Below are 72,089 nucleotides of genomic sequence, written 5' to 3'. Positions count from 1 at the left end.
GCATTCCTATGGGATTCCGCAATGCTGTGCTAATGCTGCGGTTTTTACCGCGGCGGAATCGCTTCGCGGTAAAAACCGCAGCATGCTCATTATTTTGCGGAATCGCGGCGATCCCGCACCCATAGGAATGCATTGTTCCGCTTATTTCCCGCATGTGGCTGTGCACACCATGCGGAAAGTAAGCAGAACAAGTGCGGATGGTACCCACGGTCCGGAGGAGAGGAGACTGTCCTCCGGGCTTTGGGTACCATATCCCTGTAAAAAATAGAATTTAAAATAAAAAATATTGTTATTCTTACCCTCCGACGTCCCGCGCAGCCTTCCCGCCTCTCTCCACGCTCCCGTTCCCAGTAGTCCTTTGCGAAAATGCCCGCGATGGCGTCCAATCTCGCGGGATCGCGAAGTCTCGCGGTAATTCGCGCGACGTCATCGCGAATTACCGCGAGACGTCGCGTTCCCGCGAGAACTGACGTCATCGCGGGCATTTTCGCAAAGGACTACTGGGAACGGATGCGCGGGACGTCGGAGGGTGAGAATAACACTATTTTTTATCTTTTTTTTACATTCTATCTTTTACTACTGATGCCGCATAAGCAGCCTCAGTAGTAAAAAGTTGGTCATACTCGTCAAATACTGTGTTTGACGAGTGTGACCAACCTGTCAATCAGTTCTCCAAGCGATGCTACAGATCGCTTGGAGAACGCTAGCATTTTGCAAGCTAATTACGCTTGCAAAATGCTAGTTTTTCCGCGGGAATTTAAAATGCGATTTTCCCGCGGACTGGAATTCCGGAATTCTCGCGGTAATTTCCGCGAGAGTTCCGGTACGTGTGCACTTAGCCTTATAGTCAATGATAAAGAATTTATCGCAAGCTGGGAAAGTGTCTGCAATGATACGTCTGAAAAATTAATGGAGTTGTTAATTAAATTGAATATCAATTCCCTAATTGAGATTGATAAAGCCCTTGAAGAAGCGTATATAAGCGCCAAAGCTGATTTATCTACGGATCAATTGCAAATGATTAATGTTCAACTTGATAAACATATTGATCAGTGGATCAAGGACATACAAACTAATCAGAGTAACAAATTATCGAGGGATCAAAGAGATTTCAATATGGGTAGAGTATACAGATGGCGCAAGACTACAATTAATGAGAACAATGGCAATTATCAACGTGATCGTACTCCATCTATGTCATCTAATCCATCTGTACATAATGTTTCTGGCGCCTCTACTTCCGCCTCTGTATCAACCTCCATTAACTCTACACCCAAGAGAAAACGAGATGTACGGTATCAACTGATGAAACGAGTAACCAGATATACTCCTGATAATAATCTCAAGGTAATTAATTTGAGCACGCACATTTTTTCATCTGTTGAAATTAAATTGCTCAATAAAGGCCTCATGTTTTGTCCCACACCACTTTTTGATGAGTTTACGGCAATTAAAGATTTAAACCTTTTTGCCAGAAAAATATTGTGTAAGCGACATTTTCATGATGAGACTACCTTTCAATTGTTCCCCACAAAGGCGGAACAAGAGGCGTTAGATATCCTTGATGATTTGGCCAATGAGCATAGCACACCAGAGGAAGGTAAGATTCCCATGTCAATTCGTCCACGCTCTAAAAAATTTCCACCATTATCATCTTGTCCAGTGATCGACGTTTTTGTTAAAACAGTGAGTAAGGATTTTGGTAAAATACCACGCTATCCCAGTAATAATACTTAACTAGGGAAGAAAGGATAGGTCTTAAAAGGTTGCAGGATTTAAAAGATGTGGTTTTTAAACCTGCTGATAAGGGTGGAAATGTGGTGGTTTGGCCAAAGTCATTATATGAAAATGAAGTATTTCGACAACTAAGAAATGCCACATGCTATAAAAGACTGACATTCAATCCCCTGATCAAATACCAATCGGAATTGGTGTCAATTCTCCAAAATTCAAAGGATAACGGCATTATATCTAAGGAACTTTTCTTGGCATTACAAATTGATGAACCATCCATTCCCACCCTGTATCTGCTTCCCAAAATCCATAAAAATCAAAATACACCTCCTGGTAGACCTATAATTTCAGGTTGTGGTAATTTTATGGAGAATGTAAATAAATTTATAGATTCAAAATTAAAACCACTGGTAGAAACACTTCCGTCATTTACTAAAGACACAAATGAGTTCCTCAAAAAAGTTGATGGATTGTATATAGGCGTGGACACATTATTTGTGACTTGTGACGTAGAGTCACTATACACAAATATACCCCACTCTGATGGCATTAATGCAGCTAAATTCTACTTGCAATCCTCAAACATGTCTGCCTCTATGAGTCAGTTTGTGGAGCAACTCCTATCGTTTGCATTGTCTCATAATTTTTTTCTTTTTAAGGGGTCCTTCTACCTGCAGCTCCAGGGTACAGCAATGGGTGCGTCTTATGCACCGGCTTATGCAAATTTATTCCTGGGGCTGTGGGAGAGGGACCTGTTCCTGTCAGATCATCTGTCATCAATGCACCGCGTCCTTTTCTGGACGCGGTACATTGATGACATATTTTTGATCTGGCAGGGACCTGCTGAAACACTTAAAGAATTTATTTTGAATCTAAATGACAATGCTATGAATATACATCTTACATATCAGTCTGATAAGGATATGATTGACTTTTTAGATGTAAAGGGTAAAAGGAATAAGGAGAATTGCATAGAGACTGATTTGTTTCGAAAAAGTACTTCAGTAAACTCGTTTCTACATGCAACTTCAGCGCATCCTCCAGCGTTAGTGAGATCTATTCCCATTGGACAGTTCCTGCGATTACGTAGGATCTGTTCCAAAGAGGAGGATTTCATAAAACAAGCGAATGATCTTAAACTTAGATTTTTTGATCGTGGTTATAGCCATAGATTTGTTAAAAGGGCATTCAATAGAGCAAAGAATATATCACGACATCAGGCATTATATTCTTCAAGATCTTTAACAGCTGATAAGAAAATTAGATATATTACACAATATCATGGCCAGACAAATATGATGCTCAAAATTTTGGAAAAATCCTGGCCTATATTACAGACTGACCCTATTTTATCCCATTACATTGGATCAAAACCTAGTGTAACCTATAGGAGACCAACAAATTTGGGTGACAAATTGGTTCAAAGCCACTATGTTCCAGAACCTATATAATCAATGGTTCTTTCGAATTCTAAACCAGCTTGGGGATGCAAACCCTGTGAAAAATGTGTGGCTTGTCCAAATATTGATCGAGCACAGATATTTTCAAGTTCAGATGGCTCAAATGTATATAAAATCACTCACTCAATAACTTGTACAACCCAAATGGTTGTCTATTATGCCACTTGTCCCTGTTCCTTAATATATGTTGGACTTACAACCCGTCAATTAAAAGTTAGAGTCCGGGAACATGTCTTGGGGATTTTAGTGGCCAAAGATATTGAAGACATTAATACATTGAAAACAATACCAAAACACTTTAAATTGTTTCATGATTGTAACGCTGATGAACTTAGGGTAATTGGTATTGATATGGTAAAACCGAGTAGTAGAGGGGGTAAAACAAGTGCCCCTCTAGCACGCTTAGAAGCCAAATGGATCTGGAGTCTCAAAACGGTCTCACCTTTAGGGCTCAACGAAAACCTCAGCTTTGCCTCCTTTTTGTAATTTATTATTTCCTCTTGTGAACCATTTTTACCCCTCCCCTCCTTTATGTTTTTAATATTTTAATTTTTTATTTTTTTCTTTTATTAAGGAACTCTTCTCTTCCTCTTTTATTGATGTCTCATGTGATGATGGATAAGTCGGAATTTTATGCTACACGAAGAGATACATATTTGCGGTTGTTTTTGATGTCCACTGCAAATCCATGGACGAAGATCTACACATATATATATATATTTATAGATACTCTCTGTATACTTTACACAATCACTTTATTGTACCCTTATATTGCAATCTATTTGTGACATATTTTATATATCCTATATGGTACTTTAACATGCAATACGTCACTTTTTTATATTGTTGTAATTTCACAACTATATGTCTAAATTGCTTGTTGTGGGTCCTTTTTCTCTTTTTTTGATGCTTTTGTATAGAGATGTATATATGTACAATTTTCATTGCCCCCTTTTTTTCTCTAACATTGGTAGCATATATTCTGTTTGACCATCAGATTATATATTCATTTTTCTATTTTTTGTTATTTACAACAATTTCATTGCGCTCTATCTAATATATAATATGTACCCCCTTATGTAGTTATGTGCCTGGGAGCTGGAGGTGCGCGTGCGCGGTGTGTGACTTGGTGTTCTCGATATGTGTGCTGAAATCCCCATTTGGGCCCATTTCGGACATTGTCAGAGACATCCAGTCTTGCTCACTGCGCATGCGCCGTCATATCCAGTCCCCCTTCCACATTTGGAGCAGTGTTTGTATCATGAGTGCGGACGGCCTGTGCGCGTGTGCAGCCGGAGTCTCGGTTCCCCTGCTCCTATGTCCGTGTCTGGTATTCTTGTTGCTAGGTTACTGGTCACGTGACGTGGGGGCGGGTGCTATGTGTGAGACATCATGGCGGCGCGCGCGCCGCAATAGGCTGGATCGTATCTCATGTTTTATTCACAGGAGTATTTAGGGAGACCGGTTATAGCACACACCACCCCTGACGAAGGATTCATTCCGAAACGCGCGTCGGGGCTGTGTTGCTCGCTTACCGGCGGTCCTTAAAGGTATACACCCTCATTTGTCCTTGTGCACTTCCATTCCTAGTTTTTTGCACTCAGCACTTTAATTTGCACCATTTGGATGCACATTTCACTATTGTTGGCTTATATTGCACTTTTGCAGTTTGCTTTGAATATACTGACACTTTGTTTGAGCCTACATAATTGGTTTGGCTCTTTATATATTTTTTGTCACTTTTCCAGTGGACAACTATTTTAAAAGGTGTAATTACATTATCTCACATATGTGGACCGTTGTGTATGTTGTCTATTAAACCTATATAGGTATATATTTTAATCAATTTGAGCACACATTGCTTTTTTATATGTATGTACCACTATTATATAATAAAGGTATTTTAAATATTATTGTTTCAAAAATTTCTATTTTAAAAAAAAAAAAAAAAAAAATTATTTTTAAATATTTGTACTATTGACTATTAAATTCGGGTTTTTTTCTTGTGATTCGGTATGCAGTTTCTCTCGAATGGTCTACCATTCCTCCATGAGCATCCACTTTTAAACGTTGGTATTAGGAACCCTATATGATTTCTGTTATGTAATTCCCTTTAATTTTCTACGTTTCTTTGTGGTATTGCTAATCAGGTCAATTGGTTTCATTGTCTTCAGATGAGTTTGAGGTTAATGCCATTGTGGGACGCAGGATTGTGCATGGCAAAAAATTTTATTTGGTGCACTGGAAGGGTCATGGGCCAGAGGCCCGGACCTGGGAGCCAGTGGAGAACATCCACACTCCGCTCCTGATCGCGGCCTTTGAGCGTAGCGAGGCTCAGAGGGGGGCCCTAGGAGTGGGGGTAATGTTAGGCGTCGGTTCCTGCAGCTGCACAGCAGGAAACCAGAGCCATGCAGCCGGTGATCTCCTATTCCCCTCCGACCTCTCAGGGACTTGCACAGCAATCTCGGCGTCCCGGACGCTTTGCTTAGACCAGCTCTGTAGGACTGGTTGTTGCTGCCACCTCTGGGTCAGCAATAGCAACGCAGGCTGTCCTGCAGCAAGCCACTCCAGAGGCTAAGTCCTCTCATCACGCTACTGGACATGCTCACGAGATAATCTCTCATTGGAGATTGGGAGTCACGTGCTCAGGTCCTTCTCTGGATCTGATTGGTCCATCTCAGAGATCTGGAAGGTCCCGGAAGCGCACGGCTATAAAAGACCTGCATGGCCGCTCGGCCATGCGCTAGTATAGACTCTTATTGCTATCTGTGTGAATGATGATGAATGCATGTGCCTAATTACTCATTAAGATCCCCTCCCTCTGATATTACGTGTGTGGATAGGGACTTAGTCATAGAGTCAGCACCAGTCAGTGGCGCGCTACAGGCCACAGTTCACATCTTACAGCACTAGCGTCCGACAGTGCGCCTACTCTTGGGCATTCTCGTGTGGCGGCTGACTCGGTCGCCGCTCTGCAGTCAGCAGCACTTGTTGGCGTCCCTAACACTCTCTCCCTCATTTATTTGAGGTGCGGACGCCTCGACACATGATAGTGAAGTCATACGCTGGCGACGTGCGCGCTGTTGTCAGCTGCTGGCCTGTGATTGGCTGGAAGCTGGTAACTATTGCTGTGCAGAAAGCCGGTGGCTTTCTGTACCGCAATATATTGCAACTGAATGTGCCTCCTCAGACCAGGAAACCAGATTGCGGCACTGCTTCTTGACGGTTCGGGCAACTGCCTGCTGTTTTTACAAGCAGTGTCGCTGAATTGGTGATAGCCCCCTGAATCCCACCACTGCAGCCAGTGTCTTAGGGTACGTTCCCACGGTCAGTAAACGCTGACTACATCCACAGCATCCAGATGTTACAGCATAGTGAGTGGGATCTGAAGAATTCCCTTATCCACTATGTGTGCACTGGCATCCACGGCTTCCCTGTGAAGATGCACATGCGGCGTGTCTTTCCAGACTGCAGCATTTCTATTTATCTTCCCGCGACGCTCCATCCCCGCAAGATAAATATCACCCATACATTATATTGGACGAGGTGATTCCAGAGTTGCCACTAGGAATTTCTGGTCCCCATACTGGCAAAATTTTCAGGGCCCCCTTGAGACTCCGCCCATGCTCCACCCCAGCCCCGCCTCCACCCCTCAAACTATCCACAGCCCCACCACTCCCTCTTGGAAAAACTCCACTCCTCACCAGTCACACATTAACAGTTCCCATCACCAGATCACACATATAGCCAGCAGCTTTTGTTTTGGCCAAAAGATTTTTTAAGCCTCCACCACAACACGACAGACACTTTTGGCCGAGCTCTACACTACTGTAACCTATTAAATATTTGTTAAAATATGCAATACATTTTAGGTATATTTTTTATTTTTCAATTTTTAAAATGACCAATAATATCACATACAAGGGACAAATACCACCGCACGATGACCAGACACAATATTACCACCACATAGTGACCTTGAATACAACATACAAGAAACAAATACCGCCACACCATGTGCAGACCTCATATTACCACCACAAAGTGACCAAATAATAGCACATACAAGGAACAAATACTGCAAAACCATGTCCAGACTCGTATTACCACCACATAGTGACTGTATACTACTATGCTGAAATCAATACTATCACCATAATTGCCATTATACACAGGAGATCTGTACTTATTATGCAGTGTCTGTGTACAGGTAATACAGTTATCAATGACATTATACACAGGAACTCTGTATATAGTATACAGTGTATAGTGTCAGTGTATAGGTAACACACTGACTCACCAGTGACGTCTCTAGGTGAAGTCCTTCATCTTCGCTTTTCATCTTTCATCCAGCACAGACCGTCATCACTTCTTCCAGCCAGGGCTTGTCTCTGCAGGAAATAACACAGTTATCTAGAGCTCCGCTTGCAGAACACATTACTTATTTTTTTTCCAACTACTACATTACACACATGAAGAAAAAAGGCAACAAAATATCACTCTGCACAGTAACAGGACTGCCCCTCCATTTAAATCAGTATACTCAAAAAATAAAATAAATACATCACTGCAGTAATAATATCCCTTAATTAGCCTCTTTGGTAATAATATCCCCCATCCTGACCCCCATGTGTCTCATTCCTGGCTTCAGCCATATGTTCTCCCATCCTGCCCTCATGAGTATCCATTCTGCCCCTTATGATCTCTCCATCCTGCCCAATCTGTCTCCATCCTGCCCCATGATCCTGCATGATCTGTCTCCAATCCTACCCCATCTGTCTCCATTCTTGCCCCATCTGTCTCCAACTCTGCCCCTGGTGTCTCCAATCCTGCTCCATGATCCTGCACCATCTGTCTCCATCCTGCCCCATCTGTCTCCATCCTGCTCCCATGTCTCCAGTCCTGCACCATGATCCTGCCCCATCTGTCTCCATCCCGCACAATGTCTCCAATCCTGCCCCCGCGTCTTTCATCCTGCCCCCATGTCTTTCATTCTGCACCCGTATCTCCAATCCTGCCTCCGTGTCTTTCATCCTGCCCCCAGTGTCTCCAATCATGCCCCCATGTCTTTCATCCTGCCCCCAGTGTCTCCACTCATGCCCCGATGTGTTTCATCCTGCCCCCCAGTGTCTCCAATCCTGCCCCCGTATCTTTCATCCTGCCCCCATGTCTCCAATCCTGCCCCCATGTCTTTCATCCTGCCCCCCGTGTCTCCAATCATGCCCCCAGTGTCTCCAGTCCTGCCCCCATGTCTTTCATCCTGCCCCTCAGTGTCTCCAATCCTGCCCCCCAGTGTCTCCAATCCTGCCGGCTTGCCACTTTCAATACTAATTAAAAAAACCAAACACCTTCCTCCTTACCTTGCTGCGCTCCAGCGGCAAGCGATATTCACCCCAACCTGAAAGCGCGCTGACGTCAGCTGCCAGCCTCCGATTAGGCACGCAGGCCAATAGAGTAACTGAACCTGCGTCCTGGACGTAGGTTCAGTTACTTGATCGGCAGAATCCTGCCACTGGGGGCGGGGCAGTGGGACCCGATGGGTAGAGGTGACAGGGCCAATGCGGGCCCCTTCTGCTGATCGGGCCCCATACGCCAGTCAGGGCAGTAATGCCCTGATGGCTGCCCTGAATGCACGCAAGACGACCCAGGAATCTCACAGAACTGGAAGAATTTTCCAAGGAAGAATGGATGAAAATCCCTCAAACAAGAACTGAAAGACTCTTGGTTGGCTACAAAAAGTGTTTACAAGCGTTCATACTCTCAAAAGGGGATGCAACTAGGTACTCACCATGTAGGGTGCCCAAAGTTTTGCACCAGCCTATTTTCCTTTTTGTAATTTTTAAAATGTGAAAGATGAAAAAATAATTTTTTTTTTCCTAAAATGCAAAGGAAATGTGTCATCTTTAACTTCAGCCCTTTTAAACGTAATTTCATCTTCAACTTTCTTAACTGTTCACAATAATGAGTAATTTTGACCAGGGGTGCCCAAACTTTTACATACCACTGTACACTAGTTGCGGCCTTCCAACTTAAAATAAGAGCCATAACTGACACCTGTTTTTTCACAGAATGAATAACCTTACTAATGGAACTCCACACTACTATGGATTAGAACACTCAACTTTCATTAATTGAGTCAATTGCATCCAGTTAGCAGCATGGACGTCCTGACTGTTGATTCTGTTTCTGCCAAAATCAGTAGTGAAACACATCAGTGATGTTAGATTACTATTAGATTGCGCACAACTGTACCTATCTACTACTAGAATACAGATGTCTAGAAGTGGTCTTCATTGAAGAATTGTGGCCTAAAACCTATACGTTAGACATGCAAACAAGGCCAAAGTGACTTAACGATGGATGAAAGCATAGGGATTGGTTGCAGAAAAATGGCCGCTGGTGCTCTGGACTGATGATTCAAAATGTGAAATATTTTTCTGTAATAAAATGCAGTTTGCTCGCCAAAGCACTGGAGAGTCGTGCAGTGAAGAGTGTCTGCAGGCAACATTTAAGCATGGCAGAGCTTCCTGGCAAGCTTGGGGATAAATTTCAGCAAATGGAGTTGATGATTTGGTCAGAATTAATGGTATCCTCACTAGTGATGAGCGAGTATACTCGTTGCTTGGGTTTTCCCGAGCATGCTCGGGTGCTCTCCGAGTATTTTGGCGTGCTCGGAGATTTAGTTTTCATTGCCTCAGCTACATAATTTGCGGCTGCTAGACAGCTTGAATACATGTGGGGATTGTCTGTTTGTTAGGGAATTCCCACATGTATTCAGCCTGTCTACAAGTCGCAAATCATGCAGCCGAGACTACGAAAACTACATCTCTGAGCACGCCAAAATACTCTGAGATCTCCCGAGCATGCTCAGGGACATCCGAGCAACAACGCTACTCGCTCATCACTAATCCTTCACCTACAGTATATGTACTAGGCCTAGATAGGATTTTTTCCAAAACACCTACTGTGCCTCAAAAAAAACACTATACCATTACTTAAAGCCTACTCAGTTTTATGCTATGGTCTAAAATATCAAGCATTATTAATCATGTATTAAAATACCAGTAGTGAAAACCAGATGAAGATACACATATTTACATTCGCTAGGTGGTGGCAGACAAATATAATTATGGCTAATGTTAATCCCTTGCATAGCGATGCCCCTTGTAAAGGGATGCTACAGAACTAGAAAACCATGTTTTGCTGTATTGGAAAAGTACTATGATAGTGATAGAGAGCGGACCTTCACCCAAATTCTTCATGTTAAACTGGACTCAGGTTGCAATAGTTGGTGCAGAGCAGAATAAAACAAGTCTTTTTATTTTGCCTCTCCATTGTGGAGGTATTAGCAATCAAAGTATTTGGCCTCTTATTAGTTCATTTTCATTAAGTCCAAATATGTGTTATTAGAGAGTTTTCACTGTGGGGGTGTACCTCTCCCTGTATGATGCTAACCAATCCTAAGCAGTCAGTAACACTCAGGAGAAAGAACGTTGTGGTTTGGCATCATTTTTGGACTACTACAGTGTGAGATACGACATACTGGTCTGATCTCACTGCAGAGTGAGTACAATAGACGGAAGTGGGATACTGACAGTGTCGATAAGAGGAGGGCAGTGTAGCAGAGATGACCATACTATTAAAGGATGAGAGCTGATACAAGGGTTTGTAATATGACACAGCTAGACTCAGCTGCACTGCCCTTCCTCCCACACTGGCTCATCCAGGAGGTTAGACTTGTAGATCAAGGCTGTATCATTTACATCATCCACAGTGAAAAAACTTTGATAGGGACATGTTTCTCCACTGTGTTGCTGCCTAGTGGAAACTATCTGATAACGTCCACTTAGAGTTAACGAAAATTAACTCATTAGGGGCCAACGACTTTGATTTCAAATATCACTGCAACGAAGAGGCAAGAAAAAAAAGCGGAGATTAGACCTACCGGTAATGTTATTTCCAGGAGTCCATCCTGAGCACGATGGGGTTGTCCTTTCATTCTTACAGGGACAGGAAATGCACGAGAGTTTAAAGGTCCCCTCCCAAGCCCACACTCAAGTGATTTTTCCAAGTACCACACCAGTATGGATGCAATTATTATTTATTTACATTTAGTACAAGCATATTACCACAAATACAAATCAACGGGAGGGAACTACCAGTGCTGTCAGGATGGACTCCTGGAAATAACATTACCGGTAGGTCTAATCTCCGTTTTCCAGGGCATCCTATCCTGACAGCACGATGGGGAATACCAAAGTAGGAATTCGTCTAGGGTGGGACTACTGCTTGTAGCACCTTACGACAGTCTGGCTATACGTTAGCATGTCCAATTTATAGTGTCTACAGAAAGTGTTTAGCGTAGACCAGGTGGCGGCCCTGCATATTTGCTCTACTGAGGCTGCCGCCCTCTCTGCCCACGACGTCGCTATTGCCCTGGTGGAATGGGCCCTAAGCCCCTTTGGTATAGGTAATCCCTCGGCCTCGTATGCTGAGGCGATGATTGATGATTGATATTATCCATCTTGCAAGGGTGTGTGTAGATGCACCTCTACCCCTATTTTTACCACCGTACTGGATAAACAGTTTTGTGTCCTGTCGCCACTCTCGCGTGACCTCTAAGTAGCGTGTGACCGCTCGTGAGTGAAAAAGTTTTTCTTTATCGTTTTTCGGGAATGGGCAAAATGAGGGTAGGACTATCTCCTGGTTTAGATTCTGGGGAGACACTACCTTAGGGAGGAATCCTGGGTTTAGTTTTAGTATTATACTATCCTCGAAGATCTGTATGTAGGGGTTCTGGACTGACAGGGCCCGGATCTCGCCTAGCCGCTTGGCTGAGGTGATGGCCACCAAAAAGATGTTTTTTTGTGTAAGCCTTGTGACGTCTATTTCAGATATTGGCTCATAAGAGGGCCTGCATAGAGCGTTAGGTACCAGATTTAGGTCCCACGGGGGGACCTGTTTTCCTTAACGTGGGTCTTAATCTCTGGATGGCCTTTGTGAACCGTCCTATCCATGGATGAGAAGCAAAGGAGAAATCAAAGAAAGTACTTAAAGCTGCTATCTGGACTTTCAATGTGCTTGGGCTTAAACCCTTATTAAATCCTGCCTGCAGGAAGTCAAGAATCTGAGGGATATTTGGGCGAGACTGGTCTATGGGGGTACTACCTGTTAGGGACGGCGGAACGCACCAAATATAAATAATAGGAGGTGCGTTCGCCACTCAGGGTCCACCATGCATCCATCACCATACACACACAGCATAATGTGCTACACTAGCGCATGGCCGAGCCGCCATGCGGACTTTTTATAGCGATGCGCTTCCGGGACCTTCTAGTACCCTGAGAAGGACCAATCAGATCCGACACAGGACCTGAACGTGTGACCCCTGCTCTCCACTGAGAGGTCACCTTGCGGGCATGCCCAGTAGCACGGCATGAGGACTTAGCCTCTGGAGCGGTTCCCTGCAGAGCAGGTTGCGCTACCATTGCTGCACCAGAGGTAGCAGCAACATCCAGGCTGTCAGAGCAAGTCTGAGCAGCACCCGGAGAGGTCGGAGGAGAATGGGAGACCGCTGGATGTCTGGCTCTGGATTCCTGCTGTGCAGTGTCAGGAATCTGATGCCTAACACTACCAGCTTCCGAGCAGAACTTCTTCCAAATTTTACGATATATAGCACTCGTAACTGGCTTACGGCTAGCCTGCAACATGGAGATCACTTGGTTGGAGAGGCCTCTGGATTTTTGGACCTCCCTCTCAGGATCCATGCTGCGAGCTGTAGGTTCTCCGGATTTGGGTGCCGAACTGGGCCCTGAGAAAGCAGATCTGCTTGCGTCGGCAAATGGAGTGGCCCCTCCCGAGCCATCCTGAGGAGGGGAAACCAACTTCGCCTGGGCCAGAAGCGAACGACTAGCATCACCCAGGCTCCTTCTTCTTGGATCTTTCTGAGGACTCTCGGTATTATGGCGATAGGGGGAAACCCGTATAGCAGACCCCCTCCCCAACTCTGGTTCAGGGCGTCGACTCCCTCCGGATGGTCCGCTGGATTGATGGAGTAGAATCTCTTTAGCTTGGTGTTCTTTTTGGTCGCGAAGAGGTCCAGCTGGGGGGTTCCCCACCGATGACACAAGTCTATGAAGATTTCTTCTTTTAGTTCCCACTTGGTGGCTCGGACTTCCTGCCTGCTCAGATAATCGGCTATGTTGTTCCTGGAGCATTCTAGGTGTACCGCTGACAAGGAACGAACGTTGTTCTTTGCCCAAGTGAGGATGCGGGCTTCTAAATCCTGAAGCTTCCCGTGCCTTGGGCCCCCTTGATGGTGTAGAAAGGCTACTGTGGTCACATTGTCTGACATGACCTTTATATGTTGGTCCCGTAGACTCGACCTGCTTCGTTTTAGCGTTTCCCAAACTGCTCGTAGCTCTCAGTAGTTTGAGGACTGTGAGCTGATGTTTCCGGGCCATGTTCCCTGCAGGTACCTTCCTTCCAGATGGGTCCCCCATCCGTCTCTGCTGGCGTCCGTGACGATAGTTACGCATGGTGACAGGATCCAAGGCACCCCCTGGCTGATATTTCGGTGACTGATCCACCATTTTAGAGATGATCTCAAGGCTGGGGACGGACGAATCTCCCTGTCCAGAGAGGATTGCCGTCTGTCCCATTTTGTCAGCATCTCCCTTTGTAGGCTTCTTGTGTGAGCCTGGCTCCACATTACGCAGGGTATGCATGCGGTCAGGGTACCCAGGATCTTCATTGCGGTTCTTATGGATATCCGATCTCGCCCTAGCTGGTGAATTTTGTCCATGATGGGTTTCTTTTTTCCCTCCGGTAAAAATAAGATTCTTCTTTTGGAATCTAACATGACTCCCAGGAATTTGTTCTGGATACCGGACTGTAGGTCTGACTTTTTTTTGTTCAAGATCCAGCCTAGGTTTTCGAGCGTGGCAATTACCGAGACTAGCTGTTCCTTTAACTCCGATGTTGAATGAGATATCACGAGGAAGTCGTCCAAGTATGGGACGATGATTATTCCGTCTTGTCTCAAGTGTGCCACGATCTCGGCGACCAGCTTCGTAAAAACCCGAGGTGCTGAAGCCAAGCCAAAAGGAAGAGCCTGAAACTGAAAGTGGTAGTACCTGCTTCCTTTTTCAGTGCAAAGCATAGGAACTTCTGAGAGTGGGGGTGGATGGGAACGTGATAGCATGCACTTTTTAGATCTATTGTGCACATTGCAGAGTTCCAGTCTATCAACGAGATGGTGGTTTTTAGGGACTCCATTCGGAATATTTTGTACCGGATCCATTGATTTAATGGCTTTAAATTTACAATGGTCTAACTGTCCCCTGATGTTTTTTTTTTTACTGTGAAGAGGGTTGAATAGTGGCCCTGAGCTCTCTCTATTTCTGGAACCAGAACCACTACACCTGACTTTAGCAGGTCTTTTACATCTGCCCAAATAGGATCTATAAGGGTCCTGGATCGAGGACTTGTTACGACGAGCTGTGCTGGGGGTTGTGAATTCGAGGGTATAGCCCTGGGAGACCATATTGAGAATTCACCGGTTTTGGTACATGAGTTCCCATGCCCCCGCAAAGTGTCTGAGGCGACCCCCTACAGGTATGGCGTCATTGTCTCCTGCTTCTGGAACTTTGTCCGGAGCGAGACGGGGGAGCCCTACTTTTTCCCCCCTTCGTGTACTCCCAGAGAGATGATTTCCCCTTCCCTCTATATTCCTGCCTTTGGTAAGGCCTGGACCTTTGAAAGGGAAAATGCCTTTTTGGTTTTTCCTCGGGAAGACTTTTTTTGTCATCCGAGGCATTCTCCAGAATTTTATCTAAGGCTGTCCCAAAAACTTTCCCACCTGAGAAGGGTATGGCACATAATCTATTTTTTGACTGGTAGTCCCCTGACCAGGTCTTCATCCAAATGGCTCGATGAGCCGCGTTGGATAAAGAATTATTCCTGGCCGCAAATCGCACGGATTCAGCTGAAGCGTCCGCCAGGAATCCGGTTGCGATCCTTAACAGGGGAAGGCCTTCTAAGATATCGCCTCTAGGGGTTTTATCCTTTAATTGTTACTCTAAGTGGTCGATCCATAGATGCATGGATCTGGCGACCGATGTGGCGGCTATGTTTGTCTTCATAACTGCCACCGAGGCCTCCCAAGCCCTCTTTAGGAGCACGTGGGCCTTCTTGTCCATGGGTTCCTTGAGACTAGAGGAGTCTTCAAAGGGAATTGAAGTCTTCCTTGACACCCTAGCCACCGGGGTGCCGATCTTAGGAACTTCGTCCCACGTGTTAATGTCCTCCTGGTTAAATGGTAGCCTAAGCTTAAAGTCTCGAGGCACTACCAGTTGTTTCTCGGCGTTCTCCCATTCCTCCAGAATCATTGAACGGATATGGTCGTTAACTGGGAAGACCTGACGGATCCTCGCTCTAAGGCCTCCGAACATCTCGTCCTGGATGGATTGAGTCTTTGGAGCCTCCTCAATCAGCATGGTGCTTCTCATGGCGCCAAGAAGCTCATCCGTGTTTTCAGAGGCGAAGAGGTATCTTTTCCCTATCTCCGGGGGTTCGGAGGTGACCTAGCCCTCCTCCTCTGAGTCCGTATTCGGCTCATCGTCTGATGACTGATCGGACTCCCATCTTGGTCTCTTAGCCTGTGGTTGGCTGGAAGACTGAACTGGCAGTAGTTCGGAGACGGAGGCCTGGACCTCCTCTCTGACCATTGTGCGCATTTCTGCAAGGAAAGAGGCCTGTTCGCCTCTCATAATCTTCAGGGTGCAGTCCTCACATAGGGTTTTTTTCCATGACCCCAGTAATTTGTTGGCACAGATGGGGCATTTGGGTCTTCTGGAGGTCGATGCTGTAGGAGTCGGTGCCGTCTTCTCCTTTAATACAAGGCACAGGAGTTTTTATTAAAGCTCCTGTCTTTTTTGGAATATACAGCCCACCCCACTCTCCAGTGCCCTACTTACGGATTCTGACAGCTCGGGCTGTGCGGTGTTTTCCATGGTGGAGAGTGATTACAGCGCAACTGTATGGTCGCCCCCCTCCCTAGTTTTATCCTACCTCCAGTCATCGGGAGACCTGAGCCGCCTGTCCACCGCGTCCGCCCGCTCTGATGCGCCCATACTGTGGCACCGCTGGAAGTCGTCATCGGGCGCCCAGAAATGACGCGGCCGCCGACGCTCCAGCGTCTCTGGACGATGCGGCGGGAGCCGAGAGCCCCACTGAGGGGAAGCGGCTCCGATTCCCGGAGCAGCGCTCCGTGGGACACCTGGCGGAGAACCCCCCTTAGGGGGGTGCCGCCCCGGACCATCTGACGGGAGGAGTTGACGTTTGGACCCCGATCCCCCTGGCCCTCCAGTAAGCTTCTTCTGATGGATGCCGCGGCTCTCTTCCTCCACGGCGCTCTTGTGCCTGCCCTTACAGGGACAGGAAAAATCACTTGAGTGTGGGCGTGGGAGGGGACCTTTAACCTCTCGTGCATTTCCTGTCCCTGTAAGGATGAAAGGACAACCCCATCGTGCTGTCAGGATAGGATGTCCTGGAAAATATATTTTATTCTGATCTGCATCTACTAATACATTGTGTGTCCAGTTCAACATGAAAAAATTGGTAAGAGGTCCTCTTTAAAGGGGTTGTCTGGTCTTCTGATGAAGGTCTGCAGTCACTCTTTGTGATTACAGACGTCTGATAGCATGCAATATGTCTGCTGTAAATATTCAAGATTCTTCAGTATTGCTGGTGAGAGTCGTCGATATTTATAAATGCCTTAGCCTGTCATGTGGTCATCCAGCCACTTGGTGGCAGTATTTCTGTTACAAACTCAATGTGAATACTTTTCTGCCCAATGATGACAAAAGTATTGGAGTGATACCTTTATTGGATAACGAGAAAACAATATATGTTTTCAAGCTTTCAGAGCACAGGCTCCTTCTTCAAGCAGGATTACAAATAAATCCTCTCACACACAGAACATGCTAAAGTTAAATACATTATAATAGCTAGCAGTTTGCATCATAAATACATAAAAGTAACCACAAGATGGCAATAAAGCCCCAAATGTGCTAAGATAAAGTGACAGTATACACTGGAGTGTCATTCCCAATATACAACCTCAACATCAATGTTACAAAGGAAAAGTTGTGGATAATGGAAATCACAGAATCAATTGATATGTTAACAATATACAAATGATGGAGATGGAAACTGTTAGGCGTCGGATTCCTGCAGCTGCACGACAGGAATCCAGAGCCTCACATGCTGCTCTGCAGCAAGCCATTCCTGAGGCCAAGTCCCTCTGCCGCTCCACTGAGCATGCTCACGAGACGATCTCCCATTGGAGGTCAGGAGTCACGTGCTCAGGTCCTTCTCCAGATCTGATTGGTCCATCTCAGAGATCTGGAAGGTCCCGGCAGCGCACGGCTATAAAAGGCCCGCATGGCCACTCGGCCATGCGCTAGTATAGACTCTTCTTGCTAGATGTGTGAATGATGATGGATGTATGACTCTGGTGACTGACTTTTTAAGATTCCCCTCCCTCTGATATTACGCATGTGGATAGGGAACTAGGGAAAGAGTCAGCGCCAGTCAGTGGCAAGCCATAGGCCACAGTGCACACCGCACCTCTACACTAGCGTCCGATGGTGACACGTCTCACATGGCACTATCGCTTAGTGGCTGTGTCTGCCGCCGCGCTGCATTCAGCAGCACTTACCGGCATCCGCAGTAGCGATGCCGCACGCACGGTAGGTCTAGACGGACACCGTCCCCTGTCTTGGACCCGTGTCCTGTGACCTGATACCGTGCGTGCAATTTCGCTGAGACCTGTGAGTCTAACAGGCTCGGCATTTATGTTTATGTTACAGCGCCTCTGTGAGCTAACAGAGTCCGCTCTGTGCACATCGGGTGATGTTGAACCCGTGAGCGTTATACCTCCATATAGCACGTCTGCCATTAATTAGCAGCAGTGTTTTCACCTTCTGCACGGTGGACCCCGAGCGGCGAACGCACTTTATTTAGTGCGTTCCGCCGTTCCTAACATTATACTAGCGCCAGGGTCTGGCTATTAATGGCGGACCAGCAGCAGCTACAGCGGTACATTCGGCAGCTGGAGAGCAGGTTGGCAGCCCTCGAGAGTTCCACCTCGGCTGCGGATGCTGCTGCAGTCGCTGCCCAGACAATTGCAGAGGCTGTCTCCCGGGCGTCCATGTCCACGTCCATGCAGACAATTTCCCGCCTCCCGTTGCCCGATAAATTTTCTGGTGACAGCGCCACCTGTAGGGGTTTCATGAGCCAGTGCTCTATCCAGCTCGAGTTACTGGCCGCAAGATTCCCTACAGAGGGGGCTAAGGTGGGGTTTATCGTCTCCCTCCTGTCGGGCAGGGCGTTGGAATGGGCTACGCCACTATGGGAGCGTGATGACCCTGTGGTACTGAGCGCTGCTCGGTTTCTAAAAACACTAAAGCAGGTCTTTTTGGGACCCCGGGTCACTCACGACACCTCTCTCCAGTTACTTGCGTTAATGCAGGGACCCCTGTCGGTCAGTCAGTACACCGTCCGTTTCCGGACACTGGCTTCCGAGCTGGAGTGGCCTGATAAAGCACTCATCCCTGTGTTCTGGAGAGGGTTGGCTGAGCATGTCAAAGATGCTTTATCTACCAGAAAGGTATCCATAAGCCTGGAGGAGTTGATTGCAATCTCTACCCGTATTGACCTCCGTTTTACGGAGCACGGGTTGGAGCGTACTCAATCCAGACAGAAGCTTAGGGTGGCCCCTGACTTCTCTGAATTTCCTGAACCCCCTGATCTGGAAGTTTTACCTACTGAGCCCATGGATGTGTCTCGTACCGGTCCTAAACCGCGTCCGGCACAGGGCTCCACATGCTGCTACCTGTGTCGACAGTCTTGCCACCTGGCTAACAGGTGTCCGCAGCGGTCGAAAAAACGTTCACCTCCAGTAGTAGTTGGTGGGGATCTACCTAATATGAAAACTTTATCCTCTAAACCGGTATTCCGAGGGATGTTAGACAGTGGAGCTTCCACCTGGGAGGTAGAGGTCACGGTGGACTCTGGGGCAGAAGGAAATTTTATGTCTTCGGCCTTCGCCCAAAAGCACGCTATTCCACTGGTGCCACTTCCTCACCCCGTGACCGTCAGGTTGGTCAACGGACTGTTCTCATCAGGTGCAAAGATAAGGGAGTCGGGGGTGTAAAACTCTGAAGAATATGCCATTATACTACTTTCTACGCTATTTAGGTACGGACATATATGCAGTTCCGGTTTTCTTGCAATATTATTGGCTTATAAAGTGAAACATTACCATGATGTTATTGGTACTTGAGAACCTTGCATAATTAAGCAAAAGATTATAAAAGATGTGACTAAAGTAAAGGGGCTTAGTGATCTGCCTCGATCCTCCCGTACAGAGACCCCTGTCTCCGTGTGGTCATTTGAGTTGCTAGCAACACTGGAATAATTTGAAAATCACTGGCTCAACCGTGAAGGGTTAATTTAGCCCTCCCTAAATAGCTACCTCGACAGTGGTGCCCATCGTGGGGCCCCCGAACAGGGACGCCTCTGCCCCCGGAGGACAACAACACAAAGGACCCTCAGAGCGGACACAGGTGCTGGAAAATTGGGACTGATCACCCCCCCACGGCAATCACGGTAAGTTGGCAGTTATACTGTTCAGACTGACCGTTGGTGAGGTTTTCCTGTGCTTGTTGCTGCAAAGAGGATCTGAGGTTTGTCCCCGTGGTGGGGTGATTCATGGGTGGAATCATATAGAGGTGTAGTCCCGTTGGGGGCCCAGTGCTCGAACCGTAACTCATAAGGGACGGACACCCCAGATTGACCAGTGATTGTGACTCTCTTTATAGTCAAAATACCCTGAAATTCCCAATCATTATTAGTAATCGGGCGTGGTGAGTGATCGAAGATGGGTAGGATACGTAACCCAGGTATATATAGCTAGATATATATAACCAGAGGTGTCCGGAGAGATAGTCTGAGACGCCCTCCTCCTTTCACTGAGTACCGCGAATTTTGGGCTTCCCAGAGGGGGATAGACCCAGTGGAACAGAGACTGAAATGGCAGCCAGATCTGTGCACAATTAAGTCAGGGTATTTAGCTCTAAAGGAGAGAATTATGTTTCTGTGGAAGAAAAAGAAAAGTTTGGAATTGTGTGATGGATCAGATACTGTTAGTCTTATGATTCAAAGACAAGGAAAGAAATGTGTCAGGAATGCAGGAAAACTATTTTCGATTTTGGGATTTCCTAAGGGCGGGAGGTTGCAGCCTACGTTATGGGATGAAGGAGTTAAAAAGAATAAAGGAATGTTGACTGATAATGGATTACTTGAAGGCGCTGAGGAATTCCGTGGCTTGGCACATGAATTGTATAATGAAGGTTATGTGGAAATTGACAAGCAAGTGAATTCTGATTGTTTTTATCGCTATGTGGAAAAAGGAAAATTGTCTAACACTGTGAAAAAGACTGAAAGTGTTGTGGTACAGGAAAGAATTGAGAATGTGATTAAAGAAGACACCAAGATTGATACTAATGTGTTAGGCAGACGAATAGTTAAAAGTGATGATTTGAAAGAAGAGGTCTCCCTGCTAGATGACAATTGTACAAAAAGACCCGGTGTTGCAGCCCCCACCTTTCCGTTGTTGAATGCTGACGGTACCTATTATCATCCGCAGCCAGCCTCAATCCCCGTTCACCCGATCCAGAGGAGAGAGAAAAAAAAACCAGCAAACAGCAGCCTCTAGCCCCCACCGCAGCTGCGAGCACACAGTGTGCACTTCAGCCCACACAGCAAACTCTCGCCCCCCCCCCCTCAGACTTCAGCTAGTGGGAACCCTGCTCCTCAGCCCCTCCCTGCTAATTCTCGTTACTGCTCAGTTCGTGATCTCTCCCACATGTCCAGTAAATTTATTAGGGGCAGATTTATTATCACAGTTCCGCTCCGGAATACAATTCCAAGATGATGGTCAGATGCCTCTTACGTTATATAATCCCTATGTAGATGAAGACAGTGAGGAAATCTGTATTTTGCATGCCCTTCCTACTGTTATGATGGCCCTGATTAGCTCAGATCCACCCCCAATATTGCCTGAGGATCAACGACTCACCCCATACCTCTCAGAGATACCATCTAAACTCTGGTCAAAAGGGCCAAATGATATAGGGAAAATGCCTGTAGAACCAATAAAAGTGTTTCTCAAACCTGGTGCCTAATCCTCATACTCTTTTGTCCCAAATACCCCAGGATTCTGCTTGGTTTACAGTTATTGATCTTGCCAATGCCTTCTTTAGCATTCCGTTACACCCAGACTGCCAGTTTCTATTTGCATTCACTTATCAGGGACGACAGTTAACATGGACAGTTATGCCACAAGGGGCCCAAAACAGTCCCAACCAGTTTGCAAAAAAAAATATGAGCAGGTGTCTTTTGCCATTTCTGCCACTGTTAGCCTCCTTAAGCATCTGGTAGCACTGAACTGTCGGGTTTCGGCCCGGGACTTCAGTTCTGCCTTGGTCAAGTGATGTTCTTGGGTTACTGTCTCCTTCAGGGTGCCAGACACCTCGCAGAAGAAAGAAAAATAGCTGTCAGCTCCCTTCCTTTCCCAAAAGATGAAGCTGACCTCCAGCATTTTCTTGGACTATGCACTTATTTTTGTCAGTGGATACTGGATGCATCCCGCATAATACAACCCCTTTACAACGCTTTGAAAGACGGTATAATGAACTATAAGGAAAGATGGCAGTGATGAGGATTACCTCCAACATGATTGTTCCCAACTTCTGAATGAAGAAACAGCTACTCCACCAAATGTCAGTGAGAATCCACTCCCAAATCCTATCTGGTGTTATACACGGTTGGTTCAAGATATGCTGACGAGTTTGGTAGATTCCACACGGGATATGCTGTTACCACAGAGGACACTGTAGTGCACGCAGCTGCGCTCCCGCCCTCACAGTCAGCACAAGAAGCAGAACTCCAGGCTCTGTCTACTGCATGTACTTTGGCCAAGAACAGACGGGCTAATATATACACGGACTCACGGTATGCATTTGGTATTGCTCACGATTTTGGGGCTCTATGGGCCAATCGAGGGTTTATTACTGCTGCCGGAACCCCAGTGAAAAATGCTAAAGCTGTTAAAACCCTCATGGACTCGATCAAATTACCTCTCAGGTGGCTATTATCAAAGTTAAGGCGCACGGTCCTAGGAACAGCCCACAGACTGTTGGCAACACATTTGCGGATATGCAAGCAAAAGCCGCCGCTCTCTTACACGTTGAACCAACCATACCAACTATGGTGACCACACGCTCTGAGCGTAAACAGTTACAAAAAGCACTGACCCTACAAGAACCTGAGGATCTACAACAGACTGAAGTTTTCTGTCGGACCCCGCGAGACCGCTTAATGACGATGCAGAGAATGTCTCCAAAGGAAGAGGTGAAGCAATGGAAGACTGATGGGGCACGAATGGATAATGGTCTCTGGAAAAAGGACCAACTCGTGTGTCTCCCTAAGCGGATGTACCCTGCTATTGCCACATGGGCACATGGGCCTACACATCGAGGAAAGAATCAGGCCCTCGCACTGGTGCAAAAATTCTACTGGGCCCCGGTTCTCCAGTTGGCCGGAAGCATTCCCTGTTACCAACATGACTGCAAAAACTACAGTGAAGAAACTGGTGATGGAAGTCATATGCAGATATGGGGTTCCAGAAGTTGTTGAAAGTGATCAAGGCACGGCCTTTTCTTCTCATGTGTACCAAGAAGTTCTGACAATGCTTGGATCCACTGTAGCACTCCATACTCCGTACCACCCACAATCCAGTGGGAAAGTTGAGAGGCTGAATGGCACACTGAAGGTACAATTGACCAAAATTATGCAGGAGACTACGGCTCCATGGCCAGAGCTCCTACCCATTGTGTTATACCACATTCGTACTACCCCTATTGCAAAACATGGCCTGTCCCCATATGAGATATTGTTTGGTGCTAGGCCCCCAGTTGCAAATTTCCAGCCTCAGCAGTTATCAGTAGAAACTGACAGTGTTGTTCAATATGTTATTCTGCTTAGTAAAAATCTTACTAACACCTATGTTCTAGTTTTCTTTTCCAGAGTCAGCAGAAACCGACACCTGTCATAACCTGAATCCTGGTGATTTGGAGGTCGTGAAGAGGCATGTCAGGAAGCATGGACTAGAACCCTTGTATGACGGTCCCTATCAAGTTCTCCTCATCACCCAACAAGCCAATAGCAAATGAAGGGGCATAATGTTTTGGTTTTTCGCATTTTCCATATTATTATTGGTAGAAGTTAAAGTTAGAAGATATTCAAAGACTCAGAGATCAATACGATAAAGACAATGATTGTAATAGGGACAGTTGGTGGTCAGACACCTTCTCCTTTCTCATTCCAGCCAATTGGTTTAAGGGAATTGGGGGCTGGATAGCTGGGATCTTGTAGAGCTTGTTACACATTGCTGCCTGTATCCTTGTTGTATATGTGATACTAAAACTTGTTCTTTGATGTATTCCTGTATGTATTAGGAAATTCTACACTAAGCCAGCTAATGATGATACCAAAGGTGTTGTTGCCCCTGCCTTTCTCTCCACAGATCTCAAAAGGCTACTTGATGAAGATGTTGAAGCCAAGCACATGCCTACCTACAAAAGATCCCCACCACCGTCATCAAAAATTGTTATTCATGAACTGCAGTATACAGGGGGGATGGGTGCGCCGCGACAGCCATGACTGGTAACACGGCATCAGTCATGTGAAGATCAGTACCCCTCAAGCTGTTAGCTTGGGATAGCACCTCTGATGCTGCATATGTGTTAACAAAATTTATCGAGGGGGAATGTGAAGGGTTAAAACTAAAATCAGAGCTGAAGTTTTGTTTTATCCATTCTTGAAGGTTTCATTTTTGTTGCTGTAAGATAAATTTTTGTAATTGGCAAGGGCTGTGATGAAACCAGACTGTTCTCATCAGGTGCAAAGATAAGGGAGGCGGGGGTGTAAAACTCTGAAGAATATGCCATTATACTACTTTCTACGCTATTTAGGTACGGACATATATGTAGTTCCGGTTTTCTTGCAATATTATTGGCTTATAAAGTGAAGCATTACCATGATGTTATTGGTACTTGAGAACCTTGCATAATTAAGCAAAAGATTATAAAAGATGTGACTAAAGTAAAGGGGCTTAGTGATCTGCCTCGATCCTCCCGTACAGAGACCCCTGTCTCCGTGTGGTCATTTGAGTTGCTAGCAACACATTGGAATAATTTGGAAATCACTGGCTCAACCGTGAAGGGTTAATTTGGCCCTCCCTAAATAGCTACCTCGACACACACACCTCTACACTAGCATCCGATGGTGACTCGTCTCACACGGCACTATCGCTTAGTGGCTGTGTCTGCCGCAGCCAGCAGCACTTACCGGCATCCGCAGTAGAGACGCCGCACGCACGGTAGGTCTAGATGGACACCGACCCCAGTCTTTGCCCCGTGACCGGATACCGAGCGTGCAGTTTCGCTGAGACCTGTGATTCTAACAGGCTCGGCGTTTATGTTTATGTTACAGTGCCTCTGTGAGCTAAGAGTCCGCTCTGCACACATCGGGTGACGTTGAACCCATGCGCATTATACCGCCATATAGCGCGTCTGCCATTAATTAGCAGCAGTGTTTTCACCTTCTGCACGGTGGACCCCGAGCGGCGAAAGCACTTTATTATTTATTGCGTTCCGCCGTTCCTAACAGAAACAAAGTTTTCAAAACAATTCAATTTATTCAGTATTGAATATGAGCATCATGTGCAGAAGTACACGAACTTAAAACACCACGTCATGCTATTAATGAGGTTAATAATGGTTGTCTGAGGACTGCTCTGCCATGCTGAATGCACTTTACCACAAAGATATTCTGCTGCCAGCTCCCGTTACAATTGCCAATCAACAACGTCCCAAATGGGCTTAATGAGACAAGTCCAGAGAGGCTGCAGCCATGGTAGCATGTTTAGGCAATACAGCCTGTTCAAAGTAGCATGAGCAACATGTGGTCTGGCATGGTCAAATTAAATAACGGCTCCTGGGACACTGGAGAAATGGCTATGCCATCGGAAGCATGACCAGATCAATGTAGTGCCAGGCTGTTAGCGCACCTGGTATGAAGACTAGCGCTATCAAGCTGCTGTACATTGTCATCACACATCATAATCCCAAGAGTAGGACCAGAGAGACATTCCCTCTTGAAGGACTCCTCATGGCATCACGCCACAACTCTCAACGGCTATCATGGTGCAGAGCAAAACCGAAATGAAGGCTGAAATGGCAGTCTATGCTTTTCAGTGATTCATCCCTCTTATGTCTTGGATGCAATGATAACCAGAGATTGGATTATGGACCACACAAGCAACGCCAAGGTCTTTATAAGGGAATGCTACATTGGTTCTACTGGGATTATGGTGCGAAGAGGCATCATGGACAGTAGCTGGACCCATCTAGTCTTCATTCACGGTACAAAAACACCGACATTACATTGATTTGGTGGTGGAACCAGTGGTATTTCCATTTCTCCAGTGTTTAGTGATTGGAGAACCTAACAGTAAAACAGAAAACTTTGGGGTCTGTACCGGACACCTACTGTCCATGCACGGACCCCGAACAGACTTCTCCAGGGAGCCAGTGTTAAGGCTCGGGTTCAGCAGCCTAATCATCAGCTGTTTCCCGGGCTGTCATCTGCTTATTACCACCATTTAAAGCACTGCGGTTTCCATGCTGTTAGAGTACTGCTCATCATTCTACACCTGCTAGCAGCAAGAGCAGGTGAGGCTGATGAGAATATTCATCAGCCTGTGCAACAAGTTAATACAGAAAACAAATGGCGTAGATCCTTGTTTTTGATAACCAGCACAGGAAAAGCTGAGAGCTGCGGGCTGCAACCCCGTTATGAGCTTTGTATTGGCTGGTTATCAAAAATGGAGGGGTCCCCACGCCATATTTAATTTAAAAAAATAAATAAATAAATTGGGGTCCCTATTTTCGACAAACAGCCAAGCTAAAGCAGACAGCGGGGGACTGGTATTCTCAGACTGGGAAGGGGCCATGGAAATTGGCCCTCCCCAGCCTAAAAATAGCAGCCCGCCACAGTCCCAGAAATGGCACATCTAATAGATGTGCCAATTCTAGCACTTTGCCTGTTTCTTCCCACTTGCCCTGGTAGCAAGTGGGGTAATAGGTTTGGGGATGATATCAGCTGTTTGTGTTTTTACCGCTCAATGTGTTCTGGTTGGCATGGAGAGTGGTTCCATCACTGATGTGACTGCTCTCCAAACCATCCAGATTGTCGTGGGACAGATAGGGATAATCTTCACATTGGACAGGTGAGGAATATGGTGTTTTTTTAATCTTTTACAGTAGGTAGTGGGCATCAATGGATTATTGGCAGAAAGGCAAGTATAACTGCTTTTTTATGAATAAATGGGTAAGTCATTGGTGAGTTTTTATTTCAAATAAAGGACTTTATTCTGGCAGTGGTTTTATTACATAGGTTGAAAATAAAGGCCTAGGTTCAAGTTCAACCTTTCTCCACCACTTGTACATTTTGTACTTTACACTATGGCTATGGGGTTAGTAATGGGGTCGTCTTATAGATGCTTCTCCCTTACTAACCTGTGGACTTGATGTTAGCTGACATTACAAAGCTTAGAGAAATAACGTGGCACTACTGATGCGGTGCTCAAGTAGGGTCCCAAACCAATAGTTAAAATAATTAAGACTTGCCACTCAACATAGATAGATGAATAGAATGAGGTTTTAATATATAGTCAGGGAGGTGACCAGGGTTCATCAGCTATGAACTCCAGTGATATTTCTCAAGTCAGCACTACTCACTGCAGGAGCGTTCTCATGTCTGCGTGTTCTGGGTTGTTTCCAGCCCCATAGCTGTCTCGGTACGCGTGCCTGACTGAGATAACCAGGGGGCCAGGTGTGGCCCGCAGGCCACACTATGCTCAGGTCTGTTCTAGAATATAGTAATGCCAGGTGCAAGTGCCCTAGAAAACAATGCCTCCATTTCCCCTAGAAAGTAAATGCCCTCTGTGTGCCCCTTTGACAGTCACAGTAACCTGAGTTCCCCTATAACAATAAGTGCCCACTTTACTTTTAATGTCCTGAGTTTCCCCCCTATACACAGTATGATGCTCTTATACACGGTATAATGCCCCCTCACTATAATATATATATCTCACACACATACACGCACACTCTCACCTCTTAGTATCCCCCAAACTGTTTGATGGCTCCATCACTGCAATTTTCACACTGTATGATGCCCCCCCCCCTTACATAGCCTCTATATAGTATAATGCACCAGATAGTCCTCAATATAGTATAATGCATTCCTCATAGGCAGACTCTTTATGGTATAATGCAGCCCCCCCATAGGCAGACTATATGGTATAATGCAGCCCCCCCCCATAGGCACACTAATATAATGCACCCCCTTAGGCCTCTGTATAGTATAATGCACCGCCATATAAAAAAAAAAAAAAAAAAAAGAAAAAAAAAAATAATACAATACTCACCTCACTTCCTCTGCTTCTATCTCCCACACATCTCCAGTGAGCGGGCGCCGAGTAGTGACATTATCGCACCCAAACATTTCTTTCAAATTAATACCGAGCATAGTCAACTCTTGCTTTCCATCTTTTTATGTTGGCCTTATGCCCATTCAGCTCAGCGTAACCTCTGAGTTGTAAGGAGCCATAGTACTAACCCAAAATGAAAATCTATGGGGCTGCAAAGTATAGATTTAGACAGAAAAAAAATTATTAAACATCTGCTGGATATGAATTAATCTGTACTACAGAGGCACGAAAAGTGTACAGGGGGATACAACTCATCCAACAATGGGCATGGGAACTTTACAGGTTAAATTTATGGGCATTGTTGCTTGAGGGGGGGGGGGGTAGAAACAGTACAAAGAAATAAATCACATTATACTTGAACCATTTCATAGACAACATGCATTTAATGTCGTCCATCCATACATGATTGATGTGATCCATTTTAAACATAAAATTAAAGGAGAGGAAAAAAAGGTCCAGTTATTCACCACATGAGCCAAAAAACACATTAGTTCAAAAAATAAAAGACACAAAATAAGGCTCAATGGAAAAAGTACACTTCAATTAAAATCCAGAGTATTTGCTCTTTTATGAAAACTTGTGCTGTACATTTTATACATTTTCAGATAATTAAAAAGGTCCTCATAGTATGGATCAACAAAGCCTTTATAATACACCGTCTGCAGTTTCATACGCAGCACCGTTGAAGCAAGAAACAAAAATATCAACCCTTGAATAAAGTTCATATTCCTTCAGTAAAGGTCTTTATCAATTCTGCTTGTCAACTTTTAAAGCTTGCAGTCTTTCAAGTAAGGGAGGGTGAGAATAATGCCACATTGAAAACATCCAGTCCGAAACTGGAAAGCCTAAATTATCCTTATTTAGTTTAATCAGAGCAGAATACAAGTCTTTTGCTTTTCCAAGATTCCTGGCGAACGCATCAGCCTGAAATTCAAATCTCCGGCTAAGGACAGTAAGACAGAAGGATAGGACCTGGGAAGAAAAATGTAAAAAATGAATAAATAATTTTGAAACAACAAGGCCATAATACAACATCATTTGGCAGACAGCAATTATAGGGGTTTCCTGGGTTCTAAAATAAATTTACAACCAATTAGAATATCAGGTATACTGACTAGTTTTAACTGCCTCTAGGACACTCTGGAGGTCTTCACCAAGGCAGAGATCAATTATGTCCCATTTTTGATCACGTGACTGCCAAGGCCTGTCATTGGCTGCAGCTGACAGTAACGATGCATCATTGGTTGGACAACCCATTTAATTCATACTGCCCGAACCATGGGCAGCTTGATTCAGAGCCTGGGTGTGGTATGGTAAGGACTGTGTCTGAGGCAGGTTCCTGAAGGCTTCTCCCCACCTCACGCCACTAAACTAATAGGTCTCCCTTGAGGGTTCAGGCAGCATGAATTAGATAGAGATAAGCAAATCAATTCACAGGACTTTGGTCCAGTGGCCACATCAATGCATGTCCAGACTGCTTGACGGAAACCATCTTCTGTCGGCATTCCAAAAAAATAGTCATGTTAGACCGGCTAATCTAAAGAGAAGTCGGGAAATAACAGGATGTATAGGAGTCATTCCACAGGGCTGCCGTCGCTGAACCACGAGTGAAGGTGTTTGGTACCGTGTGGCCACATTACGATTTTTAATCTCCAATTTTACAGAAAGCAGTCAGAATCAAAATCCCAGAATTGCAGTTTTCATCACTGCTCTTCTTCCCCCTAACGCACATTGCTCTAAATAATAAAACAAACCCAAGCCCTTACCTAGCTTTATGGACAATAGAAAATTTTACAAGTTGCAGAAAATGGTGCCTTATTTTAACGAGATTTTGTATTCATATTTGATAGTGCCGTAATCATACTCCCTGGAAAAATAATATTGCTAGATCATTTTAACAAAAAAAAAAAAAAAATAGCAGTATTACTTTTTTATTCATGAAATCACTCAACTTAAAGTTTTTATCCTATCCTTTTGAACAATATTCACTTTACCATACAATGTACTTCCTAATGCAATGAAATTGACACAATTTCAGCCAATTTATTTGTTTTTGGGGGGGTTTACAGCGTTCACAGCGTAGTAGACATGACATTTCTACGCGATACTCCAGGTCAGTTTTAATTATGGTGATGCTAAACTTGTGCTGTTTTTATATTTTTCAATTCTGACAAAAAAAAAGTGCTTGTGTCACCTTTTTCTGATGTGGGTCTCATACCTTTTCTATTTTTGTGGGTCATTGCCACAGACTGACAGCCAGTCAAAAGATAAAAATCGCTTATAACGAGACTTTAAAAATATTAAAGTGCATGGAATGCTGCCAGGGGTCTTTTATGCTGATAGTTGGAATGTTACGGTGGATGCTGAAAATAAATGGACTTTCAACCAGGGCTGTGGAGTCTGAGTCGGTGCTCATTTTGGTGGAGTCGGTATAAAATGGACCGACTCCTAAAATATATAATAAATTGGTACAGTAGTTCAATGCAGGATGTGCTGAATATTTTTTCATAGGAATTTGGGAAAGTTATGAAATGTCTTATAAATGACTTCTATTCCTGATCTAAGGCTACATTCACACACAGCATTTTTGCTGCGTTTTGTGTGGATACGTTTTTCAGCTGCAAAAGCAGATCAGCTTTTTAAAAAACCGCATCACCTGAAAGGTTTTTGAGCTCATAGATAATGTTTTCAATAGCAAAAGCAGATTAGAAATCTGCTCTATCCATCCATTGGTGTTTCTTTGGAAAGAGAAAGTATTACAAAATTAGTGATTGAAGAAGCCCTTAAACAAAATGAAGATCTTAAAAAGACTCTCAAAAGATGCTTCATGTTTCTTAAAATGGATGCCTGCACACGTCACAGAGTGAACTATTTTGCCATCAATGTTCGATATGTTTGTGACAACAAAGAAATAGTTACCAAAACACTGGCGGGTAAAAGATACTAAAGCTCATCACAGCAGCCAGTTTCTCCAGGCCTTAGTGGAAAAAGTTCTGCAAGATTACGAACTCAAAAAAGAACAGGTTCTTGCTATTGTAAAGGACAATGCTTCAAACATGATAAGTACAATTACACTGATGAATGAGAATAATGAACAACAGCTAGAGGAACATTTAGGATTCAGTATGTTTGAGATGGAAGGCCACAGTGCTGTTCATGTAACTGAGGAACAAACATATTACAACAGAAGAACAGCAAAATTATACTGTAGAAATAGATGATCTTGTTGAAGCTGCTTCAAAACACTTTCATATTCATCACATGCGCTGTGTTGTGCACCCGCTGCAGCTGGCAATAAGAGATAGTCTGCAAGAGGGACATGCTGGAAATCTGATTGGAAAAGTGTGGAAATTGGTTATTGCTGCCAGAACCCCTAAAACTGATTCCATCTTGAAGAGACGTGCTGGGAAAGGGGCAATTGTCGATCAAGCCATTCGGTGGGGCAGCACTTATTTAATTGAGCGATTGCTTAAAATAAAACCGTTTCTTATAGATATGGCAAACCCTCAGGTAACCCTAAAGGAAGGTCAATGGACACAGGTGGCTGAATTGAAGGAATTGCTTAATCACCCATTTACCGTGACTAAAAAATTACAAGCTGAGGATTTAACTCCTGGCATTTTCATAAGGGAGTGGAAGAACTTGCTATTTTGCCTGTCCCAAAGATGAGGTATAATCGCAGATGGCATTTCTGCTTCAATGAAACGGAGAGAGACACAGCTATTGGAAAATAAAATTTTTCTAGCAGCTGTTTATGTGGACCCAAGTCATCGTATACTGCTTGATAATGAACAGCTTACTAAAGGAAAAGAAGCTCTGACTGAGGTAGCAGTTAGGATGAGTGGCCTACAGGAGGCCTGCCAGGCGCAAGAGGACTTGGGTCCTGACAGTGCTACTGCCATATCTTCATCCTCATCAGATGAGGAGTCTGACTTTGACAAGTATTTGGATGACATGGAGCAGGCAAAGCGTTGCCGCAAGGAAAAAGATTTCACTCCGTCTCCCATAGCAAGCAGATTGACCATATTTCAGCAAAATGTTTCACTTGCTCACAAAGAAAAATTCAACCGTTCATCAAAACTGACTGTGCATGAGGCAATTCCTTTATACCCGGAAATTGTTAGAGATGTTGCCCATGTGGTTACGGCTTTGCCTCCAACCCAAGTTAGTGTAGAGGTTGTTCTCTAGCCTTAAAATTATTAGGTCAGATGTGAGGTCATCTATGAAGGAGGATCTGATGGAGGCAATTCTATTTCTTAGAATAAATTCATAGACTGCACAAATGTTATTTAGTATGTTTTTGTTGAAAACAGTTTTTTGTACTTACATAGTTTATTACATAGTGATATATATATATATATATATTATATACATATATATATATATATATATATATATATTTATATACACACACACACGTGATAGATATTACATAGTGTATTACATATTTACAATTTATTACAGTTTTTTGTTCTAAAGTTGTATTCCAATAAATATTATGTTCTATCTAAATATCTTGACTATTGTATCATAAAAATGATTAAATGTCTGATGTTCACATTGTACTACAATAAATTTTTCACTTCAATATAAGCAATATATGTGGGAGTCGGAGTCGTGGAGTCGGAGTTAGGGAAATTGAAGAGCCGGGGTTGCAGGTTTGGCTTACCGACTCCACAGCCCTGCTTTCAACTGAAGAAACGAAAAGACATCAGAAGCCATCCAAAAGGTTATTATAGAAATGATTGTTTATTGTACAGTCTAAAATATATTGCAGTTGAGCTACGTGCTCCACTTGCAAATGAAAAAATCGTTTTCTATACTAACGTTTTGGATCTATGCATCTCAGATGTCGTCTTGTCTTTTCAATTAAAGGACCACTCATTTGGAGATAGACGGCAGCAATTAAATGGTTAAACTGTAGAGATTGTGCCGCCAGTCGCTGCATTTACAGGCACATGCCGGGTGTGCAGTACAGCAAGCATTTGCCTCGTACGGAGCAGACAACTCCTGAAAAGCTTTCATATTTCCCTGAACAACCCAATATTTAAAAAAAAAAAAAAAAAAAGTACATCACAGGTCGTTAACTAGCTAAAGCTCAGTCAGCTGCTACTCACCAGGCGCCCCTCATGAGTTTCATAACAACTTAAAAATTCTTGTATCACCCTCTGGGGAATGTGGAACTTCTCACCATCAATTGCCACCCGAGTCAGCCTTTGAGGAGATTTAGCAACCTGGCTAAATTGTTGCCATCAGGAACTCTTACCTCATTGTATGGCGAGAAGATAAACTGAAATATAATCATCAGACCAATGAGAGTGGGATGAGTTGAATGAAATCCAAAAGCAGCAAAGAGTTCTTTACGTCCAATAAGGGCGGCAAATAAGAAGAAACAGAGAAAGGAGTTCACCTGAAGAAAAACGAAGGAAAGGAAACACATTTTTAATTATTTACAGCAAAGGAGTAAAAACTTCCCCTCCCAATTCACAACGTACCTCTCCATTCATAAAAAAGAAACCTTGTAGCACAGCACGACTATCAACAATCCCATTCAGCAGAATATGGGAAAAGAAAATCTCTAAAACAAAAACCTTATTGCAGTACTTGGTAAAGGGGCATTTCCAAGTTTAAAAGTAATTGGTGGACAGGGGATAACTTCCCGATCATTGGGGGTCCTACTGCTGTAGCCCCCACCGATCCCCAGAACAGACTCTCCTATTAGAATGAATGGAGAACCAGTACACATGCTCCACCTCTGCTTCATTCAGCCATAGCAGTTGGACCCCCAGCGACTGGAAAGTTATTTCCCATTATTTCCTCAGGGGATACCTTAAGCACACCTTTAAGCACTGCTGATACAGAGGGATCCATTGTCTGAGGACCCTACTGATTGCTCAAACTAAACAATCAGCTCATGCTTAAGTTCAAACAAAGCAGTGTATAGGCTGAATGGAAAGTTTTTGGTCCCACACACCATTTTGGCTGCACTCAAGAATAAGCGGAGAATTGCTGCCCCATTGGCTGGCTGACTGGTTGGGGTCAATGGAAGCTTCTCCCTTTAAAAACTAAATTATTAGGCATGTAAAAATGCTTGATAATTACTTTCCCCAGACACATGCCATCAGGGACATTACATTCCCATACACATATGGCCACTTTAAGAAAGGAATCAAGTCGCACCAACGTTACATGCCCAGTTAGAGAGAAGAGCAGCGCTGTATACACACCTGACTAATGACAATGTTCTTTACAGTGTGACCCAACTTCCAGTGGCCCAGCTCATGACCCAAAACAGCGAGCACCTCTGGGTTGTTGCAACCTTGCTTCTTATTTGCATTCTAGATTTACAAAACAGTTCAACAATTTACATTAGAAAAAGAATTACATGAAACGTTTTAACAAACAGCAACATTAAATTGTTATTCCCAAAATCAAGAGTTCCTGACCCCATCAGCAGAGAGAAGATAGAACTCACTGCTTGCCTAGACCAGGAGCCTGCAAAGCCTCTTTTTGAATGGTGTGGAGGTGCATATCGGCAATGTCTGGGGTTCGCAGCAATCAGAAAGTCATTAGGCCTGTTTCACACATCCGTCTGTTACCATCAGTCAAAATCTGCAGTTTTGCAAAAAAAACGGATCCGCCATTTTGATTGAATCATCCCAGACAGAGGTCTGTCCAGCCTCTGTTTGAAGACTTCCATTGAAGGAGAACTCACCACTTCTCGTGGCAGCCTGTGCCACTCATTGATCTCACTATCAAAAAGTTTTTTCTAATATCTAATCTGTGTCTCCTCCCATTCAGTTTCATCCCATTGCTTCTAGTCTTTCCTTGTGCAAATGAGAATAAAGATGATCCTTCTACAATGTGACAGCCCTTTAGATATTTGTAGGCAGCTATTAAGTCTCCTCTCAGTCTTCTCTTCTGCAAGCTAAACATTCCCAAATCCTGCAACCTTTCCTCATAAGACAAGGTTTGCAGGCCGGTCACCATTCTGGTCGCTCTTTTCTGAACTTGCTCCAGTTTGTTGATGTCTTTTTTAAAATGTGGCGCCCAAAACTGGACACAGTATTCCAGATGAGGTCTGACCAAAGAGGAGTAGAGGGAAATAATGACTTCACGTGATCTAGACTGTATGCTTCTGTTAATACATCCTAGAATTGCATTTGCCTTTTTTGCTGCTGCATCACACTGTTGACTCATATTCAGTCTGTGATCTATTAGTATGCCCAAGTCTTTTTCACATGTGCTGTCACTTAGCCATATTCCTCCCATTCTGTATTTGCTTTTTTCATTTTTATTGCCCAGATGTAGTACTTTGCATTTCTCCCTGTTAAAAACCATTCTGTTAGTTGCTGCCCACTGCTCCAGTTTATTTATATCTTTTTCAATCCTCTCTCTCTCTTCTCTAGTATAAGCTATCCCTCCTAGCTTTGTGTCATCAGCAAATTTAATCAGTTTACCCTCAATTCCTTCATCTAAATCGTTGATAAAGATGTTGAACAATACAGGGCCCAGGACAGAGCCCTGTGGTACCCCACTTGAGACATTCTTCCAACTGGATGTGCAGCCATTTACGACCACTCTTTGGGTCGGATCACTTAGCCAGTTATGAATCCACCAAACAGTTGCCTTGTCCATTCCATATTTAGTCATTTTTTCAATAAGGATTGTGTGAGATACTTTGCTGAAGTCAAGATATACTGTATCTACAGCATTTCCCTGATCCACCCAGTTAGTGATTCGGTCATAAAAGTTAAAGCGCCTTTTAGATTCACACTTCGGTATTCCAAGTTATCCAATAAGCTCTCCAGCACTTTTATTAGCACAAATATCACAGTTTGCAGACCATGTGGTAACTGATAAAAATACCAAAATCGTAATGGACCCTATTAAACGTTAGTGCAGTACAGACCGATTGAACAATGGATCCATCCCCGCATCGGGTCATCGGTTCTAAGCAGTTCTCCATTATAGGATTTTAGGTAGCAGCTTATGACACAGGAATTGTTAACCTTGTGCAGGACCCATTGGTTTAGCCTCGAGGGGCCACAATTGTCACTCTATTGGGCGCTTGTAAGGTCATTTTCAACTTACGTTAACTTTAGGTTTCAGGTCCACGTTCTCACTTTCTGAGGATTCTTCACTGTTCGCTTTGTTTAGAGGAGAGTGGTCCTCCAAAAGGGTGTCAAACAAAACAATACGCTTGTTTTTAAAGAATCCATAGAAATATGCATTGCTATGAGAGGAACGTTTGGAACCTAGGCAAAGACATTAGAAGCTTAGGGTTAGGAGCTGGGAACAAGGCACACATTACAGGTAAAAGGCATTAGGATTTGGAGAGCCATTATTCCCAGTACATGTTTATTGTACTCATATTATGTATTTAAATATTTTTGTACTTAATGATATTACTGGGATAGAGCGACACAGAAATCCCTACTCTTGGGGGGCTTACAATTGCACAGTATGCCCCATTTTCTAAACATCTGCACAAAAATTACACAGATTAGCAGCTTTCTGCCAATTCACAGTGTACACAGAAAGCTGCCAATCAGTGGTGTGGGCGGAGTTATCAGAGCTCAGCATTCAGAGCACTGCCAGATCTGCAGCAGAGAAAACAGTGATTGTATCAAAAAAACAGCAACCAGCCAAGCAAGTGACATATCCCTGAAATCAGGGTCCTTTTAACGGAAAAGGACCATTAATTTTGTGAAACATTGTGTATGCGTATATATACTCACACACGTGTGTGTAAATATATATGTTTATTATGCATACACACTTTTTTTCCTTGTATATCCCTACTTTTTTGCCTTTTATTTTTATTGCATTCATTTTGCGATCAAAATGACCATGGAACAATATTGTCCAGGTTAGTTTGATTACAGAGATTCCAGCCATGCTTTTCTTTTCTGTATTTAAAAAGAGGTCATCCACCATTTTTACCCTGATGGCATAAGCATAGGTCATCAATGTCTGTTCAACCAGGGTCCACCACCGGGCACCCCGTCAATCAGCCATTATGAGTGTTGGAGGCCAGTAGTGCTCACTTGCTGAGCTGACCATCTGCTTATAGTGGCTGGGGCTTGGTACGGCACATCTGCCTCCTATTCAAATCAATAGGAGGCAGATGTGTGCAGTACCCTGTGGCCATCACTACAAGTAACAGGAGCAACTCGCCAAGTGAGCACTTCCGAGTGCCGCTTTGAGTAGTCATTCTATGAGACCTGTAATATTTTTATTTTTTTTGTTGAGGGAGAGCTTTTTTTCTTTTTATGCACTGAGCTGACATTCTTATTGATTCCAATATTGTGTACAATGTTTGTGTTTCCTTTTTAAAAGGGAGGAGAGGAGCTAATTTGTACACTATTTTAATGGGCCAGACTTTTACAAATGCATCGATAACAAATGTTTCCTTTATATTTGAGGAGGGTGGTGGTTGGGGTAGTTCTTTATTCTTCATATTGTTAATAGTCCCTTTAAGTGACTTCAACCTGCAGTAGCCTGACAGCGTGCACTATATACTGCAACATATAAGGTAAATTTAAGTCCCCTGTAGAGCTCAGCCTGTGGCCAAGCTTTACATGAGTATTGAGAGGACAGTAACAGGGGCTTTCAGCAGGCTGCCACTGTAACCCTTCTCAATGACATTCATCCACTCAATGCCGACTTTTATTCCCCATTGACTTGCATTGGGGTCGGGTTTCGGACGAAACTCCCGACTTTTTTTGCCCTAGTCGGACCAGTTTCATCTGAAACGAATTTTGTTTCATGAAACCCGATCCGACTAAAGTCGCTCAACTCTAGTGGTGAGAGATCTGCTTCAGCTGTCAGAGACAGATGCCGGCTATGTATTATAGCCAACATCAGCCACGCATAAAGGGAGCTTATCTCCTGAGCCCGCACTACACATGCAGACCCCTTGCCAGGGCTTTAAATTCACATCCTAATTTAGTAAAGGCTTGAAGAAGAAAAAAAAAAAAAAAAAAAAAAAAAAAAAAAAAAGTGAGTGATTAGGAGACAATAGTTCATAAAATAAAAGTAATACATCCTGCATTGAAACATCCCTTTTATAGTTAAAGAAACATGCCACCAAACTCTTACCTTCAACAACATACACTTTCGTTAGTGGAAACTCAATACTTTTTGCCATTGTTTCAATACCTTCTTTTAATTCTCCCTCAGGAAGGGGGATAAACTTATCAAATAATGGAGCAATATAATCTGCATATATTGTTACCAGAACCTGGAAAAGTGGAATTGGGAAATCCATTATGCATCCTTGTTCACTGTGACATTAGTATATCCACAGAGAATAACAAACAAGTGGTCTTACCAGGGACACCACCAGAGTGAACAGCCATGCATAGATGAAGAAGTAATCTCCGCCAATCTTAATGATGTACAGCAAGAGAGAGGTGACGGGGAGAAGAATGCACTGCGTAACTAAGAACTTCTTTATGAGATCCTTAAAGAAGAATCCAAGGGTCTGCAAAGAAAGACTGTTTAGCAGAAAAACTGACAAAATTCAAACAACTTATCTCAACCGAATTCCTGATATTGCTTATAGGACTGGTCTCATCTTTTCAACAGGAGCGCACCGCTCCCCAGCTTCCTGCTTGCCTGGGGGGTGCACTCCTAATGGATTACTAGTTTGGACCAGAAGTGTTGATACTCTGCTGGCCCAATCTGTACTCGCTCCATTGCTGCAATCTGACGCAGGCGTCGCCTTTGTAGCACTGGAGGAGCAGATACACCGAAGATTGTCAAATGCAGATCAAGCCAGCTTCAGAGCTATTGAATAGAGCTTGTAAGCGCTGCGCTCCTTGTCTAGGACACCAGCCACCGCCATTAGACTACAAAAGTTGCCATTAATCTAGGCAAAGATCAGTAGACAAAAAAAAAAAACAACCACCACCTTAGTTCGAGAGCAAAGAGGATTTGTAATAACAAGTTATAGCACTGCTTGTTATCACAAGCACCTTTCAATTGTACCCATTTATGATGTGATAGGTCCCTTACAAGTGAAGGAAGCAGAAGAGAAAGTGGGCAGCAAGTGATCACTAGTAAGCAAATCACATATGAGCTGTCACATAACCAGTACTAGGTGTGTAGTAACTTGAAGGGTGTTTGGTGTATTTCTACATCTCTTGGCAGGAAAACCGCAGCATAAAATAGGTGCTTTTTGTAGCTTTTTCCCCCCACTTATTATAATATCATGAGGAAACCTTCAGGTTTTGTGATAAATCTGAACAGAAAAAAAAAAGGACAGAAATGTGACAAATCTGCAATGTGTGCATAGTCAAAGAGTACAAACACATTACATACAGTTAAAAGGGTTCTCATACAAAGTTAAAGGGGTATTCCCATCTCCAAGATCCTATCCCAATACGTAGTTGGAGTAATAATGATTTCAGCAAATACCTCCAATTAGAAATGTAGAATAGTTTTTCTGATGAGCTGTGTCCCTTTCCTCAAGTGCATGCACTGCAGGAACATAGGTATCCATGGTTACGACCACTAGCAACTAGCTAACTGTCACTATCACTGGTCGTAACCATGGATACCTAAAATCCTGCAATGCCTGCACAGAGACATAGCAAGTCAGAAAGGCTATACTACATTTCTAGTTAGAGGTACTTGCTACTATTATTTTTAATTATTATTATTCCTACTGCATATTTATACTTTTGAACAACGCCATTGATTTTACCACATCGAGTACTGGAAAACGGGAAAAACAACATTTTTAGTGGGGAGAAATTGCAAAAGTGTGGAATTTCATAATTGTTTGTGTTTACCATGTTCACTAAATGCTAAATCTGACCTGCTATTATGATTCTCCAGGTCATTACGAGTTTGCAGATACCAAACATGTCTAGGTTCTTTTTTATTTAAGCGGTGAAAAAAAAAAAACCCAAAAGTATCTATTATAAAAAAATAATAAAACGGCACCATTTTCAAAGACCTGTAGGAGTTTTTTGGGATCTGGGGCTGGGTGAAGGCTTATTTTCTTTTGAGCTCTGAGCTGACATTTTTAATCAATACCATTTTGAGGTAGATACAAACTTTTGATCACCTGTTATTGCAATGTTGCAGCAACCAAAAACCATAATTCTAGAGTTTTGATTTTTTCTATGTCGCAACGCCGTTTACAGATCAGATTCTTGTTATATTTTGATAGATCAAGCGTTTCTGAACGCAGCAATACTAAATGTGTAATTTTTTTATTTTATTTTGAATGGGGCAAAAAAAAAAAAAAAAAAAAGGGATTTGAACTCATATTTTTTAAAAAAAACATTTTTTTTTTTTTTTTTTTTTGGCACATGCTTCGATAGTATCCTTAGACTTGAAGCTGTGACTTGAAGCTCTGCTATGTGTAGCAGAAATGATCATCTGCTATGGACACTGCTCCTAGCAGATCAGCAATGTCAATCATGGGGGTCTCCTGCAGACTTCCGGTTGTCATGTCAAACCATCGGTGCCATGGTCGTTGATGGGCAGGGGTTAGTGACGCGCTTTTGGCGTGAGCATGTTAAATGCCGCTGGCTGCCAGAGATGGGCAGTGGCATTTAACATGTTAACAGCCACGGGTGGATTGCGATAGGTGCATTTAACAAGTTAACAGCCATGGCTGTTGGGGGCACATGACAGCTGATCAAAGAGAGGGATGCGATTCATTACGTACCTATACGTCATAGGTCATAAAAGAGGGTCAAAGACAAATTGTGGAAATTATTATTATTCCAATATCTATTGGCTAAAATCAGTTTTGTTGAGGCTGTGTGCACACGCTGCGGATTTTGCTGCGGTTCCGCAGCGGTTTTGGCCGCTGCGGACCCGCAGCAGTTTCTTCTGCGGTGTACAGTACCATGATTCCCTATGGGAATCAAAAACCGCAGTGCAGACGGTGCAGAATTTTCCGCGCGGATTATCTGCGGTTTTCAATCCGCAGAAAGAATTGACATGTCAATTCTTTCTGCGGATTCTCCTGCGGTTTGCCATCTCCTCCATTGAGGAGATGAAAAACCGCAGGGCAAAACCGCAGAGCAATCCGCAGGTAAAACCGCAGGTCTTTTGACCTGCGGTTTCACCTGCGGATTTTACAAAATCCGCGCGGATGAATCCGCACCTAATCCGCAGCGTGTGCACACAGCCTTATGGGAAATCTTCTTTCAGGATTCCACATGTTAGACTTTCTGCCAAAATGATATAAATGTCCTGGACATCCACTTTACAGAAACAGGAAAATTAACATCTCTGAATGAAAGGATTTTCAACTCAAATACACAGTTGGTCAAATTTAAAAACTTGAACAAAGTGGGCTAACCTTGGTATTTATTAAAAAAATGTCTACAATTGAGAAATATTTGATGAGAAGAGAAAAACTAACAATGAACCTCTTCATATGGAAAGATCTTAAGTTTTGCTTACACATTGAATGTGGAATGCTTAATATAAAACCATTTCAAACGCAGACTGGAAATGTGGGTTATGTAGTATTAGTAGCATGCGCTGTCTACCTGCGGGCCATCTGTAGCAAATATTGTGTGTGTGTTAAAACACCTAGGAATCACATGACCCAGAAAAGGACTGGAGTGGCACTGGAAGCCAGCCATCAGTAAGATTTAGAATGCACCTACATTATTACGGACACATTAAGAAGGATTATGTAATATTGCTGGGGGTACTACCATAAGGTAGCTGATACAAAAGGGTTAAAAAGAGTATAGATGCATTTCTCCCCCCTCACAAGAATCCCAATATTATGTGAAACATGCCAAGGATACTCGTTAGCATTACAAGTATATCTGAATGCATACTTAATCAAAATTGTGTTGTTTTCAGAATAAATTTGTGTAATAAGAATAAAAAAGATTCATCAATGGTGCAAACTTACACATCAGTATTCCATAGACAGAAAGCTCACAAATCAGCACCCTGATACAGAACATTAAGCTAACATGTCCCCGACAATGGATGAAGTATCTAAGAGAATAGATCTTACCTGCTGGTTGAAGCCATGTTTTTCTTCAATCACAAAAGTATTATATAAGCTCCATGGGAGGCCAGTCAGGGAGCTGAAAAGGGTGGCAAGGAGTAGGAACACCAAGGAATGAACTATCTAAAAAGAAGAGGATACAGATTAAAACTGCCATGCAGAACTTTCAATGTAAAGAGTAAAGCCCCCGTTACACATAGCGATATCGCTGTAACATCACCGATTTTGTGACATTATAGCGATATTGCTAGCGATATCGCTACATGTGATACTTACCTCCGACCGGCTCCCCCGCTGCTGGTCGCGCAAGAACGTCCTGGGCCATTTTTCGTCGGGCGCTTCCTGCTGGGCTTCCTGTGGCGCCAACGAGCGACGTGTGGAGGCGGGCGGAGGACGTCTGGATCGCCGCGTCTGACAGGTAAGTAGCGACCCCCGACCCCTGCAATGTCGCTGGTGAGATCTGCCTGTGTGGCAGCTCACTAGCGACCACTTAGCGATGCACCAGCGATCCATATCGTCGTCGGGATCGCTGGTGCATCGCTAAGTGTAACGGTACCCTAACTAGTATGTTTTTCTTTACTAAATCAATAGCACACATGGAAAGGAGAACCTCTGTAATAGATCTTATCTGAGAAATCTGCCGCTTTCTCCTCCTAGACTGATGATCATTCCCTAAATTTTCAATTCATATGTAAAGTCAGGATTCGGTGAAGATGAGATTTCTACATTACTGATATACGAGATGGGAGTTACTACTGAGGAGATTCCATGTAGACCGGCGAAGGCAAGAGCTCTGTCTCTAGTTCCTTTCTCTTCCAGCCTTCACTCTCTATAGAAACTCATCAGTAGCAATAGTCATCTCCTATGTCAGTAAAGTAAAAGATGAGTGTTGCTAATGATGAGATTCTATGGAGTGCGGGTGGAGGAGAAAGGAGCTAGAGGCAGAGCTCTTGCCTCCTCCTCCCATGTACTTTGAATATATTCAGCAGCGACCATCACCTTCTATTTCAGTAATGCACAAACCTGTCTTCATGTAGTAGCCCTAATAGAGTTTTAAAATCACTGCCAAGTGTTCAGTACTTTACACAATCTTAAAAATAAGAGAATGTTACACAATTTTCATTAAGAAATTGATCGCTCACCTCATATTCGGGACTGTAGCCTGCACGATCCAGAAGTTGCTCAGATACATTCCAGAGGAAAGGAATACCACCGAGAACAAGGATGAGCTGGGCACAGATGACAATTATTATTAAATAGAAGTCTAACAAACCAACTAAAAAGAAACATCTGCTTCTTACAAGAGTTTGTGTCAGAACACCCCCTTATGGGAAAAAACAAAACAAAACAGAAGTCTGCACTTTTATCTCACAAGGAACTATAGAGGGGTGAATATGAGATTCTTCCTTTGCTGTTTGTCCAGTGTGGTTGCTTAGTGGAAAAGCAGAATTGAATTGAATTCTGTAGCAGAATTGAACTTGCTCAGCAGTATCGGGATCTCTCTCACCAGTGAATGGAGAGAATGACAGGTGTGCAACCATATTTCCCATCAGGGGAATCTCTGTTCTGGAGATTTGGCTCCCAGATATGGTGCCCACATCTTTTATACAAAAGACTGACTGGCACTTCCAAGCTAGTGTGAACAGATGCATACCAGGAGCTGCCACCTCCATATACAATAAATAAAAAAGTTGCACTCTGTAGTGCTAAAGCATGTCCATATGAAATATGAATACTGCTTCTGGATACTAGGAAAGAAAAAAAAAAAAAAAAAAAAAAAGCCGCTTAGCATATAATTTGTCAAATTCAGGGATGCCCAACAGCCAACGACAAGGTGGTCTCAAATCTGCTGGGTCCTACCTACCCATAAAATGAGACTTTGAAGAGAGGTATTCAGATCTACCCAGAAATTCAGACTTCAGTCTTAGGCCAGGATCACACATGCGAGAAACACGGCCGAGTCTTGCATGTTAATACCCAGCACTGCCGCCGGCACTCGGGAGCGGAGCATACAGCTCCACGTATTGCTATGCGGCCACACGCTTCGATCTGAGTGCCGGCGGCAGTGCCGGATATTAACATGCAAGACTCGGCCATGTTTCTCGCATGTGTGATCCCGGCCTTAGAGAGGTATGCACACTAGACACATAGGACGACCCAGCAGATCTGAGACCACCTTGTTGTTGTTTGATGCGCATGCATGAATTGGACAAATTATGTGCTAAGCACTTCATCTGTTTCCTAGTATCCAGAAGCAGTATTGCTATTCATATTTCATATTGACATGCTTTAGCACTACAGAGTGCAACATTTGTTTATCACATCCCTTATACATTCATTGAATATACTGCAAATATGCAATATATGTCATGAGACAACCCCTCTAAAGTGCATCCCCAATTATAAACAACATTATTGTTATGCAGGAAAGTGAAAAAAAAAATATTACCTTTCCTAGTGTCATTGCAGTTTCTGTCCCAAGATATATTAGGGCATGCACATTGATGTCCTTTGCTCTGCCAGCAGCAGGGCAGAGAATAGTGCGCCTGCGCGGCCAGCGATGCTACTGCACAGGCGCAAGACTTCGTTCAGCCATGTGGATGATGCAGGACACGTCATCCACATTAAAACAGAGCCGGAGGACGGCTTTTACTAGGCAGAGAGGATGCCCATCAGACCGGATGAGTCTCATATAAATACAACGCTGCGCCAAATCAAATGGTATTTTTGAAATGTATGTTGGAGTCAGCAGAAAAAGGTGGTGGCTTTTGGTGGGATACTAAAAAAACTGGTGACAAGTTCCTTTTAAACTGTTCATGCCAGAATTCTTAGTTGTGCAAATTCTGCAACTTTTGGAATTTTTCACGCCAACTTTCACCAGCTCAACCAAAATAGATGGAGCTGGGATGAGCCTGAAGCCACACACTGTCCAATTCATGATTGTGGATTATCCTATGCCACAAAGTCAGAGTGTGGAGTAAGCCACTTGTCAGATGTGCCCGGCTCATCAAGAGGCATGAGAATTTTAAAGGAATCGGAAGCGTTTGACTCCACATCCCCTCAATCAAGACTGTCGTTCACAGCAATCTAGATGAAATGGAGCCAAAGTCTTGATCTGTCACCTAGACACCTGTGTATCCAGCAGGGAAGCCGGATCTGTAGAGATCACATTATATACTATGTGATGGCCCCTGATTTGGACACCATTGCCTATGAGACAAAGCACAGCACTGACTTTTTAAAGTCAGAATCTGCAACATAAATCCGTTAGGAAGATTTGCGCACTCTCCTGCACCATACATACAGACTGTGAACTGAACAGATGCAGCATTCTATAAAACTTACTGTGCCTTCTGCCTCAGAGTATAATCCAGACCAGAAACTGAATGTACTTTTATCAAGCTGATACAATCGAGACTTCTCAAAGGTTTCTGGATCCATAATATTACCAAGTTCTGCTGGTACATGTCTTGTGGCTTGATAAATCTTACGCTGTAATAAACAGAAATCAAAGATGTTACTACCGTGTTTCCCCGAAAGTAGGACCCCCTCGAAAGTAAGACAGGGTGGGGGTTACGGGGGGGTCCTTCAATGTAAGGCCTCCCCCGAATGTAAGGCAGGGTTGGGGGTAAATACTTTTGTACATTCATAGGTAAAGTGACATTCAAGTAACAGCAGCTATTGAAGCCCTAAATGTAATAGGAATGTGGGTCATACAAAGCAGGTAAATATTATATTTGGCTAGTTCTGGGCAAACAAAAGTCAGGCCTGAGAAAACCAAATATAGATATTGGCAAAGATCTGAAGCTTATATAAGTAAATTTCTGTTCACATCTTCATTGAAGGCCCCATCTTCAGCATCCATCAGGTAAGTAAATAAGTAAAATAAAAAGTGTCTTCTCTACCATCTAACAGAATCTTCTGTATGAAGCAGTTACTTCTGTAATTTGTATAATATATAGTTCCTTCCCTAGAAAGAATGAAACTCCAGCACTCAACTGTCTGCTCTTCAAGTAAAGCTCTTGTAAAAGGTAATCAAAACTATTGGTCTGAGGGGCACCGTGATCAGTAATGGAAACTACAGTACTTTACTCTGCTCTAGGAAGGGCAGAGAAGTGCAATGGGGGTCACTGTATGGAAGACATAAGAAAGGTCATCATCAACACAAAGGAAGAAATGAGGATTGTGATCATAAGAGAACATGAGCCTGGTCAAGACCAGAGACACCCATCAGACCGGACAGTCCAAGTTTAATAAAAGTTATTTTTATGCCTTACATAATATTGGGGACTATTATACAGCATTATAATATGCTGCAATAAGCACAAGGGTCTCCTGCAGACCCCTGTTGTCATGGCAACCCATCTACACCCCGTGTGTAATGTGAATGGGTTAAGCGACTGAATGTTGTGGCCAAAACCTCTCTTTCGTTGTGTATAAAATAGCTTAGGCGAACAAAAAAAGTTCCCACTCAACTTTTCGAAAATTGTGTCATGTAAATGTAGATTTGTTCACTCATTCAAGATTTGAATGGTAAAAGGAAGGAGTGGAAATTCAAGTCCTAAAAAAGATTGTGTACCAAGGTAATAGATACCTGATCACATGACGATGACGTCACCACAGGTCCTTTTAGCTCACACAGCAGCAGCTCCATCTTCACCGCAGGAGCGATGTCAAGTAAGTAGAAAGTTTAATTTTATTATTGAAAGGGGCAAAATGTTTCCCTGGCGGACGCGAGACACGACGGGGCAGAATGCGATAGTGAGAAACAGGCGGGGGCAGAATGCGAGACACCAGGGGGCAGAATGCGATAGTGAGACACAGGTGGGGGCAGAAGGCGAGACGCGGGGGCAGAAGGCGACAGTGAGACACAGGAGGGGGCAGAATGCGAGACATGGGGGCAGAATGTGACAGTAAGACACAGGAGGGGGCAGAATATGACAGTGAGAAAGGAGGGGCAGAATGCAAGACGCGGGGGCAGAATGCGACAGTGAGACACAGGAGGGGGCAGAATGCGAGACATGGGGCAGAATGTGACAGTAAGACACAGGAGGGGGCAGAATATGACAGTGAGACAAAGGAGGGGCAGAATGCGAGACGTGGGGGCAGAATGTGACAGTGAGACACAGGAGGGGCAGAATGGGAGACATGGGGCAGAATGTGACAGTAAAACACAGGAGGGGGCAGAATGCGAGACGTGGGGGCAGAATGTGACAGTGAGACACAGGAGGGGGCAGAATGTGACAGTAAGACACAGGAGGGGCAGAATGTGACTGAGACAAAGGAGGGGGCAGAATGTGAGACATGGGGGCAGAATGTGACAGTGAGACACAGGAGGAGGCAGAATGTGACAGTGAGACACAGGAGGGGGCAGAATGTGACAGTGAGACAAAGGAGGGGGCAGAATGCGAGACATGGGGTCAGAATGGACATGGGGGCATAATGTGACAGTAAGATACAGGAGGGGGAAGAATGTGACAGTAAGACACAGGAGGAGGCAGAATGTGACAGTGAGACACAGGAGGGGGCAGAATGTGACAGTGAGACACAGGAGGAGGCAGAATGTGACAGTGAGACACAGGAGGAGGCAGAATGTGACAGTAAGACACAGGAGGCGGCAGAATGTGACCGTGAGACACAGGAGGGGGCAGAATGTATACGATGTAGACAGATGGGGCAGGATCTGGAGATCATGTGGGGGCAGAATGGATACTCACGAGGGCAGGATGAGAGAAAATATGGCTGGAGCCAGGATGGGGGATATTACCACAGGAGCTAATTAAGGGATATTATTACTGCAGTGATGTATTTAATTTTTTTGAGGATACTGTTTTAAATGGGGGGAGGTTCTGTTACTGTGCAGAGTGACACTATGTCACCTTTTTTTCTTCATCTGGTATAGTGTAGAAGTTGGGAAAAAATTAAGTAATGTGTTCTGCAAGTGGAGCTCTAGATAACTGTTATTTCCTGCAGAGACGAGCCCTGACTTGAAGACGTGATGGCGATCTGTGCTGGATGAAAGATGAAAAGCAAAGATGAAGGACTTTACCTAGACACGTCACTGGTGAGTCAGTGTGTTACCTGTACAATGACACTATACACTATATACAGAGTGCCTTTGTACAATGTCACCAGTGATCACTGTATTACCTGCACACTGGCACTATATACAGAGGTCCTGTACATAATGTCACCGGTGATCACTGTATTACCTGTACACTGACACTATATACAGAGCTCCTGTGTATATAATGTCACTGGTGATCACTGTATTACCTGTACACAGACACTACATACTAAGTACAGCTCTCCTGTGTATAATGGCACTTATGGTGATAGTAATATGTTTTTTTTATTAATGATCAGTATTGTAGTATCCAGTCACCATGTGTTGGTAATATGTGGTCTGGTCGTGGTGCGGTGGTATTTGTCCCTTGTATGTGCTATTATTCTGTCACTGGAGGTAATATGTGGTCTGGTCATGGTGTGGCTGTATTTGCTCCTTGTATGTCGTATTATTGGTCACCATGTGGTGGTAATATGGTGTCTGGGCATGGTCTGGTGGTATTTGTCCCTTTGGATGTGATATTATTGGTCATTTTAAAAATTGAAAAATAAAAAATATACCTAAATTGTATTGGATATTTTAGCAAATGTTTAATAGGTTAGAGTAGAGCAGGGCCCGGCCAAAAGTGTCTGCCTTGTCGTGGTGGCAGATTTAAAAAATCTTTTGGCCATAACAAGAGCTGCTGGCTATGTGTGTGATCTGGAGATGGGAACTGTTAATGTGTGATTGGTGAGAAGTGGAGTTTTTCCAAGAGAGAGTGGTGGGGCTGTGGACAGTTCGAGGGGTGGAGGGCGGGGCTGGATTTGGAGCCTGGGCGGAGTCTCAAGGGGGGCCCCGAAAATTTTGCCAGTATGGGGCCCCGAAATTCCTAGTGGCAGCCCTGCTTATGGGATTTGAATGTTGAACACTAATACACTTCAGATCAGAGCACAGTGCACGATCTACCATATGGTCACATTGGTCAAACATTACCGTATTTTTCGCTTTACAAGACGCACCTGGTTATAAGACGCAACCCCAAATTTGGTGAAGAAAGAGAAAAAAAATGTTTTTTTTATGTTAAATGGAGGTGTGTCTTATAATGCCAGTGTCCGTCTTACAAATCATATATATGTTCCTCATCCTGGTATCTATATAACCCACATCCTGACACATGGCCCCCTTGTGCTGACACATAGCCCCCCCATCCTATCCTGGATATGGCCCCCCGGTCACTATATGCCCCCCTGCTGGCACTCACATGGCCCCCCTCTCTCTCTATATGCCTACCTGCTGGTATGCACACGGCCCCCTGTCCCTATATTCCCCCTGCTGGCACACACTGTCCCCCCCATCCCTATATTCCCCCCTGCTGGCATTCACACATCCCCCCGTCCCTATGTTCCCCTCTGCTGGCACACATTGTCCCCCCGGTCCTATAATCCCCCCTGCTGGCACACATTGTCCGCCCCTCCATATATTCCCCCCTGCTGGCACATATTGTCCCCCCCTCCATATATTCCCCCCTGCTGGCACACATTATCCCCCCCCCCTCCATATATTCCCCCCTGCTGGCACACATTGTCCCTCCCATCCCTATATTCCCCCCTGCTGGCACACATTGTGCCCCCCATCCCTATAATTCCCCCTGCTGTCACACATGGCCCCCATCCCTATATTTCCCCCCTGCTGGCAAGCACATGCTAAAATAATAAACAGTTAACTCACCTACTGATGATCGCTCCTGCTCCCAGCTCCCCCGTGGCTTAACTGTGTCTGTGCTGAGTCTGCTATCATCCTCCTCCTGCAGGGCGCACGCAGCTGCTGCTCATTCAGGCAGCTCATTGTAGCTACAGGACCTTCCATGATGTGACCAATAGGATCTGCTCAGCTGCGGTCATGTGACTCGCAGTGCACACTGGGAGTCATGTGACCGCAGGTCCTATAGTCACATCATGCAAAGTCCTGAAGCGATGAGCTGCCTGAATGAGCTGCCGCTCGCCCTGCAGGAGGAGGATGACAGCAGACTGGACACAGGAGCGATCATCAGTAAGTGTCTATAGTGACGGGGGGAGAGTGCAGGCACATGTAATATGCACCGCTCCCCTGCCTACCAACTTGGCGCTGTTTCAGTACCAAGGTGATGGACAGCGGGTGCAGTGAATATTACATGAGCCTAATGAGCGGGAGCACAGGACCTCCCGCTGTCTCTGCAGCCCCCATCCAGTCCACCCCAGCCCCCTGACTCCATGCCAGAGCCGCCCCCCCCCCTCTATAGCACAGCAGCACACAGATTTGCTTTATAAGACGCACCCCCCACTTTCCCCCCCAAATTTGGGGGAACAAAAGTGCGTCTTATAAAGCGTAAAATACGGTAATTCATGCCAGCCAGCACTTTGTAATCGGTGGTGGGGGAGGGAGACAGATGAATAACACCCCCACCCATCTTGATTATGAAGAGGCCAAAATGCTCGTATAAAAAGTCACTTAAAAAAGGACCTGTCACCAGGTGATAGTGGGAAGTCTGGCCTCCAATTTAATTCCTGTAGGGTTTTTTTTTTTTTTTTTTTCTTTTAAATCTGCCATAAGATTTCAGATATGAGCTTTTTTATTTAGTGACAATTTTTATTGTTTACCAAGTGCAGTAATAATGCAAAGCAAACTAAAGCCACAGCTCCTTGTAAAGGCCATAAAATTTTGCACTAAATTAAATTGTCCATATCGGTGACCCTATTATTGAATTAAGGGGGAAAAAAAATGGAATATTCAGGGGAGCAGTGGAAATAAAAGAGCAAACACCAGCCTCTTCTAACCTGTGATAAGTCCTCTATACATCCTTAAAGAAATCATAAACGGCACTCCAGTGTAGATAGATGAGTTACCAGAGTAGGGTTCCAATCCATACGAGTAGTTGTAGTAAAACTTGGCACTCAAGAGGCTATGTCACAAAATATGGTGAATTTATTTATAATTAAAAGGGAACCTGTCACCTCGTTTTTCCACAATAAGCTGCAGCAACTGCCTTTCGGTACTTATCTACAGCATTCAACAATGCTGTAGATAAGCCCCCGATCTAACCTGAAAGATAAGAAAATAGAATTAGCCTTACTGGTAATTCGGTTTCTTGGAACCTTCCGCGACAGTCATCTTGGAGGATGTCTCCCTGCCCTAATGGGGGACAGGAAACAAACACAAAGAGGTTAAATAACCCTCCCCTTCCTGCCATCTCCAGTGTTTTTTCTGGACATACTAGCATGAATAGTTACCGCCAAAGTGCAGGAATCATCCAATAAAGACATTTAGATAGGGAGGAAAATTAGCACTGTCGTGGAAGGTTCCTAGAAACCGAATTACCGGTAAGGCCTCTTTCACACATCAGTTTTTCGCCATCAGGCGCGATCCGACTTTTTTTTGTAAAACCGGATCCAGCGAAATGCAATGCCGGATCCAGTTTTTCCCCATTGACTTGCATTAGCGCCGGATGGCATTGCGTTTCATCCGTTTTTTGCCGGATCCGGCTACTTGTCTCACTCCGGCGTCTGGAAAAAACGGCTACTGTAACGTTTTTTGTCTCCGGCGAAAAAGCCGGAAGCGCCGGATTCGGCGCTTCCAGCTTTTTGCCACAATGAAAGTCTATGGGCGCCGGATCCAGAAAAAGACGGATCCAGCCACCGGATCCGTTTTTTTATGTCTGCGCATGCTCAGATCCAATTGGCCAGCCCCCAGGAAACAGATATAACCTGCTAGACGGATCCGGCAGAAAAACGGATCCGTTTCTACAGTTCTCCAAAATTTATGCCGGATCCGTTTTTTCTAAAAATAGCCGGATCCTGCCTGACGGCAAAAAACTGATGTGTGAAAGTAGCCTAAGTCTAATTCTATTTTCTCCAGGCATCTTCCACGACAGTCACCTTGGAGTCATACCAACACTAATTTTTTTTTTTAGAGAGGGATCACGGCTTGCAGAACTCGTCTGCCGAATGTTAGATCCCTGTCAAAATTTAATCTATAGTGTCTGGTGAAAGTGTGAACCGAAGATCAGGTGACGGCTCTGCATATCTGCTCTGATGACACGTTCCCTCTCGCTGCCTATGATGTAGCGACTGATCGAGTGGAGCGAGCCTTTAGAGACTCGGGAGGAGAGAGATCTTTCGATGAACATGCCAAGCAGATGGCCTGTTTGATCCAGTTCGCAATTGTGCTTTTTGCCGCTTTCTTTCCTTTATTCTGTCCTGAATATTGGATAAAAAGGTTCTGGTCAACTCTCCAATCCTTGGTTAGCTCAAGGTAACAGAACCACTCTGCAGACATCCAAAGTGTGGAATCTTTCTTCCTTCGCATTAGAAGGATTTGGGCAAAATGAGGGCAACACGATATCCTGACCCCTATGAAAGTCTGAGACAACTTTGGGCATAAAGGAGGGGTCCAAACGCAGCACTATGCTATCCGAGTTAAGAGATAGGTTCTTGTACAGATAGGAGAATTGCAGGCCCTACGCGCTTAGCTGTGGTGATTGCTACGAGAAAGACTGTCTTAAGTGTCAAGATTTTCAGTGAAATTGAAGGTAAGGGTACAAATGGGACCTGTGTTACACTATTGAGAACTAAATTAAGCTCCCAAGGGGGAACCCGACTAGGAAGAGCAGGTCGTATTCTGCTTGCAGCGGTCATAAATCGTTTGATCTAACAGTGTCTAGCCAGGTCCTGGTCAAAGAAGGAACTAAGAGCAGAAACCTGTACCCTCAATGTGCTTGGGGTAAGACCCAGCTCTAAACCCTTTTGGAGGAAATCTAGAATCTGAGCAATGTTGGGATGGAAGGGATCAGGGACGCTAGGAAGACACCAGGAAGAGAACTTTTTCCATACTTTGCCATATATGGCATTGGTTACTGGTTTCCTGCTTTTTTGGAGAGTCCGAATTACCCTATCCGAGAGACCTCTGGCTTTCAGGATGTTGGCTTCAGTAACCAAGCTGCAAGGTTCAGCTTGTTGAGGTTTGGGTATAGTAGGGGACCCTGATGAAAGATCGTTTTTTGGGGTAGGAGTAAGGGACCTTCCTGGGCCATATCCATCAGAGCGCTGTACCAGCTTTGCCCTGGCCACATTGTAGCAATTAGGATTGTCGTGACCTGGTCCAACCGGATCTTCTGTAGCGTCCTTGCCAGCATAGGGATTGGCAGGAAGGCGTAAGCCAGGTTGAAAACCCATGGATGGGCGAAAGCGTCTATCCCCCGGGCTCCGTACGTGGGACTGAGGGAGAAATATGTTCTTGTTTTTGCATTTTGAGAATTCGCAAATAAATCGACCTCTGGGTCCCCTATCTCGAGGTCAGGGAATGAAGACTGCTTGGTTCAGACACCATTCTCCCGGATGGACATCCTTCCTGCTGAGGAAGTCCGCCTGGATGTTGTCTGATCCTTTTAGGTGTACCGCTGAGATGGACAATAGGTGTTTCTCCGCCCAGAGAAATATTCTTGCCGCAATTAATTTTAAGCTGGCATACTTCATGCCCCTTGACGTCGGAGGTAGGCTACCTTAGTTACATTGTCGGAGTAGATCCGAACATGATGGTTTTGGATGAGGGATGAAGCGGCTTTCAGAGCTTCTTCCACAGCCTTCAACTCTCTCAGATTGGAAGATCTGGATCTTATGTCCTGGGACCATTGTCCTTGGAAGTATGATTCCTCCACCACCTCTCAGGCTGGCATCGGTACAAAGTACTTTCAGGGGGAGCTGATCCCAGCTCACCCCCCCCGCCTCAGGTTTCAGCCACCATGAGAGGGCCGACTTCACGTGTCCTGGAAGCGGAATTCTTCTGGACAGAATGTTCCGATACTTCCTTGAGTTTAAAAGGACATATGATTGAAGGATTTGCATATGTGCCTGAGCCCAGGACACTGCCTGAATACATGACATCAGGGACCCCAGAATGGACATTGAGTCTCTTAAGGTCAGTGACCTTTGTTGTCTGAATCTGGAGATTCTCTGGCGAAGGTCGCGCTGACAATCCTCGGGAAGGAAGGATGTCCTGTTATGAATGAGTCACCGTAGGAGGCAAAAACTGAAATACTAGCTAAATCCAGAAAACCAGAGAAGTTGGCAGCTATCGGATTGCAGACCCCTGAACCTATCAACAACAACTAGCAGTAGCCGTGGGGGGTTCCTACGGTGCCCTAGACCCCTCGACCACAGCCGGAGAACTACATAGCCTAAAGACAGAAAGGGAAATCTAAACTGCCCCAGAGCAGACCCCAAAGCAATAGGCAGCCCCCAACATATGACGGTGAAGCAAGATGAAAAAACACTCACACAGATAGAAAGATAGGCTGAGCAAATGATGGGGCCCAAGCTAACTAGATAGGACTGGATAGAAAAGCTGCTGTCTGTAATCCGCCCAAACCCTATCAAAATAAGAGCCAACAGCTGATAGGGAAAAAAGCCCTGAAGACGCTAGGCTTCAAAAAGACTATATCAGTACTCAGGTATTTTCTGAAGACAGAGCAAAAAGGAATTCAGCTCACCCCAGCAGGGAATGGCAGAAATCAAGGAAAACAATGCAAAACAAAACCAAACCACAAATGCAAAGAGTAGAGCAGAAAACTTAGCTTTTGAGGAGGAGGAATCAGACAGGTCTCCTAGAATCCCTCAGAGAGATCACCAGCAAGGCAGAAGGGCGTCAGCTGCCTTATATCCAGTCAGTAATTCCCGTCACCCAGTCATCATCCTGCCCAGGTGCTTGGTAATCAGCCTCACTACCTTCCTTCACCAGAAGAGGGAGTTCATCAGACCTCAATGATGAAGGGGAAAATGAACTCACAACAATGTCCTCTTTTCCAAGTCTAAGAGAATCACCAGGAACTTCTTCCTTGGGGGAAGGGTGGAGGTCTGACTTCTGAAGATTCAGGATCCAGCATAGGGATTCGAGGATCTCCAAAGTTTTTGACACGTCCTGGTTCAGTCGAGATATTGATGGAGCAATGATGAGCAGGTCGTCTAAATATGGAAAAATACATATTCCTTGAAGATGGATGAAAATGACTGCATCCCTCATGACCTTTGTGAACACCCTTGGTACCGAGGACATGCTGAACAGGAGCATTGAACTGGAGATGGCTGATCTCCCGGTCGTGGGAGACTGCGAACCTGAGGAACTTCCTGTGATCCAGATGTATCGGTACATGATAGTAAGCGTCCCTCAAGTCTATCGTAGCCATCACCCAGCCCTGTCCAATGAGAGGGATTGCCGATTTGACCGACTCCATCTTGAACCTCCAGTATTTGATAAATTGATTCAGGGGTTTCAAATTTACGATAAGCCCTCCGGAAAATACAGGGCTTTTTACGAGGAATAGGCGGGAATAATGACCTCTGCCTATCTCTTGCTGGGGTACATGAGACTACGTCTGCTCGTAAGAGATCTTGTAATTGAAGAAGGAATTTTGGAGATCTGGAGACTGTGACGGGGTGATTCTCAGACACTGGGGGGGGGGGGGGGGGAGACGTTCGAATTCCAACTTCAGCCCGAACTGTATGGTGTGGAGAATCCACTGGTTTGTGGACATGGACTGCCATCGGGCGGGGAAACGCGTGAGTCGACCCTCAACGGAAAGTCACTGTTTGTCCGGAGCCTGTTGTTGTTGCGGGACGAGGATGTTCTTGCCTCTACCACCCTTTGGGTAGCTCCACCATCCAGTCTTACCCTTTCCCCTGAACTCCTTCTGGGAGGACTGCTCACGTGGGGGCCGAAAAAAACGCCTCCTAGTAATTTTCTGTTCGGGAAGAGATTTCTTCTTAGCCAAAGCTTTTTCGAGGATATCATCCAAGACTGGCCCGAATACATGGTGTCCTTGAAAGGGGATGGCACCGAGCTTCATTTTAGAGGTGATGTCACCTCCCCACGACTTCAGCCAAAGCATTCTTCTAGCTGAATTAGAGAGGACTAAGGATCTTGCTGCCACCCGCATCGTCTCTCCCGAGGCATCGGCTAAAAAGCCTGTTGCCTTTTGGAGAAAGGGGAACGGAGTCTAGGATCTCTTCCCTGGAGGTCTCCTGAGAGAGGTGTTCTTCTAATGTGCGAAGCCAGAGATAAGGCACTGGCGAAGCATGTAGAGGCTACGTTTTCTTGGTCACTTTAGAGACCTGGACATCTATCTTAGGGATCTTCCAAATAGAATTGTCACCTTCGAGGGGAAAACGATTCTTTAACTCAGAGGGTACGCCAAGTCCCTTCTCAGGAGAGGACCACTGCTGGAATAAAAGATTTTGGACATTTCTATGAATCGGAAACCCTTTCCTACCTCTGGGTTTCAGCCCCCCAAACATCTCATCCTGAACTGAGAACCTCACCTCCTCCTCCTCAACCCCCATGGTGTTTCTCACCATGGAAACCAGCTCTTCCATATCCTCAGAAGAGAAGTAGTATTTTTTCCTATCGGGTTTAGGGGTGGATGTGGAGCCCTCATTCTCCCAAATCTCCTCAGACCCTGAGGTACGAATTTCACCCGAGTCTGAGTTGGTTTCCGTAGGTGCCATTTTCCTCTTTTTAGAGAAGGGGGGGGGGAAATGCAGCAGCGGGGTCTGGGAAAGGGCTGCCATGGAGGTCTGCACCTCCTGCTTAATGAGCGTTTTGATACTGTCCAGGAGGGAGGGCTGCTCGGTACGCAATATGTCATGTGTACAAGGTTGGCACAGCTTCTTTTTATAGTCAGAGGGAAGCCTGGACCCACAAACACCACACTTGAGGCTGGGTTTATTCTTTGGGGCAGAGACCTTTTCTCCCCCCCCAAAAAAAAAAAGAAAAAAAAAAAGAAGGTATACTAAATGACCCATGCCACCAAGGCCTGGACTGTAAGGGACAGGCCCTGCTACTCACGGTAGGAGGGGGAACACTGGGCTGCGCAGACGTAGCTGTCGAAGGTTTGTCAACATCCATAGTCAGCTCACTAGTCACACAGACAGACACACTGCGCCTTACCTGGAGCTCCTGACCCGGATATAAAAGAGTCCTCCAGCGTTCTGTGCTCCTCCTCCCTCTTGGTCCGCAGGGTGGAACCTATGGAACGACCCTGGCCACGATTCAAGTGCCGGAGCCCTTTGATCCCCCTGGGCGCCCGACGGCACGTGCATATTCCAGTGTGGAACGCAGAGGACGCGAACCGGAAGTGCGCCGCGACTTCACCTGCGGTGCGCGCGGACTCCGGCACTCGGCAGCATGTGAGGAGGATGCCGGGGAGCTACGGGAGGACCTCGGCCGCATATCACTGCCCTGCTTTACCCCCGAAGAGGCGCGGGAGGGGGTCCCAAGTCACATGTCCCATGGAGACGGGAGCAGCCACATGGAGGAGAGGCGAACCCCCCGACCTCAGCTGCCTGGCGTAGTAAGGTTTCTAGGAGCCCCGCTCGTCGGCCGCGGCAGCACCGGTAGCGAAATCTTCATGCCCCCACTGGAGGACAGGAAAAACACTGGAGATAGCAGGAAGAGGAGGGTTATTTAACCTCTTTGTGTTTTCTGTCCCCCATTAGGGCAGGGAGACATCCTCCAAGGTGATTGTCGTGGAAGGTGACTGGAGAAAAATAAGTTTTATTATACTCACCTGGGGGCGGTCCGGTCCGATGGGCGTCGCAGGTCCGGCGCCTACCGTCTTCATGCGATGTCGTCATCTTCCTTGCTTCATGTCATGGCTCCTGTGCAGGCGCACTGATCTGCCCTGTTGAGGGCAGAGCCAAGTACTAAGTAGCACTGGTATATCCACTCCTCTTAAAAGTACATCAATTGGATAGGAATAAAGCATAACTTTTATTTCAAAATTTATAAAATCTACAAAAGTGCAAGGTGCTCAAATAGACAACATACGAGAAAAACTGGTATACAGAACCTCAATCAACAATTCCTTGATTGAAAGTGTCCTTCAATCATATATCCAAACGGACACTATATATATGGCCTTAGGCAGAATAGCTGCCTCAAATCATTGGGTATAGTAGAGGGGCATAGCCCAAAAAAAAAAAAAAAAAAATAGAACACCCTAATAGTAGCTATTGCAAATTGCCCACCAGGCCATCAGTCAGTGATATCCAACGAGAATGAGTGTCTAATGAACAAACAAAATGCCAACTAATTCAGGCTCATATCCGGCATATCCAAATATACTCATCTCATGGTATTTTTTCGGGATATAGGGTATAATCATATCCCATTTAAACAAACCTCTGATAGCCCACTGACATAAATTATATATAGTGTCCGTTTGGATATATGATTGAAGGACGCTTTCAATCAAGGAATTGTTGATTGAGGTTGTATACCAGTTTTTCTTGTTGTATGTTGTCTATTTGAGTACCTTGCACTTTTGTAGATTTTATAAATTTTGAAATAAAAGTTATATTTTATTCCTATCCAGAGCCAAGTACTGCAGTGCGCAGGCGTCAGGAAAGGTCAGAGAGGTCTGGCGCAGTTATAGGCTCTGCCCTCAACAGGGCAGATCAGTACGCCTGCACAGGATCCGCAACACAAAGCGACAAGGATGACGTCATCGCATGAAGATGGGAGGCGCCGGACCAGGACTTCCGGGTGATTATAATAAAACTTGTTTTTCTTATCTTTCAGGTTAGATCGGGGGCTTATCTACAGCATTATAGAATTCTGTAGATAAGCCCCTGATGGCGGTGACTGCATCTTATAGCTGAAAAACAAGGTGACAGGTTCCCTTTAATCAGTCCATGTGGATAAGAGAAGGATAGGACTGAGTAATAGATGCTCACTAGGGCCAGTGAGAAGGACAGAACTGAGGCGAGAACAAGGTGCAGGTATGTCTGAGCTTGGGGTACGGTGCCAGAGCCACTGGCAGGAGACCCACTTCCCACATAGGATTTAAAAAATGGTGTGGTTTTATTCTCTGGGTCAATGAGAGACACAGGTTTCTCCCTTTTATTCATCCTGAATTTACACCCCGAGCCCTGGCACTGATGAGCAGGCTCGGAGCACCAGGTCTTTATGTATACAGTGCAGACATTTCTGGCACTAGTTACCTCTGCAGGGGGCATGTATGGGGGTCTCTCCCCAGGTACCACTGAGTGTCTGCCACCTAGTAAGAGGCGAGTGACCCTCTGCTGGCTACACCGGGTCACAAATAATGAGGGGTGCAACCTGACAGCAGACCCCCAGGGCTACAGCAAGGTGACTCCTGGACCTTCATAATGGACGGGACTGACCAGCACCCTCGTGAGATGGTTAACGCAGCGCCAACACAAGCACCCTTTCATCCCCGTAACAGGGCCTTACAGAGTGACAAAGCACACAGCGTCACTCACCTGCCTCCTGGCCAGATAAGCCTCCCATACGTACACGACCCAGGAGAATAGCAGCACCGAGTAGAAGATCTGCCGCTCCACGGGCATATCGGCCAGCACCATGGTCACGGCAACCGGAAAGTGAGCAGACACCGGTCCGCAAGTGAAACCGAATCTGCTGAGCCCTGATTGGCTGCCAGCTGGAGCTGCTCGTACAGAAAGGTCTCTTCAGCCCCAGCTCGTTGAATGCTCATTGGCCGACCTCTCAGCGTGCCCGAGGCCAGGATTGGTGCAGCTCACTTCCGGTTATTTAGCGCGCGCGCGCGCCTCCGGTGACGTCACGACCTGAATGTGGCGTCCTGACGAGAAGGCGTGTCAGTGTCAGATGCGGCTCTTCATGGGAGGGCGCCTCTCAGCATGGCCGCCGGACCTTCCAGACAGCGGGGCTGGGGGAGGAGTACATTGAATAGCTTGTTTTCCTCCTGAAACCTTTGATGAACATTGTGGTGCTGCATACGAAGAGCTCATGCTCCTTACTGACCAGGCGCCATTTTTCAGAGTTACCAGTGTCCCTTTCTGTGGTAATAATAACACCAGGACGCTGTGACTCTGACTCTGTTTCTTGTGACACAGTGTACTTTATGTTAGTGATAAATTAAAGGGAACCTGTCACCAGAAATAACACTACTACCCTGCTAATACGCGGTTAACCTGCAGGGTAACCGCGTTATGCCGGCCTGCACGTACACGAATGCTTCGGGGAGAAAATGAACTTTATTCCCCTGGCAGTGTTTGGGTGTCAGTCACCGCTCAGTCCAGAAAGCTGTAACTGCGCTCCAGCATTAGGCCCAGGGGTGCGGATACAGCCGCCATTCTCAGAGCGGTGACTGACGCCCGAACACTGACAGGCGAATAAAGTCCACAAGGTTCTCTTGGTCCTTACACAGGTCTTCATATGCAGATAGCTGTGAGCTGGGAAGCATTGCTCTAACTTTTGACATTTTGTCGCTGTAGCATGAACACTGTAAAATGTTTGATTTAATTGCATGATAATTGTGTCCAAGCTGGAGTTCAAGATGTTAACCTGGAAGTGCTTCTCAGCATCTTCACACAGTTCATCATACTGTTTGTGACGCTGATTTTTCCTCCCTTGTAGTCGTTTCTAGATTCTCGAAGAACTGCAATTGCATTTTGAAGTAATAGTGTTGCTTTTTTTTCTAGATTTGTGTCTTTAGCTTGCAGACACTTTGAAATTGGGCAACATCTAGAATCCTGAACGGCATGATAATTGTTATCACACACTGAAAGGTGCTGATGTTTTTCTTTAACTCCTTAATGACAGCCAAATTTTACAATTCTGGCCACTGTCCCTTTATGAGGTTATTACTCTGGAAAGCTTCAACCTATCCCGCTGATTCTGAGATTGTTTTTTCGTGACATATTGTACTTCATCATAGTGGTTACATTTCTTCGATATGACTTGCGATTATTTGTGAAAAAACGGATATTTGCCAAAAATCTTCACAATTTTCAAACGTTTAAGTCTTATGCTCTTAAAGCAGAGTTATGTAACACAAAATTAATAAGTAATGTTTCCCACATATATACTTTACATCAGTACAATTTTGCAAACATTATTTTTTTTGTTAAGAAGTTAGAAGGGTTAAAAGTTGACCAGCGGTTTCTCACTTTTCCAGCAAAATTTACAAAACCATTTTTTTAGGGACCACATCACATTTGAAGTCACTTTGAGGGGTCTATATGACAGAAAAATACTCCAAAGTAACACTATTCTACAAACTGCACCCCTCAAGGTGCTCAAAACCACATTCAAGAAGTTTATTAACCCTTCAATTGCTTCACAGAAACTGAAGTAATGTGAAAGGAAATAATGTACTTTTAATAAAAAAAGTTTGGGTCTAAAGTATTTTTTTTAATTTTCACACGGGTAACAGTAGAAAATGGACCCTAAAATTTGTTGTGCAATTTCTCCTGAATATGCCAATACCTTATTTGTGTCAGAAATCTACTGTTTGGGTGCATGGCAGAGCGTAGAAGGGAAGGAGTGCCATTTGACTTTTTAATGTAAAATTTGCTGGATTAATTAGTCGATGCCATGTTGCGTTTGGAGAGCCCCTGATGTTCCTAAGGCGTGGAAAACCCCCACAAGTGACCCCATTTTGGAAACTACACCCCTCAGGGATTTTATCCATGGATATAGTGAGCATTTTGAACCCACAGGTACTCAAATTTGATAACATTAGGTCGTCATATTGAGTATATATATTAGGGTTGAGTGCAAGTGCTCGCTACTCCAGTTAGGGCATGCACAGGGCCGTATTTAGAGTTTATGCTGCCCAAGGCACTTTTAGTGCTGCATCCCCCATTGGTGAGTATGACTAAGGCCTGTTTCACACTTCCGTTTTTGCCAACGGATCCGTTTTTAAAAAAACGGATCCGTTTTTTTGACGGATCCGCGGTAACCGTAATGGAAGTCTATGGGACAAAAAAACGGATCCTGCAAAAAATGGCGGATCCGTTTTTTTACGGAAAACAACGGATTTTGACGGATTTGAAAAACCGGAAGTGTGAAACAGGCCTAATGCAGACACTTTTGCAAAAAATCACTGATGTGAATGTAGCCCATCTCCCTAGTGCAGCCATCTCCCCAGTGCACCCATCTCCTCAGTGCACCCGTTTCCCCAGTGCAGCCATCTTCTCATTGCACCCCTCTCCCCAGCGCACCCATCTCCCCAGTGCACCCGTCTCCTCAGTGCACCCGTCTCCTCAGTGCAGCCATCTCCCCAGTGTAGCCATCTCCCTAGTGCACCCATCTCCCCAGTGTAGCCATCTCCCTAGTGCACCCATCTCCCCAGTGTAGCCATCTCCCTAGTGCACCCATCTCCCCAGTGCACCCGTTTCCCCAGTGCAGCCATCTCCTCAATGCACCCGTTTCCCCAGTGCAGCCATCTCAATGCACCCGTTTCCCCAGTGCAGCCATCTCCTCAATGCAGCCATCTCCTCAGTGCAGCCATCTCCTCAGTGCACCCGTCTCCTCAGTGCACCCATCTCCCTAGTGCAGCTATCTCCTCAGTGCACCCGTTTCCCCAGTGCACCCATCTCCCCAGTGCAGGCTCCACTCATTCTCCCCCCTGTATGCATGGCTCTGGGCTCATTCTTCCCCCCCCCCCCCGTATGCATGGCTCTGGGCTCATTCTCCCCCCCACGTATGCATGGCTCTGGGCCCATTCTCCCCCCATATGCATGGCTCTGGGCTCATTCTCCCCCCCCCATATGCATGGCTCTGGGCTCATTCTCTCCCCCCCCCCCCTGTTTGCGTGACTCTGGGCCCATTCCCCCCCCATATGCGTGGCTCTGGGCTCATTCTCCCCCCACCTGTATGCATGGCTCTGGGCCCACGCCCCCCCATATGCATGGCTCTAGGCTCTTTCTCACCCCCGTATGCATGGCTCTGGGCTCATTCTCCCCCCCCCCCCGTATGCATGGCTCTGGGCTCATTCTGCCCCCCCCCGTATGCATGGCTCTGGGCTCATCCCCCCCGTATGCATGGCTCCGGGCTCATTCACCCCCTCTGTATGCACGGTCCCTGCACGTGTATGTTGTTTACCTCCAGCTGGCGCCGGTATGCTTCTTCCTGTGCACGCGGTCACGTGGTACCGCTCATTAAGGTCATGAATTTGGATGCCACGCCTATTGGAGTGGCGTGACGTCCATATTCATTACTGTGATGAGCGGTAGCACGTGACCGCGCCACACGAAGAAGCATACCGGCGCCAGAGATCATCGGAGCTGCAGGCACCGCTAGAGGAGGTGAGTATGAGGTCATCGAGGGAGGAGGGACGAGGGAAGGGGAAATGGACAGATCCCGGACTAAAAAAAAAAAAAAACATTGCTCAGGTGCTGCCTGTCAGGAACACCGCACTGCACTTGCTCACTAAGCCAGTGCGCGTGCCCTGAGTACAAAAACAGTGCTCAAAGATACCTGTGGAGCGGGACAGCAGCGGTGACGATGCGTGCTTCAGACTATCAGGACCTGAAGCACGTGACTGCTGGGGGCGTGACCTAAGCTCCACAGATCTAGGAGCTGCCGGGAAACTCCTAGAAAGGTAACTACGGGACAAGTTACCAAGGGGCATAGACAGGGACGTAAACCAGATCAAGCCTTGTCAAAGCATGAGATAGCAGGACAGTACCAAAGGGTTAGACAGAGCGAATAGTCAGGATGTAGCAATAGATCAGAAAACCAGAACGGTAGTGATGGGCAGTCCGGCTCTTTTTGGTGATCTAGCTCTCATGGCTCCGCTCACCAAAAAGAGCCGGCTCTTTTTCAGCTCTTTTTGGATCCTAAATGGATCCCTATAGCATATGTGTTCGGGTGTCCGAAACTCCGCCCAATTACTAGGAACCAATTAGATTGCTGAGTGGGCGGGGTTTCGTCTGCCGAACACCGGGATTTTACACCCTGTGAGAGCCATTCAAGGATTTTAGTGGCTCTCACTGGGGTGCCGGCTCCCATGATTCACAGCAGGGAGCCGGCTCTTTGTGTCGGATCGTTCGTGAACGACACATCACTACAGAACGGGCAATGAACGGTACAATAGGGACAAACTGTAACAGAGTAACAATAGCCAAGCAAGAAGGTCAGAAACAGAGAAGACAATAGTACCAAAACGAGAGACGGAGTTCAGAGTGAGGGGACAGACCGGGTCATACACTGGAATCAAACAAGCAATGCAGTATCCACGCACACCAGGGGGGTCAGACACTCAGCCAGAATAACAGTATAGCTGACAGGGAATCCTAGTCTGGAGTGAGTATAAATACCCCTCCCAGATCCAAAGAGAGGCCGGCAAAAGTTAACCCTGTGAGAACAGGACATTAACCATGTCCTAACCATGACAGTACCCCCCTCTTAATGGGGGGGCCACTGGACCCCCAGGTTTCTCAGGGTATCTGGCATGAAAAGCCTGCACCAGTCGATCAGCGTGCACCGAACTCGCCGGAACCCATGACCGATCCTCAACGGAATATCTCTTCCAATGAATAAGGTACTGAAGTCTCCGGCGCACACACCGTGAATCAACGATGCGCCCTACCTAGTACTCCAGTTGACCCTCTACCAACACTGGTGGAGCCACGGATGAGGGATCTTCTCTAACTGTCCCCACAGGTTTTAATAGGGACCTGTGGAAGACGTTAGAGATTTTGAAGGAGGTGGGCAACTGTAATCTGTATGCCACCGGGTTGATCACCTCTACAGTCTTGTATGGGCCAATAAATTTGGGGCCCAACTTCTTAGAGGGTATTTGAAGTTTGATGTTACGGGTGGACAACCAAACTTTTTCCCCCACTGTCAACGCAGGAACCACCCCCCTCCTCCTGTCCGCAAATGTTTGAATTTCTTCTGAGCTTTGGAGATGTTCCCCTGCACCTCCTTCCAGAGGGTTTTTAACTGTTGTACCATCCCCTCGGCACCAGGGCAATCCGAATCCATACGGGAAAATTCCGCAAACTGCGGAACAAACCCATAATTGACCTGAAAGGGAGACTTTCCGGTAGACTGATTAATCCGACAGTTGAATGCAAATTCTGCCATGGGTAATACCTCACACCAGTCCTCCTGTCTAGAGGAGGCCAGGCATTTCAGAATCTGCTCCAATGACTGGTTGGTGCGTTCAGTCTGTTCGTTGGATTCCGGGTGATAGGCAGAGGAGAATGACAATGTGACCCCCAACTTCATACAAAACGCTCTCCAAAACCTGGCCACAAATTGCACACCCCTGTCTGACACCACGTTCACAGGCACTCCATGCAGCCGAACAATGTGCTCTATAAACAAGCGGGCCAAGGTTTCAGCAGATGGTAATGCAGGTAATGGCACAAAGTGGGCTTGCTTAGAAAATCTATCAACCACTACCCATACCACTGAGTTGCCTTTGGAAGATGGAAGATTACTGATAAAGTCCATGGACAGGTGTGTCCAGGGTTTATCCGGAATTGACAAAGGCACCAATTCCCCGGCCGGACCTGAGACCTTTTAGAGCGAGCGCACACCCTACAAGTATTCACAAACCTTTTTATATCAGTACCCATAGAGGGCCACCAAAAACCCCTAGCTACTGCCCCCCGGGTAGCTGCAATACCAGGGTGTGCACGTAACACAGAATCAGGAAATTCTTGGAGTGTGAGATGGAATTGTTCGGGTACAAATAATTTACCTGGGGGTTTATTCCTGGGAGCTTGTGCTTGTGCTTCCAGAATCTCTCTGTAGCTCAGAGGAGATTTCGGCTACAACCACTCTCGGTTGAAGAATGGAGGAAGGAGGTTCTGGAGGGGACACAGAATCAAAACTTCGGGATAAGGCATCCGCCTTTACATTTTTAGACCCTGGTCGGAACGTGATGGTAAAATGAAATCGAGAAAAAAGTGCCCACCGAGCCTGTCCTGGGGTCAACCTCTTAGCAGACTCTATATAGGCCAGGTTTTTATGATCAGTGATGACCGTAATGGGATGAGCAGCCCCCTCCAAAAAATGCCTCCATTCTTCGAAGGCCAATTTAACTGCTAACAATTCCCTGTTACCAACATCATAGTTTCTCTCGGCCGAAGAGAACTTCTTAGAGAAAAAGACACGGGGTTTGAGGTTAGTCAGGGTAGGGGGGCCCTTTGACAATACTGCCCCCTCCCCCACCTCCGAAGCGTCAACCTTGACGATAAAAGGTCTTGACGAATCGGGTGGTATCAACACAGGGGCTGTAGTAAAACACTTCTTTAATGTAAGGAAGGAATTTTTTGCGGCCACGGACCAATTTTTTACATCTGCCCCTTTAAGAGTGAGGTCCGTCAAGGGTTTCACCACCTGCGAGAACCCTTTAATGAATTTCCTATAATAATTAGCGAAGCCCAGAAATCGCTGCAACCCCTTCAGGTCATGAGGCTGCACCCAACCTGTAATGGCCTGAACCTTCCCTGGATCCATGCGGAATCCCTCCCCGGATACAATTACACCCAGAAAAGATAGTTCTTGCATAAAAAATGAGCACTTCTCCAGCTTAGCATACAAGTGGTTCTCCCGGAGTCTCATAAGAACTGTACGTAGATGGAGTAAGCGTGACTGTCTTCAGAGTAAATCAAGATGTCCAGGTAAATGACTACATAAGTCCAATCAAGTCAGAAAAGACAACATTAATAAAGTTCTGAAAAACAGTAGGAGCGTTAGTGAGGCCGAAGGGCATAACCAGGTTTTCAAACAGCCCCTCAGTTGTCAGGAACGCTGTTTTCCATTCGTCCCCCTCCCGGATCGTAGATCGAGCTTAGAAAACCATTTGGCCCCCTTGAGTTGATTGCATAGATCAGGAATCAACGGGAGAGGGTACGTGTTCTTAACAGTAATTTTGTTCAGTTCCCGAAAGTCGAGGCACGGTCGCAACCCACCATCTTTTTTCTTTACAAAGAAAAACCCGCTGCCACGGGGGTGAGACCGAGGGCCGAATATGCCCCTTGCGAAGGCATTCTTTGATGTACTCTTTCATAGCTTGGTGCTCAGGCCCGGACAAATTAAACAAATGAGCCTTAAGTAATTTGGCTACAGGTACTAAATCGATAGCACAATCATATGATGATATATGTGGTGGGAGCGCCTCAGCCTCGCTTTCGGAAAACGCATCTTCAAAGTCTCTCAGGTACTCCGGAATACCCGCCAGACCGACAGATGACAGACACAGATTTTATCGGATTGACAAAAGGAACCGGGTTACAACACAGACCATTATCATTACATCCCCATCGGGTGATCTCCCCCTTCACCCAATCAATAAGAGGATTGTGGCGTTGCAACCAGGGCATTCCAAATACCAGTCCTGCAGGCAGTTTATTCATAATGAAACAACTTAAATTTTCCACATGAGTGGAACCCACTATCATAGAAAAAACTTCAGACATAAAACAAATTCCATCCCGGGTAAGAGGGGATGAATCCACAGCCATAATTTTAACAGGGTCCTTTAACCTGACTGTCCCTATCTTATTAAGAGCCACAACTTGGTCATCAATCAGATTAATGGAGGAACCACAGTCAAAGGCGGTGGTCATATCAGGACCGCCAGCAAGTTCCAATTCAACCTGGCGCACCATTTTTGTACGTGAGAAATAATGTACCTGGGAGTCTGGGCAACCTCCTTGATTGTTGCCCAGACTCAGTCGTTTCTCTGAAGAAGGGCAGGAGGGGCAATTCCTTTTCCAATGTCCAGAGACTCCACAGTGAAAGCATAATAGATTGTCTCTACATTGCCTTCTCTCTTTCTCCTTAACCAAGACTGACCCAACCTCCATGGGCTCGGATACAGGTTCAGTGTCACACAATTTGGGGTACAATGCATCATTCCTCTAGCATGGAGTCTCCGGTCCATATGGACCGCCTGCATCATGGCGTCCTCCAGGGTATCAGGAGGAGGATGTAATGCCAGAGCATCCTGCAGACGGTCAGACAGGCCCCTGCGGAACAACCCCCTCAGGGCGGCGTCGTTCCAGGATACTTTGGACGTCCAACGTCTAAACTCTGAGCAGAACCATTCAGCAGAGTGCCTCCCCTGTGTCACACTCATCACCATATCCTCTGCCAGACGCACTTTATCAGGCTCATCATAAATGTGCCCCAGAGCCTCAAAGAACAAATTCACAGACATACGTTCAGGAGCAGAGGAAGAGAGAGAAAGCCCATGCCTGTGGAGCCCCCGGAAGTAGGGAAATGATGACCCCCACCCTCTGGAACTCATCCCCGGAGGAGTGGGGCCTCAGAGAAAAAAAAGCTTGCATCCCTCTCTGAACGACCTGAACTCCCTTTTATCCCCTGAGAAAGGGTCTGGCAATTTGACCGGAGATTCGAGGGATGCCAATGACACATCTCTATCCCCAGCACTAGGAGCCCCTGCAGCAACAGCCCCCTGCACAGTATCCACCAACTGTTGCTGGGTATGGGCCATCGTGTGCTGTTCCACATTAAGTTTGTGGAACATTTGGGTCAGGTGCTTGACCTGATTAGCCAAAGCTTGTATGGGATCCATGAGGATAACACACTTTTTTTTTTTTTTCCTTCAGAGGGAAACAAAAAACTGAAATGGTCAGCTATAATGTCAGGAACACCGCACTGCACTTGCTCACTGAGCCAGTGCGCGTGCCCTGAGTACAAAAACAGTGCTCAAAGATACCTGTGGAGTGGGATAGCAGGGGTGACGATGCGTGCTTCAGACTATCAGGACCTGAAGCACGTGACTGCTGGGGGCGTGACCTAAGCTCCACAGAGCTAGGAGCTGCCGGGAAACTCCTAGAAAGGTAACTACGGGACAAGTTACCAAGGGGCATAGACCGGGACGTAAACCAGATCAAGCCGGGTCAAAGCACGAGATACCCTTTGGTACTGTCCTGCTTAAGCAGAGCGAATAGTCAGGACGTAGCAATAGATCAGAAAACCAGAACGGGCAATGGACGGTACAATAGGGACAAACTGTAACGGAGTAACAATAGCCAAGCCAGGAGGTCAGAACCGGAGAAGACAATAGTACCAAAATGAGAGACGGAGTTCAGAGTGAGGGGACAGACCGGGTCATACACGGGAATCAAACAAGCAATGCAGTATCCACACACACCAGGGGGGTCAGACACACAGCCAGAATAACAGTATATTCACTGAATGACGGCAATCTTGTGATTGGACACCAGAAAATCTGGCCCTGATCATGTTCTCCGGGGTCTGGGCTATGCCTGGTAGCTGAGACCATGGAGATTTTCCAACTCTGGAGGGCGCTACAGCCTTATTCCCGGTTGCCATTTTAAAATGGCAAGGGAATAAGTACCCTTACCAGCCGCTGTTTTAATGCATATCAGTGGTCACTAAGGGGTTAAGCTAGAGGCATCATTGCGGTCACTAGAATTTTTGTCTGACTTCAAGGTTTTTGTCAGTGTCTTCGGGATATTTGTGTAAGCCGAAGTCACACACAACGTGTAAAAAATCTGTCCGATTTTCAAATGTGATAATCACACAACTGTGTACCGTATGGTAATCCGTGTAAAATGCGGTGATGCGATTTCATCGCATCTAAGGATTAGTGTGACATCCGTATAGTGTCCGTATGCCGAGATTTTCTCTCCGACTTGCAAAATGGACAAATAATGGAGCCCAAGGACAGGTTAAAACCCAAACGAAGGAATAGATCTATACACATAGAATACACATATATATATATATATATATATATATATATATATAATGTCATTGAGACACATACACATATAAATATATATATATATATATATTTATTTTATAGAGATCTACATAGTAGAATTGCCGCGAAATCAATTGCTTCTGTAAAATCAATGCAAAACCCGACATGAAATTGACACATGGTTTACATACAGTAAACCATTTCTTTTTATTTATTTTTTTATATGTCTTTGACTAATAACTAAAGTAGGGTTTGTGTGTAAAATTTGGGATATGTAGGTGTTAAATTAAGGGGTTAATTCGTTGAAAAAAATTGTGTGAGCTCCCGCGGTGAAGGGAAAGCCAGTGAGTGAGGGCAGATATTAATAGCCTTGAGAGGGACCATTGTTTTTGGGCCCCCCCAGCTACAAAAATCTGCCCCCAGACACCCCAGTAAAGGCGCATCTATAAGATGCAACTTTTCTGGCACTTATCCTCTATTCCCATTGCCCTGTAGCGGTGGCTAATGGGCTAAGAAGAATGGGTTAATGTCACCTTGCTATTGAAAGGTGACATTAAGCCAATTAATAATGGAGAGGTGTCAATAAGACACCGATCCATTATTAACCCTAGACTATTAAAGGGTTAAAAAAACACAGACACTAATTAAAAATTATTTTAATGAAATAAAGACACCAAGTTTTTGACCATACTTATTCCTATGCTATTCCATAAATAACCCATGGACCTGTAACAAAAATAAAACAAAAAAGCAACAATATCCTTAATTCTCCGCTGGTCAGTCAGGTCCCCCGCTGCAATCCATCAAAAGGGGTTAAGTGGTTTAGAACGGGACTGGTGCTAATGCGACCAGCCCGCTCTAAACCAATACCAGAATGACTTAGTTAATCTCTGCGCAGCCTCCCCGGCTGGCCGGAGATGAACTAATGAGTGTGGGAAAGTTTCTGCATTTTTTCCCACGCTCATCTGTTCACCTCAGGTCAGCCAGGGGACTCCACGCAGCCTCACTGATGTCCCTTTGCTAGCAACTGAATCATGGACAAAAACACCACTGTTTGCTTGGCCTACTACTGTGTGACCTCTAAAAAGAATATGGAAGAGGCCAGTAGCCATTTGATGACCTGCATTTCTTGCTATATGTTCAGAGACTTACCAGTGGAAAAGCCAAACTTTACATGCCAGAAATGTAAGCTTGTGTCCCTGTTGGAGGAAAAGTTGCAAAATGTGGAAGAGAGGTTAGCTGCACTGTAGATCATTAAAGAAGATGAAGAGTTCTTAGACAGAGCAGAATTATCTCTTCATGTTACAGAAAGAGAAGAAATTTGAAGTGCAATTCGAGGAGATGGAAGGAATGGAATGGAAGCAGTCAGCACCCATACTGCTCAAGAACCAGTACCAGGCTCTTGCGCAGGAGAACGATGAAGAAATACATGAAAATAAGACTTTGCCCACAATGAACATCCTTGTACGTCCTCAGAGTCCTCCTGGATGGAGAAAGAAAATGTTGTGAAGAAGAATCGGAGAATTGTGGTCATGAGGGATTCCCTGTTGAGTGGAACAGAGGCTGCTATCTGCAGAGCGGATATAACTTCAAGAGAAATGTGCTGTCTTCCAGGTGCAAAAATTCAAGATGTGTGACAGGATATCAGGACTCTTCAGACCTACAGATGACTACCCATTCCTGCGAATACATATGGGGACAAATGACACCGCGAGAAATGACCTGTAAACCATCTGCAGAGATTTTGAAAACTTAGGTAAGAAAGTGAAAGAACTGGGAGCGCAGGTGGTCTTCTCTTCCATCCTTCCATGGATGGCCATGGAACAAGGAGGTGGAATAAGATTCTGCAGGTAAACAACTGGCTACGTCGATGGTGCCGTCAGCAAGGATTTGGATTTCTGGATTATGGAGTGAATTATCTATATCATGGACTACTTGCTAGAGATGGAGTGCATCTTACGAAGACTGGAAAGCATGTATTTGGAAGTCGCCTTGCTACACTCATAAGGAGAGCTTTAAACTAAAACTACGTGGGAAGGGAAGCAAAAGGCCAGAAAAAGCCATTCACCTGACAAATACTATTGAGAATTCTGCTATTAGAAGTGGAAGGGAAGAACAAAGACAAAAAATTATTGGAGAAAGAGAAACCAATCACAAACTAAAATGTTTTTATACGAATGCAAAAACATGGGCAACAAACTAGGAGAATTGGAACGACTAATGCAGGAAAAGAAATATGTCATTGGAATCACCGAAACTTGGTGGGACGACACACATGATTGGAATACAAGGCTAGAAGGATACAACTTATTTGCAAGAAACAGACTTGATAAACAAGGAGGGGGTGTTGCATTGTATGTTAGAAAAGCATATATCTGCACAGAGATTGAAGCTTCAGAGACTGAGTTCAGTGAAAACTGGGTAAGAATACAAGGATAGAACAATGGAAAGGACATCATTGTAGGCATTTAGTACAGACCGCCTGTGCAAGCTGAAAATATGGATGAACTCTTTATGCATCAAGTGGGCAAGTTCTCCAAAAAATATGACATAGTGGTCATGGGAGATTTCAACTATGCAGACATTAGTTGGCAATCTCAGGCAAAACTAACAGATCAAGGAAATTCTTATCC

The 72,089-nt window shown here is 45.2% G+C and overlaps 1 protein-coding gene across 1 annotated transcript; it reads right to left on the bottom strand.

The window, feature by feature from the left end:
- Positions 1 to 28,242: 28,242 nt before the first annotated feature.
- ZMPSTE24 (zinc metallopeptidase STE24) lies at positions 28,243 to 59,506 on the bottom strand. The gene is made up of 10 exons (XM_073572895.1): positions 59,237 to 59,506; positions 45,227 to 45,373; positions 43,024 to 43,110; positions 41,888 to 42,004; positions 38,216 to 38,368; positions 37,984 to 38,125; positions 35,974 to 36,137; positions 34,107 to 34,217; positions 33,146 to 33,289; positions 28,243 to 28,851 (listed from the first exon to the last, which is right to left on the bottom strand). Exons 1-10 carry the CDS (start codon positions 59,336 to 59,338, stop codon positions 28,627 to 28,629), a joined length of 1,392 nt encoding a protein of 463 aa, XP_073428996.1. The 5' UTR covers positions 59,339 to 59,506; the 3' UTR covers positions 28,243 to 28,626.
- Positions 59,507 to 72,089: the final 12,583 nt, after the last annotated feature.

The sequence above is a fragment of the Dendrobates tinctorius genome, unplaced genomic scaffold (assembly GCF_039654945.1).
Source record: "Dendrobates tinctorius isolate UK_male_01 unplaced genomic scaffold, ASM3965494v1 ptg000007l, whole genome shotgun sequence".
Classification (NCBI taxonomy): domain Eukaryota; kingdom Metazoa; phylum Chordata; class Amphibia; order Anura; family Dendrobatidae; genus Dendrobates; species Dendrobates tinctorius.
This window is presented reverse-complemented; position numbering and strand designations above follow the sequence as displayed.

Coding starts and splice junctions, on each gene's coding strand:
- ZMPSTE24 (XM_073572895.1), bottom strand. CDS start 59,338: ATGGTGCTGGCCGATATGCCCGTGGAGCGGCAGATCTTCTACTCGGTG. Junction 36,138..37,983: donor GAAAGTGTATGTTGTTGAAG/GTAAGAGTTTGG, acceptor GTCTTTGCCTAG/GTTCCAAACGTTCCTCTCAT. Junction 34,218..35,973: donor ACCTGAAACCTAAAGTTAAC/GTAAGTTGAAAA, acceptor TTGTAAATCTAG/AATGCAAATAAGAAGCAAGG.